Genomic DNA, 72089 nt, shown 5'->3' on the forward strand with positions numbered 1-72089 from the left:
GACGAAAGTTCGTCGACGAGCAGAAGTCCAACGACGAGTAGGAGTCTGTTGACGAGCAGAAGTCCGACGATAGGAAGAAGTCCGATGTCGGGTAGAAGTTCAACATCGGGTAGAAGACCGACGAAAGTTTGTCGACGAGCAGAAGTTCGACGACGAGTAGAAGTCCTCTGACGAGCAGAAGTCCGACAACAAGGAGAAGTCCTACGTCTGGTTGAAGTACAACTTCGAGTAGAAGACCAACGAAAGTTCGTTGACGAGCAGAAGTCCGACGATGAGTAGGAGTCTGCTGACGAGCAAAAGTCCGATGACAGAGAGAAGTCTGACGTCGGATAGAAGTTTAACGTCGTGTAGAAGACAGAGGAAAGTTCATCGATGAATAGAAGTCTTTGTAAAAAGGGCTCGAGAGAATCCACCAAGGATGTGAGACCTTTCCGAGATTGTATGTTGAAGCCTTTGCTCGACGACATCAACCTGTGTGGAAGAGGTCGAGAGAATCCACCAAGGATGTGAGACCTATCCGAGGTTGTATGTCGGAACATTTGCTCGATGACGTTAACCTGTGTGGAAGAGGTCGAGAGAATCTACCAAGAATGTGAGACCTATCCGACGTTGTATGTCGGAACATTTGTTCGACGATATTAACCTGTGTGGAAGAGGTCGGGAGAATCCACCAAGGATGTGAGACCTTTCAGAGGTTGTATGTCGGAACATTTGTTCGACGACATTAACCTGTGTGGAAGAGGCCGAGAGAATCAACCAAGGATGTAAGATCTATCCAAGGTTGTATGTCAGAGTCCTGCTCGACGACGTTAACATGTGTGGATGAGGTCAGGAGAATCCACTAAGGATGTAAGACCTATCCGAGGTTATATGTCAGAACATTTGTTCGATGATATTATCCTGCGTGGAAGAGGTTGAGAGAATCCACAAGGATGCTAAACAACCTATCCGAGGTTGTATGTCCAGCCTGCTCGATGACGTTAACCTGTGTCGAAGAGGTCGAGGAGAATCCACAAGGATGTGAGAGTTTCGAGTTGTATTCGGACCTTGCTCGACGAAACGTTAACCTGTGTGGCGAGGGTCGGGAGAATCCACCAAGGATGTGGAGACCTTCCGAGGTTGTATGTCGGAGCCTTTGGCTTCGACGACGTTAACTGTGTGGAAAGAGGTTGACTAAAATCCACCCATGAATGTGAACCTTTCCGAGGTTGTATGTCGGAGACTTTGGCTCAGACGACGTTAATTTGTGTAAGAAAGTAGGTCCGAATCGGATCCCCCTGGGATCGGATTTTTAACCTTGATTGGGAGGGGGCGATGCCGCGTGTTATCCCGAATCAAAGGGAATAATGGTCTATTTTTTAGACCGTTACTGCCTTTTGAGGTCAGAGCGTTAAGACATGCCCAAGGAGTAGAAGGTCCAACAAGGGACTGTATAAAGCTTTGCAATTGATTTGAAGTATCCTGCATTTGCTCGGATATTCCTGAAATATCAACTTGATGTTGAAGGTATTGGAGGATCTATTTGACCATGTTTGAGTCAAAGTTGCCCCCCAAGTCCGCATCTGTTCTTATTGAATTTGATGCTATGTGTGACTTTTGAGATTTAGAGCACTAATTTCCCCCTAGTCAGGAACCACCTCCCACAGACGGCGCCAAACTGTTTGCGTCAGGAGTATTCTGGCGGTAGAGAAATATAAGTTTATCGTCTTAGCTTGTAATGAAAATCCGGCACGCAATCAGATAAGAGAGAGGGTCTAGCATTTATGAGACACCAAGAATTTTTACGTGGAAAACCCCTGAAAAGGGGGAAAACCACGGGCAGCCCAATTTGAATGAACACTAGTATTGCAGTCAATTACAAATGAGGCCCTTCCTTGGGAGAAGGCCTTAGCTTGATGTACATTTTATAGAGTACATTACATGATATGAATACAAAGAATCACTATTGACATGTTCGTTTGGTCGGGAGGACCGTAGTAGGCGAGCGACGGAGGTCGGAAGGCTTGTAGTCGGTGGGCGACGTAGATTAGGAGGACCGTAGTTGGCTGGCGACGGAGGTCGGAAAGACTATAGTCAGCGGGCGACGTAAGTCAGGATCGGAGGACCGTAGTCGGCGGGCGATAGAGCTCGGAAAGACTTTAGCGGTGGGCGACTTAAGTCAGGAGGACCGTAGTCGGAGGGCGATGGAGGTCGGAAAGACTGTAGTCTGACGACGAAGATCAGAAGGACACCTTCAGGTAGAAGTCAAACAATGGAAAGAAATCCATCTTTGCGTATACGTCCAGCGAAGTTCGATAACCGGTAGAAGTTCGGCGTTAGGTAGAAATTTGGTGAAGAGTGAAGGTTCGACGTCGGGTAGAAGTCCGACGTCTGTTGGTGGCAAAGGAGAACTCCGGCTTCACTTGGGCGGAGTTTCAGTGTCAGAAGGGAACTCTGTTGCAAATTGAGAAGGATTTCAGCATCACGTGGAAGTTGGGAAGAATTCCTGCGTTCTCCCGAATATCACGCATAATCCCGACGTGTTCGGGCAGCAGGAAGAGCTCCGGCGGTGGTCGAGGAAGAGCTTCTTCCTTCTCCTCCTTCTCTTCTTCTTCTCTCTCTTTACTTGAGTCCCCTTTGTGTAGAATGAGGGCTCTATTTATAGTTTTTCTGGAGTGGCATAGCCCGTAAATAGGCGTGAGATCATGGGCGAATTGGGAGTGGTTTGAATGGACGGCCGATATCGAATCCTTTGATCATGCACCGTTCGTTGGATATTTAAAGGCCTTAATGATGTCAGAATTTGGTGAGCTTGGGCTCGTTGGATTTTTCTCGTCGAGCCGCTCGATTCGAGTATATACTCGTTAAAATCGAAGGCCGTTTGGTAACTCAAATTGCGGTTTGAACCTTCCAACAGCGCTTCGGGTCCTTGATTCGGACCCATTTGGACTCTGATTGGGTCGAATTTGGTGTCGTTGGATTCGTATTTCTGAGACGCTCAGTTTGACTGTAAGCTTGCTGAAATCAGAGTTCGGGAGCTCCCGGAATTAATTTTTGAAGTTTCAGAACTGATTTTGCCTCGAGATTCGTGCCCAATCAAGATAGTTTTGGAGTATGTATCAAGGTTCATCTCTTCGAGGTGGTCAATTCGACTATAAGTTTGTTGGAATCAGAGTTCGAATGACTCTAAATTTAATTTTGAAAGTTTCCAATTAGAATTTACCTTGATATTTTTGCCCAATCAGAATAATTTTTTGATGATATGTCAATTATAATATTAAAGAATTGAGAAACAAACAAAATAATCTTTTAGCCAATATATATAGTGAAAGCCAATGTTATAAAGACGGGATAATTGGAAGTATGTGTTTTATATGAGATAATTTCATATAGATTTCATATAAGATAAACAATTAAATAAAGAAATTATGAGGATAATATTTGTTTAAGGCATAATATTAGAACCTAAATATATGTTAAAAAATAATAAATTTTGAAATTAAATTTAAATTTTTATTTAACTCATTTTGTGAAACTAAGAGAGAGAGAGAGAGAGAGAAGTATAACAAATATAATTCAAAGCTTAACTATGATATTAAGCTTATGGATTGATTCAAGCATAATTATTTTTTAAGAAAATGAATTTATGAATTTAATTTTGTATGCTAATGCAATAATTTCACCTAATTAATACATTATTTAATACAAAAAATTAGTAGCTTTGATTTTTTTTGTAAGAAAAACGTGAGGTGTCACTAAATCACAAATTTAAGCATAAGTCATTATCACCAAATTTAATGTTTTGCAAAAAGATCTGTAAGAAAAATAGTTAAGTGGTGGAAAAAAAGAGAACATAGCTTCATTTAGTTTCTAGAAAGAAAGGAAAAAAAAAAGTAAAAGAAGATAAGGTTTTGATGGAGATAAGCTAATAAGGTTTGAAAATGTTAAGCCTCATGTTTACTATGCAACCTTTGATTATCTATAGACTAAACAATTAAAGATTATTGTTAATAGGTGATCTTTGAATTTAGGTTTGAAGCATTAGTTTCTTGTTCTTACATACTCGCATGTTTTGTATATGATGCAAATGCATGTGATGATCTATGATAAATTATTGATATGATGGCAAGCTCCTTCATCTTGTGTTTCATGAACTATCATTGATCTACTACATGTTTCACATGGCAAAATTTTTGAGCTCTGATTTCAATAAATTTATAATCAAATTGGAAATTTGAAAAGATGAATGGATGAATCCAACAACATCAAAGGTGATCCTCCAAATACCATCACTTAAGTACAATCACCTGAACATCATCACACCTCAAAGATCATATAAACACCATTGTCACCCACCCCACTATGACCCTCCAACCAGCATCACTAACTTGATTACAAACTCATGGTGATCATTGTTACTTGATTCTGGCCTCTTTAGTACTTTCGCTTGACAAGGCTTCTTTAAGCATTGTCACTCAAGTACAATACTTTTACTACTATTGACACATCGCTAACAACCATAAGCTTCATCACAATCAATATTGACACACGCTATCACCTATAAGGTCAATGCAAATAATTGGCACCAATGTTGGCTCTCAACATCAATACCAAGATTACGTTCAACTTCCTGATCTCTCATCACCCCTCCTCAAAAGAAAACGATTAAACAAACAACAAAATAATCTCTTGAAGATGGCTGATCTCATGTCACAAGGCTTTTCCAACTTCTATAATAACGTACACTACTAGAATCATTTCTACTGGACCAAAATCCATGGTTTTTCCCTTTTCAATTATTTCACGTAAAAAACTTGAACATCTCCTACTACGTTTTGATCTTCATCATAATTTTTTATATAATGTTAATATAATAAACTCTTTGACTCTTTTGACATGTAATATCTTATAATGAAAGCCTTAAAATTGTATAACTCACGCTTTGGAACATTAAAGATAGAGCTAAGCCCAATGTTTATTTTCAACTCTTCCCAATTAAAAGCAATAAGCATAGCCACTTTTTTCAAATCTTGCTTAGTCAAATGAAATGAAAGCATTTGTAAAGCTAAGCAATAATTTCTGTAAGATTAGACCAGTCCAACTTGCAACGTTGTTGAAAAATGTTGTTCAAGCCAATTAATATAATATTCAAGTCAATCAAGGCAACAACCCAACTCATTAACTCCTGAGTATTTTAAACTCCCAATTGAATAATGGCTGTCGACCACCATAATAAGAGAAGGTCTGAAGGTGCAAGGCACTGATAAACCTATATGATCAAACTTATAAAATATATATTTTTTATTTTTATTTTGATAAATATCTTTCAAAATATTTAGTGAATCAAAATAAAAAATAATCTCTTGCATTTGCGCCTATTATTTATAAGAGTCGGAAAGTTTTATGACGCTAGTTTGAATTCAAATTAATTTTCAAATAAAGGTCATTATAGTTACATTCATCGATAGTGATAAGGAAGAAGAAAAAGCATGTTAGGATTTTTCACAAAGATAGATAGAGAGATGAGTGTACATAAGGGTAATCTATCCAAGTCTTCGAGGTTAAGGTTCTATTTGGGAGGGTTTTCTTACTGCTTCTTAAAGCAGCTTTCTAGAAAAAATTTAAAATTGTTGCACTAAAAAGTTGCTTTTAGAAGCAGTAAGAAAGTCGTCCCAAAGGAAGTCTAAATTTCAATGAAAATTCTTCCTATTACGCTATGTCTCCCCACACCAGAATCTCCCCAAATCCAACTCTGATGAATCCTCATTTGACTCCTACACGTTCTCCACTATCATTTCAACCCAGTAAGCTCTATCAACTATCGTAAATCACAAAACAAGTTCATCATCATTCACACCCTCACCATCAACTATAAGGAAATGCCTAGGCATTTGACCAAATCGCCCTCCCTAAGCATTCGAACATCAAAATAAGTTATAGTTATCGAAATCTTGGATCAAACTAGATTTGATTCAAGTAAGAACCAAAGTTTGAATGAGATTTGAATTAATTTGAACAAGTTAGAATTTGGACTCGTTCAAACCAATAATTTGTCCATAAATATAAAAGAGAATATCGTTTCTCGAGAATTATTTTGGAGCCAAAAATATTTTGAAACTTATTTATCTTAAAGTAAGAAAATTCTTTGATCTTGAAAGCTTCAATGTACACAATAGTGATGAGTATCAAGATCTTATCATATTTTCTCTCTATATATAGCTTATCTCACACACATCAATATAATGGATAGTCTGATAAGCATGAAACTAAACAAAATAACTAAAATGAAATTTATTAGTTGATTGAGATGATGATTACATCCAAAATCTCTATCCATCATGTCAAGTTCATTGAGTTAAATTTCCAAGCACAACCTATATGATCCCTTCAAATATGGAGTCCCTCTATTGAACCACATGCCAAACAAAATGAATACATGCCTAAGAAAATAGAGTTGAACAGCTAGCTCTAATGAAACAATGAGTCTGACACATAATGAAGCCGTTGTTGAAGTTTCATGAATATAGCTGGCTTATATAAAGATTTTCACACTTCACATTTGTTAACCAAATAGGGGTCTAAGTGGTTTGAGTCGTGCTCGAGTCATGACAAACTTGAGCTTGAATCGCTTACCCAATAGTAGGCTCCGGCTTAAGCTTGAGCTTGAGCTTGAGTCAAGCTTATATCATCTCACTAGAATAATTGTGGTCTTGAGCTTGACTAGTGAGCTCCAGTCAATGAGGGACAATGCATAGACAAAGAGGAAGTCAATGGAACTAGTAGGATTATGATGGGTGCTCGCTAGAGATGTCGTGATAGGAACTTGTAAGTGAAGGCATCAACAATAAGAATAAGGATCAAAGGAAGTCACAAAGGGGGTTGCTTAAGAAGGTATCAAATGGACCAACATCATTGCTTGAAGAATGCATGAATTCGTGGGACAGAACTAGGGTTCAAGCTCGAGAAGGCATTGACAATATGAAGGGCTGATTGAAAATGAAAACTATAATTTATGATTTACTTAAGCCGGTTCGCAAGAAAATAATTCAAGTTTCAGCTAGCTCAAACTCAAGCTCAGATGACATACGGTCTCTAATCTGAGAGCCGAGGATGACTGGCTCAGCTCACTTATACCCATACAATCAAACGTTAAAAAGACCATTTGTTGACCAATAAAAGGCAAAAATTTACGATATTTTGATTTTAGCGGATATAAGTAATCAAATATATCGGTTTAAAGAGCATCAAACTAACCAATTAGCTACCTGAAGGATTCTATAACTTATATATTGTATACATTGAATTTATAGACTATTGAATTTTTCTATATGATTTTAATTCAGGTCCCAAATTATGTTTTCATAAACAATTTAATTTAAATAATTTACATCTAATTGAAATTTTCTCAAACCGAATGAAAACCACAATGAATCACCACACTGAGTTATTTATATTTCATATGAGCTGTTTGATTTTGTGTTTGCGTTTTCATCATATTGTAAGATGGAAACACTGAACTAAAAATGCATATTTATTGCAAATATGCATCTTTCTCTCTCTTTCTTCCATTTTCATAGAAATAGATTCTAAATTGTAATTTTAAAGAAATAAGATAGCGAATGCACAAAAGTACCAACCATTGAAGGTTGTTTCTCATAATGGTACACCTCAATTTGCAAATTACAAAGTTGATATGAATTGTCTTGCACAGTTGGAATCTATTTGTTCTCTAGCTCAACAACCTTTCTACTGTCCTTTCTAAATTAGATGATGTTAGACATTTGAACCAACTCTAGGTTTTTACTATTTTTTATAGAACAATATTTTTAAAGGTATAAAAGTTTATAATATTCTAATGTAATTTTTATAGGATAGTAAGATAAATAATTAGGAGTTATAAAATAGATATTCAAAATTAGAAGATATATATTTAAATTTTTTGTAAAAAATAAATAAATTTATTGTGTTATTTTATTTTTAAATAAATGTCTTTAATTTTTAAGCATTTCTCATTTTATAACATATAATTTTGATAAATTTTGTTTTATTAAATTACCACTATAAAAGAAATTAAAAATGTTTAAAAAGTTTTAAGATGTAAGGTCTTGTAAGCCTATTTTAGCATCATCTTCTTAAACAACAATATTTACACACATTATGATTTTGGCTTATGGTAGTCACAATCATGCATGTTTCTACTTCATATTGGGTGGAGGTCTCATGGGTCTAGTGACGATGGGCCAATGAAAGTCTAGCAATGGCTGGACGACGAAGATTTGCTGGTGGTGGTGTTTGAGTTGAGCTCATGGATTCTTCAACCTTAGAGCTCTCGTGAATCTAGCCAAAGGTCCAAGGCTTATGCCTCTAATGTAGAGATATGGTGTCTATTTATAGATTTTTTTGGGTGGTCTGTCTCGTAAATATGGAAAAAACTTGAAGCAAATCTAAAGCTCTTCATTGAACAATTCATATTGATTTCACTGATCATAAAACTTTCATTTAGTATTTATGTGCCTTGATGATGTCAGAATTAGGTTATGTGCCTTGATGATGTCAGAATTAGGTGCTCTTGGACTTGTTAAATTTGTTTCATTGATCTGATCGATTTGACTATAAGCATGCCAAATTTGGAGCATTTGATTGTCCATTTAATATTTTGAAGTCTTCAATTATGCTTAAAACCCTTGATTTGGACCAAATCAGAGGCACAAATTGGACCATTTTTTATCATTGAGTTCGTCACGTCGAGACGTTTTGTTCAACTATAAGTTTGTTAAGATTGAAGTTTGGTTGGTCCTTTGCAGTCAGCTAAGTTGACGCTGTTAAGAATAGATAAAGCGTAGGAAGATTGGGATAAGAAATACTTATCTTTGAGAGTTTGAATTTTGATACCAAGGAAATGATGAGCTGGTCCAAGGTTCTTCATGTTGAATTTGGAGTGTAGTTTGGTTAGCACTGTGGAAATGGCAGCATCGTTATTGCCCGTGACGAGGATGTCGTCAACGTAGACGAGGAGAAAAATCCTTGTCTGATTTTGGTGAAGTGTGAGCAGAGAAGGGTCGGCTTGACTGTATTCAAAGCCAATTGTGAGGAGAAATTGAGTGAATGTGGTACACCACTGACGTGGTGCCTGACGGAGGCCGTAGATTGATTTTTGGAGGTGGCAGACGTAATTCGGATAGTTGTGGTCGACGAAGCCGCGTGGCTGAGACATGTAGACAGTGTCCATGAGGAGTCCATGAAGGAACGCGTTCGAGACATCCAGCTGCTGGACAGGCCATCCGTGAGAGAGTGCTATGGTGAAGAGCACTCGGATGGTGGGTAGCTTAGCTACCGGACTGAATGTCTCATCGAAGTCAATGCCGTGTTCTTGTTGATTTCCCTGGGCTACAAGACGCGCTTTGAATCGTGCGATGGATCCGTCCGAGTTGAACTTCTTCCGGAATGTCCACTTACATCCCAGTATAGGTGCTTTGAGAGGAGGGGGGACAAGTTGCCATGTGCCCTGTTGTTGTAGAGCGGTAAATTCCTCGGCCATGGCTTGACGCCATTCATGATGCTTAGAGGCATCCTTAAAGCTGGTGGGATCGGGTTCAGGTGAAGAAGAGAAAAGTGTGAGTAAATTGAGACGACGAGGAGGTTTGATGGAGCCTGTTTGCGCTCTCGTAACCATCGGGTGTTTGGGAGGTGGTGGAACAGTTGGTTGTTGTTGATGATTGAATAGATGGTCTGTGGCAGCAGTGGAAACCGGGATCAGTGGCGGCGGGGAGGTTAGTCTGAGCGGAGCCGAAATCTGAGGGGATGGCACAATGTGCGGTAAACGAGCTTCAGAGGCTTTGGATGTTGGAAGCAGCATGGTGAAAGGAGGTTCATCGATCTTCTGCTGTGGAGAAGAGGAGTTAGTTTTAATTAAAAGGAAACGAATATTCGAGAAATGTAACATTGCGAGAAATGACTATAGATTGGGAATCCTTGTTGAGGCATTTATAGCCTTTATGGACGTCTGAGTAGCCCATGAAGAAAAACGGATGAGATTTTGGTTGTAGTTTGTTGCGCTCATGCTTAGGAAGCAGGGGAAAACATTCACAGCCGAACATTCGTAGGTGTTTGTATTCAGGGGAGATATTGAACATTAGCTGCAGAGGTGATTTGTTCTGGGTGTTCGGAGAAGGCATCCGATTTATCAGATATACTGCGGTAGAGCTAGCTTCCGGCCAGAACGAATGAGGAAGAGAGGCACGGTGGAGGAGAGATCGAGTTGTTTCCAGAATATGGTGATTCTTGCGTTCCGCTACACCGTTCTGTTCGGGGGTGTAAGGACAGGATAGCTGATGCCTTTTCCCTTTCGATCGAAGGAGTTCGTTCATCTGGTGATTGACGAATTCAGTGCCATTATCCATTCGAAGAGCTTTAATCCGCCTGTTGGTTTGATTCTCAATAAAAGTAATAAAATGTTTAAGCACATTATAAACAAAAGATTTTTGAGACAGTGAAAAGAACCAAGTATAACGAGAATAATCGTCTACAAGAATTAAAAAATAACGAACGCAGTGAGGTGAGGGAACTGGAGCCGGACCCCAGACATCGACGTGCAAGAGTGCTAACGGGAATTTCGTTCGGGATCTAGACAATTCAAATGGTAGTTTATGACATTTGCATTGAATACAAGTAGTACAAGATTTAACAGGAAGCATAATGCGTATAGTAGGATTGCTTTGAGCTATCTGATGTAGTGTTCTTGAATTGGGATGGCCGAGACGATCGTGCCAGTGTGAGCGACTGTCGTTGGACGCCTGAAATGCAGATGGAGAAGAACTTGTTAGGTGGTGGCGCGATTCGGTAAAGGCCGGCACTATATGGACCGCGTAGAAGTGGTTGATTTGTCGTCAGATCCTTAAACAAAAAACCCATGGATCAAATGTTACGGAAATGTTATTATCTTGAACAAGATTGGAAATAGAAATGAGGTTGTGTGAGATGTCAGGAACGTGAAGTAAATTGGATAGAAAAAGCTTACGGGTCGGGGTAGGAAGAATGCCCGTGCCCGAGTGAGCAATAGGGATATTCCTTCCATCCCCGATGAAGACTCCGTCGGAACCAGAATAGGTAGTAGCCTGAGTGAGGTTACCTGCGGCATTTGTCATGTGAGAGGAAGCGCTAGAGTCAAGGTACCAGTCGTAGGACGGCGTATCGGAATTTGCCACGAGAGCGTTGTTTTGCTTGGCAGTTGAAGATTGAGGAGTGTAGTTGGCATTCATACGGTGCCAACATACATCTGCCGTGTGACCTTTCTTAGCGCAGATTTGGCAAATGTGAGCTGGTTGCTGTTGATTCACGAGCCGTCCATTGGAGGACTGAGACGGAGGAGGTCGTCCCCTATTGCGACGACCGCGTCCGCGATTCGCGTAGAGAGCCGCTTGCTGGACAATGTCAGCAGAGCTTCGGGCGGCGTCAGCGGTGATATGGATTTCTTCACTTATCAGCATTGCGTAAAGATTGTCCAGACGTATTTGGGTCGGAGAATTACGGATATATGTTTTGAAAGATTGATATGTCGGGGGCAATCTGTTCAAGATATACAGAATTATATCTTCAGAGTCAATGGTGGAGCCGGCCGAGGCAATCTGATCGACCAGCTTCTTGATCTCGGTCAAGTACTGAACCATGGAAAGATTTTTCATGGAGATGTGATGAAGCTCATTTTTGAGCTGTATGACCTTGGATCGGCTGGTTGCCTGAAATTGATTTTCAAGAAAGTGCCAGATCTCATGAGTGGTGTCAAGATGAAGGATGTAGGGAAGCACAGGTGGGGATATCGGTGAGGGGAACCGGAGGAGCAAGAAAAGTGTCAAAGTCATTGGCGCGAAGAAGCTTGATAATCTGGTGGGGCCAAATCGGATAGTTGTCCGACGATAGCTGGTTAGGGACGAGAGTTTTGAGATTGGAGACCACAAACTTGAGCGACAGGGAGATCGGCGAGATCTCCGTTGTGGTGCTGGAAAGTTGCTCGGCGACTGAAGGAGAGGCAGAGAGAGATGTTGTCATAACGAGAGAGAAGGAAAGAAAAAGAGGCCTAATACCATGTAGAAACTAAGAATCAAGATTCCTCACCGTGCACTCATCGGAGGTGAGGAAGAAGAACAGTAACAGGAGATGGAAAATGAAATATTATTATCGCCCGGAATCATAGGCACAGGTGAGACTATATAGGTGAATAAAGTGAGTGACTAGGTACACGTGTCAGTAGCTAAATGGAAGAAATGTAAACAGCTGTATAACTACAATGATTAACATATAAACTGCATAATTAACTGCTCTAATACTAATTATAAGTTTATAACTTAAATTTGAAAGTTTTCATTCAAATATATCTCGAGATTCATGCCAATCAAAGCAAGCTTTGATAATGTATCAATATTATAACCTACAACATTTAAAAAAAAAAAAACTATAACATGCAACATAAATAATACTAATAAACAAATATAATTTACACATTTTATACATTTTTTCGCATCTATGAGAGTAGATGAATTTAATGAAATTAAAGCAAAAACTAATATAAAATAAAATTAATTTAATTAATTATAAATTATTAATTTCTCTATTAATCAAATTATGAAATTTATAGCTTGAAATGACTTCAAAATTTTGTGATTGGCTCATTGGGAAGCATTGTACATAGACATGTGGGGAACAAAGAGAAAATGCAAGAGTCCATCAAAATTAGGAAAAGTTTTTTCTCTATTAAGAGGACGAGAAGGGCTTTCCCCACCATTTAAGTTTAGATGTACCCTATCTCGAATAAAATATCACAATCAGATAATTTGTCTTTATCATTATACCTAATAACATAAACGATTTAGTTTATATAGCATCAATAATTGAATGGATGTTTTTTGAATTCAATGAGCATTTAATCACATTTTAAATATGCGGAGCATTTTGAATAAATAGGAATTAAATATATGATAATTTAAGTATTTGATGATTTTTAATGTTAAAAATATACGAGAAAGATTAGAGAATTAAGTAGCGTTTATGTATATCTAATCATTTATTTATATGCTTAATGAATGATTAATGTATTATGAGAGTTGATAAAATTCTTTTCATATGAAAATTGATAATTTTATGAAATTGATGGGATTATGAATTCACAAGAATAAGATTTTGCTCCTATGTTATCTTTATGGGTTTGGTTAATTTTGGTTGGGAAAATACTAATCATCTCTATATACAAGATGATTTTGTAGTGGGTTAACTTAGACTTCGTTTGAGATGGCTTTCTTACTGCTTCTTGAAGTAACTTTTTAGTATAAAAATTTTAAATTTTGTAGTACACGACAGGTAAATCTTCCGTTACTGTTGGAATTTCCGTCGGACATACATATGCCGGAAAAAGCGGCGGACTAACCGGCGGAATATGCGCTGATAAATTTCCAGGAAAATTTTTGCCATTATGTTACCGGCGCATATTCCGTCGGCTTATTTATCGGCCGGATATATTAAATTCCGTCGTAATTGTTTTCGGAAATTACCGACGGAATCACCGGTGTAAATTACGTCGGATTACTTAAACTTGTCGAAAAATTTTCGACACATATACCGTCCTATAGGTTTCCGCCATAAAAGGAAAATTTTCGGCCGATTTTCTTAGTTAACCATCTGTAACAAGCGATTTTCCTATAGTGATAGAAAACTACTTTAATTGTGTTGTTTTTATTGTAATTATAAATTTTAAGGGCATTGGCCGAAATTCATAGAAAGAAAATAAATTATAGTGTGTGAAAAAGAATCAACTTACATTCAAAAAATAATCGAACTTCAACAAAATTAAAAATTTATGTTTTTTTTGTGGCAAAAAAAAAAGAAAAGAAAATCCTCCCACCAAACAGTCAAGGATAGGCTCAAATATAGACAAAAAGTATGAATAGTCAAATGTTATCTTTCATCTCATGAATTGAGTCGATCTAACTCATATTGTTAAAATTTGTTCATTAAATTTTTTTATCAAATTCATTTGATTTTTAATTACCTTAATTAATGCCCCAATGTTCTTACTTGGGAGATATATATATATATATAAAGCGGACTACAAACTTAGGCCAAAAGATGCCACAACAGGACATTACAAAACTACAAATAACACAAAAAGTGACAGATTGGCAATCCAAAAATAGAGAGAAAGAAAAAAAGGCCCTGAAGGCATACTGGCTTAGAAACGCCACATAGTTTTCCATCTTGGGTCATCCATTGGAGTCAAAGAAAACAATAGCAAGAATTCCAAACACCCACCGAAGGCCAATCAGAAAAATCAACAACAAATGTTGCCAACAAGCCAAAGTCATCCAGGGAGGCAAGCAGGAATCTACCTCATCATTGCCCGGACCTGAAAAAGTTGCCACAACCAAGAAGGAACTCACCCAAGCAAAAAAAAAACAAAATCTCCAGCCAACAACCCTACTTGCCAAAAATCAGAACAACAAACCTACCTCATCACAAGACAAAAACAAACAGCAATGTGAAAAGTTAAATTTTATGGAGAGAGAGAGAGAGAGAGAGTGATTAATCTTTTTTTCTTTTCTTGTGATGTAATAAGATTTAAGAAAATAATGCAAAAATAATGTAGATTAAATTAATTAGCATATTTAATATTTTAAAAAACTATGTATCATTATTTTTAATACCCATGCATCCCACTATCAATTTTTCTAAAAAAATAATAAAAATAAAATAATAAGAAAAGAAATTTTATTGTAATGAACACCCAAATTTTGTCTGTTATGAATGTCTAAGAATCCATTAGTGCCATTTTAAGCTCTATTGACATTTAGTTGATATGAAAATATTATTCAATTTTCTTTTTTGATTTAATGTCACTGTTCTAAAAAATATGATCTATCATATATATGGTGATTACTATTTTATTATCTCAAATTATATCAAATATATTACACATCATAAATTATTATTATTATTATTATTATAGAATTAATTTAAATATATTAAATTGTATTATGTAATGCTAATTTAAATTAAATTTTAAATATATTTTAAATTAATTGAGTCTCAATGACCTTCCGAACCAAGCTAATTTGAGCTCCAGCTCCTTGATAAGTTTGACTCATGAGCTTGTTAACAAATCGAGCTCGAGCTAGCTCGGCTCACTTATACCCCTAATCCAACCTATAACGGTGAGATGACAAGTTCATTAATTGTTGAATAAGCAATCGAACCACAACCTGTTGTGTCAACCAGCACAAAACACCCAAATTAAATTGATCAATTCAACAAGTTTAGGCTTTATTTGGGATGATTTTTTTAATGCTTCTTAAAGTAATTATTTAGTACAAAAATTTAACTTTTTATATTAAATAACTGCTTTAAGAAGTAAAAAAATTGTCGCAAAGTAAGCCTCAGAGTCATTCACATTCCAATTTAAGTAATAAAGGCAATGGCACAATAAAGGCGAAGAACCAGACCTCATTTTAGGCATCGACGCACCATTTTTACCTTATGTGATGTTTGATTTAACTAAACTGAGTAAATTTGAATAAGAATCAATCAATCAAAATAGTTTTTATATGAATACTTTGTGTCATAATTTATGCTTTGACAAATAGAAATTTTTACAATACTAACAAACATAAAATTAACTAAACAAATTTTTTATGATGTTTAAATAATGGCTTCATTTAATTTCATAAATTTAATTATGACATATTATCATAAATGCAATTAAAATCATTGAAGCGTCTAGGGTTGTAAATGAGTCGAGCTAAGTTCGAAGCACTCTCGGCTTGCACTTGAGCTTGATTAATTAATCAAGTTCAAGCTCAAATTTGTTATGAGCTTGGTTTGAGTCTCGAGCCGACTTATTTATCAAAAAAGAGAGAAAATTTTATTATTGAAGCAATTATTATAATAATATGATAAAAAGAGTAAGAAATTAAATTAGAAATAATAAGAATACATTAAAATAAGAAAGGGAAATATAACTTTCAAATATTTTTAACAATTTTTACTAATTTTTTTAATTTTTATATATTTTAAGTATATTTAAAATTGATATTTTTAAACGAGCTGTCTCAATAGCTAAGGAGTTGAGTCGGAGCCTGCTCATACATGGCTTATTAGCTTATCAAGCTCTATTCAGCTCACGAGTCAGCTTGAAGTGCCTAAATTGACTAACATTTTCAAAGTTAATTACTATTCGCTTTAAAGATACTCAAGCTCTTAAAAAATTTTTATTAAAACAAAATTATATAAACTACTATTTATTTGTAAACAATAAAATTATTATATAAATTGCATAGTAAATTGCTCAAGATCATACAATTAAACTATTAGACTCAAAAAACAATAGGTCTGCTCATAATAAAAAAGCGAGGATATGAGATATTTAGATTTTATTATCATGGTTTTAAATAGCTGTTGAAAAAGGGAAAAAAAAAAATTTAAAGAAAAAAATAGCTGTCGAAATCATTTCAATTCAGTTTATTTATAATTAAATGTTCCTTAGCCTTGATTTATATGTTATTTAAATGTGTGAATATTGGTCAGATGTAGGTGAACTAATTTGATTAAGGAGATGTCATTCATCAGATCCTATGTTTGGGATAGTTTTCTTCATATTTTTTAAAGCAGCTTTTTATTATAAAAATTTATTGAAATCAATTAAAAAATAATGGTCAAAAGCTGTCCCAAATGAAGCCTGAGACTTCGTTTAGAATAGTTTTCTTATTATTTTTTTCTAAAGTAGCTTTTTTATACAATTTTTTTTAAAAAATAGTAAAAAATTAGTGATCAAAAGCTATCATAATTGAAGCCTAAGAAGCATGGTTTTACCAGAGAGATTAAGGTTCGTTTGGGACGACTTTGTTACTGCTTATTAAAGCAATTTTCTACTTTAAAATTTTTAATTCTCGTACTAAAAAATTACTTTAAGAAACAGTAAAAAAGCCATCATAAACATAGCCTAAAACTTATATTTTCTCTCCAATATTTGTGATTCATTATGTCTACTGCAGGAGAAAGATTGGAATCATTGAATTCAAGATTTAATGCATGAAATATTCACTAATTGTGATTTATATTTTATCAATGTGAATTAGAAAGCAAAAGTTCAGGGCAGTAGAGGATCAGACATAATTCAATAATACTAAAGTTCAATACAGTAGTATTGTTATGAAGCGAGAAGAATTTTAATCTAACGTTAACATGTTATTAAATATTTCAAGTAAAACTGTAACCAGTAGCGCCCGTGGCCTAATGGATAAGGCGTCTGACTTCTAATCAGGCGATTGTGGGTTCGAGTCCCACCGGGCGTGCTTTATTATTAATTGATTTTTTTTTCTTATGTAATAAATTTTTAATTATTATAAAAAAAAAAAGATGCCCGATTTGCATTCCTATTTTATGCTGTTCTTCTCTTTACTATTACGGAAAATTTTAAGACTAAGCATGATTATAAATTATATTAAGAGCTTAAGCATATTTAAAAAAAAAATTTAAAAATAGGCAAAGTCGCCTGTTAAACGGGCGACTTAGGCGTTGACTAGAATAGTCACGATCCGACGTGGTGATGATGTGGCGACTTATAAGTCGTCAGTTTAACGGACGACTTATAAGTCGCCCGTTAAACGGGCGACTTTATGCTACTACTTTAATTCCCAAAATCCTTCCCGATCTCATTTCCTTCACTTTCCCCTTCTGCAGCCGTCGCCATAGGGAAGTTTGGAGTCGCCGATCTCGCCATCAAGCTCATAGGTAAGGTTTTATTTTTAGTATTTGCGGATTATTATGTTTAGTTGCTGATCTCGCCATCAGTGTTGTACAAATTTGGTTAAAAATGATCCTATTTGAGTCTTTTTAGTTTATTTATGAATTTTTTTTTGTAGATCTATTAGTTTGTCTCATTTTGCTAGAGTTAGTTATAATATTGTTTGACAGAAGTAGAGATAAGTTGATATAGAACATAGATTTTGTTAAAACTTGGTAGATCTAAATAATTTTTGTAAGAGCTAAATTGTAATGAAGTCTTTTTCATACTTGTAAAATTAAATGAATTTTAATTATATTTTAGCAGTCTTTAGAATAATTAAAATATTAAGTATTTTGTAATTTGTATTATAAATCATAGTACTTAAATTTTGCAATTCATTAAAACACGTTATTTTGATAACCTACTCTGTCACCTCACTCCACAAAACCTCCTTTATTAACATGCAAGGTTATAGACTCTCCTCAAACTTCTATGACAATCCATTTAACAAAAATTGCCGTCTAATCCGATATAAAAAATCTAACTAATTTAACATAAAAAATGCATAAAATAACTTCACATTACCTGATCCGGCGACGAACGGGCGGAGCAGCAAGCAGATCTCGAAATGGCGAAGAGGGAGAATGTCTGATCGGGAAAGGAAAAGGTGAATAAATAACTTAAGTCTAAGCTAAATGCACAAATCTTAAACAGATCTACAAAAAATTTCCACAAACAAAGAGATTCACCCAAAAAAAACTTGAGAAGTAGTTTGAAATTCATAAATCTTTCTTAATCTAACGAAAATACACAATAATCTACAAACAATTAACTAACTACACATAAAATGCATAAAAAATCCCTTACCTTTGCTAGATCCGGCGACAGACAGGAACCGCAAGCAACCTGGGGAAAAATGGGGGAGAAGTGGGAGAGAAGAAACAGATCGGGAAAGGGAAAGGTGTTGTATTTAACTCTAAGTCGCCCGGTTAACGGGCGACTTACAAGTCGCCTGGTTAACGGGCGACTTACGTTATTTTATTCAAACTGCCACATCATCTGCCACGTGGTCGTTGGGTTTAACCTAAGTCGCCTTTCAAACGAGCGACTTTGCCTATTTTTAAATTTTTTCTAAAACGTGCTTAATCTTACAGTTTAATTATTAATTATGCTTAGTACGAAAATTTCTTTAAAAAATAATCTATACTAAAACATTCACTAGTTTTTCAATAAGAAATTTTTTTTTATAATAAAAATGATTGAAATGTTTTTGAAATATAGCATGTCTCTCTCACATATTGAATTTCATTTTCTTATTTTTAATTATAAATTTATTTTTATGTTATTTTTCTTCTTTTTACAGATTTTAGAAAATTGTGATTTTTTCTGAATTAACTTGATTTATAAAAATCACAAAAAAATAAAAACAGTCACAAATATCTGATAAAAAAGTTTAAATTAGATCCTAATATATTTTCAAAAATTAAATTAGAAATCAAATGAGCTCAAAATATTGGTAAAAGTATCTCATTCATCGCAACGAGCATGATAATTTCTTGTATGTGCATGCTGCATGTAAGGAGGGGAGAAAGAGATCATTCTCATCATCCGAGCAAATATGTTCTATTTTTTTATTCTAAATTATCAATTTTAAGTTAATAAATATTTAATATTATTCTTCTCTTTTATTACTCTTATGAAAAATAAATAAAATATTCATGCTCAATTTTCCAAACTTTTTATACAAAAACTTTTCTAAGACATGGTAGAAAGGAAAAAAATCTTTTAAAATATAAGATGACTCTCTCTCTCTCTCCTAGGTGTGTCAATTTCAAGTCACGGGTCAGGTTTTGGGTCGAAGCCGAAACTGACCAGACACTATTTGGGTCAACCCAACCCCTTTTTGCAAACGGGTTGGTTTTTCAGACCCTAACCCGACCCACTTCGAGTCCATGTCAATCCGACGCAACCCAAATGACCAGGATCAACCAAATTTATTAGTTTTCGGGTCAAAAAATGGGTCAATCTTTGATTTTTGGGTCGAAAATGGGTCAATCTGGGGTTTCTAGGTCAAAAACTTATTTTCGGGTAAAAAACGGGTCAATTTCAGGTTTCCGGTTCAACCCGAATCCGACCCAATTTTTGAAACGAGTCGATTTGTTGAACCTGAACTCGACCTATTTCGGGTTCGGGTTGACCCTAACCCAGAATTTTCAGATCGGATTTGAGTCGAGTTTGTAGGCCGTGTCAAATATTGACACCTCTCTCTCTCATTATTTTGATAAATTTTAATAATATTATTTTTCTCAATTAACAAATTACTTTTAATTAACAAATATTTTTTATGCTATGCTTCTCCTTGTACTATACTTTAAAATAAAATAAAATAAGTCTTGTATAACATTTTATTATCATATTTCCATAATTTTTACAATAAGAATATTTTGGAATTTTCTTGATTAATAAATTTTTCTTGGTTTATCATAATTGTTAAAATTTTTTCATGAGCATAATTTTGAAAATCAAGCACATAACTGAAATGAATCCAAATTTACCCTACAAAAATCAAATCATATATCAAGTGAGCATAAAACCCTTATTTTCAAGTATACACATGGTATTTCGGAGAATAATAGTGACATGGGGATAAGAGAAAATCTAGTGAACCTTCATTGATCCTAAAGAAAGTTGTCATTTTTAGCAAATAATCTCTCTCTCTCTCTCTCTCTCTCTCTCTCTCTCTCTCTCTCTCTCTCTCTCTCATTAACCATGAATTGCACGAGAAATTATTGTGTGCGGAATCCAAATGCATTCGGATTCCAATCACCGCTTGCCACGTCAGCGGATGCACTCCGGGGCCCAATGCATCCAGTAACGTGGCGCATGGTGATTGGAATCCGAATGCATTCGGATTCCGCACACAATAATTTCTCGAAGCACACATGATGAATAGCCTTAGAAATTAGGGATACTAGTTGATGGAGGGGAACTAATGGTGACATCTTTATATTGTGGTTGGTGTGAAGATGTAGTATTAAAAACATGAGAAATGAATGGAGAAGATTGGTGAAGGTAGATAATGAGGGATTGTAGTGGAGACATGAGGGATGATATGGGATGAGACTATATTACAAAAATAAAGAAAATTAATAAAGCATGACTCTCACCAAAGGATTAAGCTAGCTGGATTCATTAAGCCTCCATCATTAACATTCAAGCCACCAAAAAAGGATTAATTAGGAACTTTTTCTTCTAAATTTAATTCAGCAAAAAGATCCTTCTTACAGTATATTTCAATATTTTTATGGCTACATCCAACACCTAACCACCTACATTGCTAATTAGGTATTCCCTTTGGTCCTATAGAGTCATCTAGGGGCATTATCATTTGTGAAAATTTTAATCATAGGAGGATGTAATTTGCAGTATTTATTGTTGAAAATTATAAGTAATGCTCTATTAAATTTTGAATTATAACTTATGTGCTCTCCAAAAATATTTAAATAAGCCTTAATTTTGTTTATTTGACGCATTGACAAGCACCCTAGACTTTCTTGAGAATTTTAGGGCACAAAAAATGACTTTAGAATTTTGTCGAATTATTGAAGAGGGAGCATTATAAAGATCCTTGAGAAATCAATCATGTATAGCTAATCATATTCTTGGAGAAATTTGAGTGAGGGAGCATCATTAAGATCCTTAAGAACTTTGGAACATAAAAAATTACATGAATCATTGGAGAACTATGGTTCTTTAAAGTCTTCCTAAATTCTTATGGAATTTCTATGAGACATCATCGCCTATTCCAAGGCCTTCACTACAATTCTTACACCACAATTATCTTCTACAAGACACATTTTATAACCTCATTTATACCACAATCATCTCCATCTAAATATATTTCATAACCTCATCTGCATCACAATCATCTCCCTCAAAATCTATGCCACCATTTTGTTAATTCCATAACCATCTACCTTAAGACTTAATCTCTTCTTCTTTTTTTTGTAAAGATCTATATAGTAACCCTACTTCTAATATCATCATTGTTGCTTCAACACCTAAGTTATGACATAATGATCACCATATATATCCCTCTCTTACGGCCTATGACGCAACCTTATTTGGATCGTAATTATTATCATTATAAGATACACCCTACATCCTCGCTTAGGCTTCATTTCCTTCCAAACTTATATCATAGTGTCTCTTATGTCACAAATATTTCATTCAAGGTCTATTCCATAACCTCTCTTATTTTGTAATCATAAGTGCATCTAAACATGCCTCGTAACTTTGCTTGCATTATAACTACGTCCAACTAAATCTGTGCCACAATAATCTCCGATGAGACCAATATCATAACCTTATTAAGATAAAACTATACCACCGCAATCATCTTTAACTTGGATTTCATTACAATCACCTCTAATTATAACATAGCCCCTACTATCATATTTACAACCAACACACATAAGGACCTCCCTTCTACCAACTTTTCACAACTAGTAGATAATATTGAACAATGTTAAACCTCATGACTTATCCCATCCAATTACTTTTTCATGTAAAAAAAAAGTATGCCTTATCCCATAAAAAAACTTGACATATAAAAATTTCATATTCGACAAAATTTTATACTAAAAAACTACTTTATAAAACAGTAAAAAAAATGTTCCAAATGAAAATAGAGGCAGCAATACTCTGAAGCAAAAATTATTTTTAAATAACCAAAGAGCCTTACTGTAAAACTGGCAAAGCATTACAAAGATTCAAGCTGGTGATATGATCCATATATATATCTTCACCTACAAAACTACAAACAGCCCTTCCTAAACATTGTGTGAATGACAACCATAAGGTTGACCCCACCGGATGTGCTGGCAACAAAATATTGGCTGTGACTATCTTGATATGGCCCACCTGACCAATAACAACCAATGATTTATTGCCACACAGACCGAAGGTCACAGCAGGCATAAACTTAGAGTGCAAAGAACAGTATGTTAAAACGTGGGAAAGGACATTATTATACAAAAGATAAGAATCCCTTTAATGGAACCCTAATGGAAAACCACTACTTACAGCCTTTGTTAGTCATCTAAAAGCTCCACAAGATGAGCCCTTCTCTCCGCTGCTTTCTTCCTTATAAAAATACCCCATCTCATAGCTGCCTTGATCTTGAGCCATCCAACAACAGCTTTGCCGGACGAGCGGTTGCGATCTTCATCGAAGCCGGAGAAGAGTGAAGGTGTATATGGTGGGAAGCCACAACCATCTTCCTGGAGATTAGTAGCAGCAGCTCCTCCCATGCTGAAGACTCGGAGCAGATGTTGCATGTCATCATTCTCCAAAATCTCATGGCTTCTCATCCGGATCTCATCCTCGGACAAGAAGTCATCAACACCGCGACTTACTTCTCGTGAATGTGGCGGCCAGTCGTCGAAAGAATTTACATTTAATGATTGTGAGGATTGATCTCCTGGCTGGTAAACTAAACTTGCAGGTTGAAGTGCGCCAATCTGGTGAGTCTGGTGAGAGGAGATATTGAATTGACTCTGAGCAGCAAATGAAGTGTTGTTGAACTGCATGTGATCATTTGGCTTGATCTGCTGGGTTTGAATTGAATATATGGTTGCTTGGTGCCCATTATAACCAGTGGCAACAGCCCCTCCTGAACAAAATTAGAATATCAAATTATCAAAAGATTCAGAAACAGATCTAAAGCTTATTTTAAAGCAGTTTTTTCACAATTCTATTTTCTGATAAGTTCAAGAATATAAAAGGTATAGCTGTGCTAAAGAAAGGATCCTATGCACCCTCTATAGTTCTTACCTCCAACAGCCATGGCTGTATCGATTGAAGGCTGGACAACTGCAACTGGAGCTGGCAAATGCTGCAGTGATACTTGTGAAACTGGTTGAGTAAACGAAGCTGGATTACTTGATGAAGCTGACAAAGTTTCACTATATACAGCCTTTTTGTTCTGCCTACAGTTCAAAAGGGCCTTGCCTTTATACTCTATAACGTGCATCCAATTATCATATGCCTTCTTTACCAACGTATCAGCAAAGACCTGCAAATATCAATATTATAGTTAGAAAGCTAGCTAAGGGTATGATAACCATGTCCCTGAATACTAACATAACCTAAAAATCTAGAGAAATTGATCTGGAATTATTATAAAAAATACTTTTGAGACTGGCAGGAAGTCAGAACTTAAGCATTTTGATTATAATTTCTATGAGAAATTAATCAATAAGCAAATCCAATAAATGTGTTTTGATAAATTATCATAGTATTTTTATAAATTTCTTAAGAGGCTCCAGGAACATGGGTCCTCTTTTCATACAATTTGCTCAAGTATATTAAATCAATCACAAAATATTGATAACTCGGAAATGAAATTAATACTTGACTAATGCTATTGAGCTTAATTACAACAACCAGAATTCTTTTTATCCAAACTGAACAGCTTGCCCATCACATGTGATCATCACATCCCATCAAATGATCCTTCCAATTGAGATGCCCAACATTAAATGCGAGTGGCATACATTTATTGATCACAATTCACAAATTAATCAACCAAGAATAAAACTTAAGCTAATCTACTATCATGCAAAAACATATTGTTGAAATCAGGAAGTTTGAGCAGAAAACTTAAATTTTCTTATACACAATAACAACAACAACAACATCAAACCTTTATCCCACTACGTGGGGTCGGCTACATGAATCATTTTTCTCCATTGTGTCCTATTAAAGATAAATTTTATTATACACAATGGTCCATATTTATAGATCTATACAAGATGCTTTAATAAGGAAATAAATAACTACAAAATAATGAAATATAATTCTTCCTAAATCAACTGCGCATCTATGAAAGGTGTTTAATATGATTAAGGCATGCTTCCCATGGAACTCTACTTGTAGCCATGGGACCAACATGAGAATGAAAGGCTGAGATTTAACACACAAAAAAAAAACTAATCCTCTTTGTTGCCCTCCTTTGAAGCATGTTTTATATAACTTGAAAAATCTTACCTTGAATTCAAAAAAATACCTAAAACCAGTAGTGGAGTTCTCGTAGAGGGCGGAACACTAGAAGCTCACCGACGTGAGGCGGCGCCGGAAGGAGAGGCGGCGGGAAGGGAGGTTGAGCGAAGCTAGGGCGTACGGACTTGCGGCTTGCAGAGCTTGCTTCATTCAGTTTGGGTAAGCGAAAAGAAGAAAGGGAAGAAGGGTTATTTCATTAAAAACTTAAGTGTGTGGTACCTGACTCCATGAGGCGTGCACCTCACCCAATATTGCGCAATTGAGCCTCTAAGGCGTGCCTCTTATTGAGCAATTTTAAACTATGTTGTTAGCCTTAAATAGGCTCCCATAATTCCCTCCCAAATCAACCCCCTTTCCCTAAATAAATCCCTCTCATATTTGAATTCATATTAGATTTATTTCCCTAATTAATTCCCTCCCAATTGTATTTAAAACTTTCATAAAAAATCCCCATTTAATTCCTCCTCTTTTTCCCTAAATAATTTTCTCTTATATTTTAAATTCAGATTAGATCTCTTACCCTAAATAATTTCCTCCCAACAAGGCTAGCTCTATAGCCTCTCCCAAATCACGAGGCCTCATCACTCTAACTGTCGCCTAAATTTCTGGTTTGAGCCCTTTCATATATTTCCCTCCAATACAGTCTTCGGAAGCCAACCTAGTCGGCTGGCTTGCTCAAATTTCTCATGGTACTCCACCATTGTTTCCTCCTACGTTAGAGCGAAAAACTACTCATAAAAATCCCCTCCACTGTTGGTTCGGAAACGTTCCAACAAGCAGTCCTTAAACTCTTTTCAGGTCTGCATTGGTCGCCTCGTATCCCTTCACCACTATCATGCCAACGCTTTCCCCTCCAAGCACATCCTGTTCATCGCCAATCTCTCCTCATTTGTCAATCTATTGACCGCAAAGTACATTTCCATCATATGTATCCATCAATATGCATCCTCTCCTTCAAAAATAGGTCTTTTCAACTTCCTCACCCTCAAATCCCCTTCGTTCCCCATATTTCCTTCCTAATTTCTCATTCCCAAAGGAGTTGGTTCCCCCTAGGTGTCACAATCAACCCTTCTACACTCGCATTCAAACCTTTCGTCAAATTTCCACCTTCTTCTTTCAAATTCAGCACCCATTGGATCATAATCAACCCATCTCCATTCAAATTCAGCGCCCTTCAATCATAATTTGCCCCTCGCCTTTAAAATTCGGCACCCATTTGATCATAATTAGCCCCTTATCTTTTAAATTTTGCTTCTCTCCTCTCAAATTTAGCACCCCTTCTTACATGCCTGACCTCCTCACAGCTCTCCCCATAAGAATAGGCTCTAAGGAATAGGCTCCAAGGAAGGCATTATCTCTTTCTCCCCATAATCAGCCCCTTCTCAACTCCTTAGAAATAGGCTCTAAGGAAGGCATTATCTCTTCTCCCTTCAAAATCTTCACCTCTTAATTTTTTTTTAAATAATCTTCACATCTTAATCTTCCCTACCCCTTATCGAATTAGGGTTTTCTCCACTTCCTTGGTTTTTGATGGCTTCCCTCGCCTCCAACAACACTATTTTGGGTTGGCACTTGAGCAACCTCTTCAACATCTCCTCCAAGATGGTAAATTTTTCCATCAATCTTATCGTGGACTGCTAAAATTTGAATTTTAAAATCTGAAAGTTAAGTTTGGATGTCAAAAATTTCATATTTCAACTGTCTGATCTCACCTTCCAATACTTCTATCTTTCTTCCTGCCATAGGTATTCAGATTTAAGCTCCACTAGCAAAAAACCGCAACTTTGATCTGAATATGGCCTCCAAACAACAAAAAACAGCAAGATCGGAGAGGAAACACAGTCGAAAACAATGAGAAAGACTTATATTTCAACCCAGAAAACTGCTCTGATACAAATTTGATAGGAAGTGCTTGTAGAAGTTTAAGAAAAGCCTTGGTTTAAATCTGATTTCAACAAGTTTAGAAAACCGACAATAAGAAAATCAGGAATATAACACACAAGAACACTTTTTTATTGAAAGTTTTATGAAAGAAAATACAAGATACAAGTGGATTTTCAATTGGAGAGGAAAATCCGGCTCTCACAAATCTCTAGCCACTGTCTAGAGCCCAAATACCCTAAGAACAATCTAATTTCAAAAAACAAAAGCATAACCCTAACCCTAGGAAAAGCCCCCAACTTTAAAGCATACAATAAACGACAAATACCCAAACAAACCTTCCCAATTCCCTCCCAAATCAGCCATACTTTCTAAATTATTTTCCACCCAAATCAGCTCTCAATTCAGCCCCCAAATCTTCTCTCTTCAATTAGAAAATATTTCCTAATTAATCCTCTCCAAATCAGCTCCAAATCTGCCCTCTTCAATTAGGAAATGTTTTCTAAATAATTCCCTCCAAATCAGCCCCAAAATTTTTCCTATTCAATTAGAAAATATTTCCAAATTAATCCCCTCCAAATCAATCCCCAAATTAGTCCCCCAAATATACCTTCTTCAATTAAAAAATATTTCTTAATTAATCCCCTCAAAATCAATCCCCAAGAGCCGGTCCAAGAAAGAACCGACAGGACCAATCAAAGAGGAACTTGGTCTAACAGAAATTTCATAATTCCCTCCCAATAAAATCGACCGGTCCATCAATTTCCTCCTTAAAATGTATATTATCTAGTGGTGGATCTTCTATCCACTAGTAATCCTACATAGTATACATCAATATATCCTTCAATTTATAAAATATCTAACTTTTTATATAAAATTCCTTTATTAGGACTTGATTTAAGATACAAAAATATTCTATAAGTATCTTGTAGGTGAGACTCTTTAAATTTGCGTATGATTGACTGAGGTGATTCAATGCAAATATGATGTTTGGACAATGTGAGATAGATGAACCATTTTTACGATAGATCTTTGATGTTGTGTCATATGTCTACTTCTATTACTTCTTCATTTGCATCCAATTTTTAACCTGATTCAAATGAGGTTTCACAAGGTTTGCAATCAACCTTTTCAATATATTCATGGCATATTTTTATTGAAAGAAGAATATTTCTTATTCTAATCGAGTAATTTTAATTCTCAAGGAATATTTTGTTTGTCCAACTCTTTAATCTCAAATTCTTCAGCAAGTTATTTCCTGAGAAACTTTGTTTCTCTCTTATCATCACATGTAACAATTCTATCATCAATATATATAATAAGAATTGAGATTTAAGCATCAATAGAGTTTTTTATAAAAAGGGTAAAATCTCCTTAGCTTTTTTGCTTCTCTAATGACTTTTATGAATCCATCAAAGTATGCTCTCGACGATTGTTTAAGGTCATATAATGCTTTTTTTAAGGTCAAGTGATGGATCAATATAAACTTCTTCAATATCCCTAAGTAGGAAAACATATTTTACTTCTCCATGGATTTTTCATGATTAGCTGCAAGAGAAATTAAAATATATATTGAATTTATTTTTACAACAGAAGCAAAAATATCTTCAATAATTAATTCTACAAAATTTGAATATAACATTTAGCTATCAATCTTATTTTATACAATTTTAGGTTTTCCCTACTGCTTTATATTTATAGATAAAAATCTACTCATATCCTATTAGTTTTTTTCTCTTCTAATAGTTCAATGATCTCTCAAGTGTGATTTTTTTAGAGCACTAATTTCTTCTTTCATGGCATCCTTTCAATTCTTATTTTAAAGTACCTAAAATAAAATTTATAGTACAACAACAACAACAACAACAACATCAAGCCTTTATCCCACTACGTGGGGTCGGCTACATGAATCCTTTTTTCTCCATTGTGTCCTATTAAAAGTCAGATTCTCGTTTAAATCTAATAAAGAAATATCATTTCTAATATTTTCTAACCAAGTCTCTAAGGCGACTCTCTCTAATCTTATCTTCTACTGGAGCTACTCCAACCTTTTCACGTATATGCTCATTTCATATCCTATCTCTAAGGGTAAAGCCACTCATCCACCTGAGCATCCTCATCTTTGCCACACTTAACTTAGTATTATGCTTCTCTTTTAATGGCCAATATTCGGCACCATAAAGCATTGCAGGCCTCACCACCATCTTATAGAATTTTCCCTTAATTTTGAGGGTACTTTTTTATCGCACAACAAGCCCGATGCATTCCTCCACTTCAACCATCCAACTTGAATTCTGCTGATAGTATCCCCATCTATTTCACCATCACTCTGAACAATAGATCCAAAATATTTAAAATGTCTACTCTTATTAATGACTTGATTGCCCAAAGTCACAATCCCCTCACTATGTCTATTACTACTAAAATTAGAGCTGATAATTATAAAAAAGGCTTTATGAATAGATTTTTTTTTTTTAAAGATGAGTGACTGAGTGTTTAAAGATGGGATACAAAACAAAATGTATAGTAATGGACTAATCATCATTACCTGATAATAATTCAGATTCTTGAGTATGTTGTAGATTTTGAATGGGTTTATTCATTTATGCTTCTCTTTTAATGGCCAACATTCGGCACCATAAAGCATTGCAGGCCTCACGACCATCTTATAGGATTTCCCCTTAATTTTGAGGGTACTTTTTTATCGTACAACAAGCCCGATGCATTCCTCCACTTCAACCATCCAACTTGAATTCAGCTATAGTATCCCCATCTATTTCACCATCACTCGGAACAATAGATCCAAAATATTTCAAATGTCTACTCTTATTAATGACTTGATCGCCCAAAGTCTCAATCCTTTCACTAGGCCTATTACTACTAAAATTAGAGCTGATAATTATAAGAAAGGCTTTATGAATAGATTTTTTTTTTTAAAGATGAGTGACTGAGTGTTCAAAGATGGGAAAGAAAACAGAATGTGTAGTAATGGACTAATCATCATTACCTGATAATAATTCAGATTCTTGAGTATGTTGTAGATTTTGAATGGGTTAATTCATTTATTTATAGACTTAAAGGGGTACAATATTAGAATTTATTCAAGTTTGTGTAGTAAGAATGCCAAGATGAAATATTGTGGTTTCATCAAACTTATATTCCACCTGAGAGTTCATCCCTTAAAGATAAGTTCAAATGAAAATAATTTATTTTTCATCAAAGACTACATCTCTTGAAGTAAGAAATTTTCAATGGTAAGATAATAAAACTTATACTTATTTTAAGTGGAGGAATATCCAAGAAAGACATATTTAAGAGCTCTAGGACCAAATTTACCCCCGTATGGAAATAGGTAATGCACGCAAATATTTTTTAAGTGAAAAAAATTTAATAAGATACTTTATGGAATTTTTTAAGCCAATCTCTCTTGAACTATTGATTAGATATGTAATAATTACGACTGCTTCTCCACAATATTGTTTTAGCACTTAATTCTAGAACAAAGGAATTTTAGTGATTTTCATAATTTAATGATTTTACTTTTATGTCACTTTATTTTATTGAGAATGGTGAACACAGATGGATTGATTAATATTACATCCTTTTTGGAAGAAAGATGATAATGCATGATTAAAGTAATCATGAGCATTATCAATTTGAAATATTTTGATATTAGTATTGAATTATTTTTATATCATGGAAGCAAAAAAGAGGAGAGTAATGCTTACATTAAATTTGTATATGATGGGATATACCTAGTCATCCTAGTGCATCAACAACAAATGTGACAAATCCTCTAACTTTAAAATATTAGAGATTTTAAAAAGTCTACATATGTCAGAGTAAACAATTAGAAAAAGGAGCAAAAGACCTAGATCAGTTTTAAAAAAAAAATAACACAATAATTTTTGGTAATTTCACAAATCTCAATAAATATTTTTTCTTGTTTATATTCAAAAAAGAGAAGGAAACATACATGATAAGGTTTTGAAAGAAGGATATCCTAGCCTATAATGGCATTCTCACCTTTTGTATTACTAGTGAAAATAAAGAAACATGAAAAGCAGTTTCCATCTTGAAGAAAATATAATCTATCATTATTCTAGCCTCACCCATACTGATGTCCCAAACTATATAGCGATTAGCAAAAAAAGTTACCTTTTAGTTGTGGTCTTTAGTAATTCTATGAATTGATAAAAGATTCATTGTAAGATAAGGAACATATGGTACATTATTGAAGGTAAATGTAGAAAAAATTGAAACATTTTCTTGACCTGTAAAGTTCTTAAATAAAATTGACCATTTTTTTTTATTGCTAGGGCAGAGTTTGTTGGTTTGAAAAAAGTTGGCAAAATTGATCCTGTGATCATGGCTCTTGAATCTAAGATCCAAATGTGAGGAAAATTATTCAAGATATTGAAAAAACTAGAGTTACAAGTTATACATTTTGAGCTAGAAAGGATGAGCTTGATGGTTTTGTCAAAAAATTCAGGAAGTTTTGGACTTTTTTAATGTCCTCTGAATTAAACCCTTTTAATTCAACAAAATAGGTATATTCCTTTTGGTGACATTTATTTCCACTATAGTTTGGGGTTTTCATTGGAGTTTCCATTATTTTTCTTTGATGTGTCATTTCTTCTTGCAGTAGTTGAACCATAGATTGCCTTTGGAAGCAAACTTTTATCTTTTTTTAGGGAAAGAGTATGTAAAAGTCCATTAGCTTGATATTCGATAGCTGTCATGGCAGATATTTTGGAGATCAGAGCATCAAACATTACTATCCTTTTTCCTATCTCATATGAGAGGAAAAAAATCTCATTTAGTAATGGTGGGTTTTCTCTGCTTAAAATTTGGACACTAATTTGGTCAAAGTCATTATTGAGTCCTGCAATAAACTCAAACACCATTTATCTTTCTACAAATAACTTGAAAATTACCGCATCATCGCAACATGTACTATTGAGATCTTGGTAATAATCAAGTTCAAGCTAATAAACATTCATTGTAGTTAAGTACTTAATAATAGAAAATTTACCTTGCTTAATTGTTAAAATCTTAATTTTGATCTCATAGATAAAAGCATCTTTTACTTTCGGAAATATTTGTTTGACAGGGTCTCAAACTTCTTTTGAGATAAAAAGGAACATATATGGCCAATTAATTTTAGGTTGAAAATTATATCATGATCAGAGAGTCCACTTCATCCAAAAGTACAAACTCTAGATCCTTTGACTCCTAAGAAGGATCTACAATATGATGGATCTTTCACTTTTCTTTTAGAATGGTGATGTAAAACGATCATGCAAAGTTGAATTACTTGAAGAGTTTGCACGCTTAAGTGTTAGAAGCCATAATAATCATATCTTACAATGAATTTTCTAACGACAAAAGAAAATACTAAGAGAAGCTTAGGTTGAATCACACGCGTAAGAGTTAGGATCAGAAAACAATCAAGTTAATCTAACATTGCATACATGAATGGTTCAACGTAAATCCCTAAATTAACAATGAGATTAGGCACTATGCACGAGTCCCTCACTCAACTCTCTAGTTATCTAAGCTTTAGCGGGGAAGAATTAGCATGATCTTTTGTGAATCAACATATAACCACAAGTGATAAGTGAACTAGGAAGATAAGAGAGTTTGGTGGAAGAGTTTACCTACATGAAACAGAAGACACGAAGCTTTGGTGTCGACGATGGTTGTTTCTGCAGTGGGACAAGCAATCGGGATCTTTCACAAGCCTGAACAGCTCCTAGGAGGGATTGGGAGTCATCGGCCAGCAGGGCGTGGACTCCAGGAGGGCTGGACAGCAGTTGGGCTGGTTGGACAGCAATGGAAAAGTGCATAACTTCCCTGGACAGCGATCCCGGCAACTTGGACAGCAATTTTCCCAATCTCTGGAGTTCTGGACAGCAGTGTTGACAATGGAAAAGTTCTGGATAGATTATAGAATCCGTCCAGAAATCTGGACAGTAAATAATACGGCTTAGAGAAGCCTTGGACAACTGCTATAGGGTGTAAGGAGCTTCAAGACAGCAAATCATGACTCCCGAGGGTGCTGGACAGCAAGGCGTTTTGCTGGAATTTCGTGAACAGCTTGCAGGAATCTCTAGGGAGAGAGAAATCAAAGAGAAGAAGGGCTGGGAGAGGGCGGCTAGGGCTGTGGTGGATTAGGGAATTGATTGGAGGATTAATTTGGCTCAATTTGAATTTGAATGAGGGCTTAATTTGGGGAGTTAATAAGGGAGTAATAATGACTAGAATTAATGAGATAGGAGAGAGGGAGGGATTTGGGGAGAGGATTTGTAACTTCCAAAATAATTTATGTCATTTAAGAAAGAGAATGACAACTCAAATCTAATTTGAAATTCAAATAGACTTGGAGTTATGCACTTTCCTAATTTAGATTTGCAAATAAGGAAAGTTTTTGAAATTTCAATTTCAATTTTCAAATTGAGGAAATGGACTAATAAATCTAATTTGATTTATTTTGAAATTGAATTCATGATTGATACTTTCGTAATTTGGGATTCCCTATATGGAAAGAATTTGAAATTCCCTTTCAAATTTTCCCTTTCATTCTTGAGCTAAATTAGGAAGTCATTATGGTGATTGAAATCATCATAATGAGGGGGAAATTATGAGGGGGGGCGGCGGCAAAGGGGAAAGGGGGCGGCTAGGTGGCGGGTTGTGGTTAGGTAGGTGGGTGGGATTTAGGCGGTGGAGCTAGAAGATGAATTGGGTGGAGGAGGGAATTCGATGCAAGAAGAAAATAAAAGAACAAGAAAGATAAGAGTACCGCGAACCTTGGAATCCACCAAGATTGACAGGTATTACTTTTGCCCACTTGGGCCTCTCCTCTCACGAACTCACTAAGAGATCATCCCAAGAGAGAAAACTTAGAACTCACAAAGAGATCCATAAGCACAAGTTGAAAATTTCATATTAATCATCATCTAGTACAATGCATGAGGCCTCCTATAAATAGGCCAAAATGAAATAAAAACTAAAAGACATAAATGCACTCGAGGCTATAATATCAAATGATCACTCATAAGGGTAAAATGGGAAAATATTAATAACTAATACATAAGACATAAAATAAACTCTCGATCGCAGCCGTTGATCTTCTTATGTCCTCATCAAATGGTCTTCACAATTTGGAACTATTTCAAATAGTTTCTTTCGTTCAAGTGATATGAAGCTTGCAGCCCTTGGAGTTCTCCCTTAGCCTAACTTTTTATCTTTCATGATAGTTGATTCTTTACAAAAGAAATCAAAGAAACCAGACATAATATAGATAAGAATCCCAACAATAAGAAAATAGAATAAATGTCGAAAGAACTAAACCCTAACCTCGCATGTAGAAAAAAAAATTATTTTCAATTTTATTACTTAATTTTGTACAAAGTGTGAAAGTATATATAGACTTCTTCAAAAGTCTTACAATGAAAATAAATTAAAGCTAATACAAAAAAAAGTCCCCAAGTGTGGGTAGCGGCTAGAAGAGGAAAATGAGGCACACATATTATAATCTAACAATCATAGGATGATCGAAACCAATGGTATTGCTAATAATTAATATCCCATTTCCTCAATTTGAATTATTTTCAATTTTATTGCTATAATTATTAGAACTAAATTAATTACTCCTAAATTGCTAATAATTAATATCCCATTTGAGTGCACTCCAAGTTTCATGCTTCAAGTAAACCCCTTTTATATATTTTGGTTGCATAGCCAAGCGAAGTTATGCATGTGAAGTCCAATTTAATAATTATAGTTATTTCTTTAAGGAAAAGAAACAACTCCACTCGGATCCACGAAAACGTTGTGGTTACTTGGACTTTAAAATCCTCTATATAATTGGGCTCATGGTTGCAAGAAAAACAACATCTCAATTCTTGCTAATTGATTTATTCACAAAAATTTGGTGATTCAGAAAAAATATTGCAAAAAAAAACATATTAGTTTAATTGGCCTTGTATTGAAATAATAAAAAGCAAACAAAAACACCCCAGACTTAATATAACTCTGTAAGGCGTGAGGGATGAAATAAATCTTAAGGCCTCAATATTATGTATAACTAAATCTTGGGAAAGTAAAGGATTAAAGTTAAAGTTTGATTAGCTCAACAAGCCATCATAAATGTTATTTGGCAGGCATAGACGCTTAGTCCATATCCAATCTCAATTAATCTGAAACCAAACATGAGCTTAAAAGTAAAAAAGGGAATTTAAAATATAAAACTACTAGTAAATAACAAAAAACATCACCAACCTTCTGACTCTCATTGAGAGATTCAGCTGAGAAATACTGTCCATTAGCAATCAGTCCCGCAAATTCATAAATGTTGTTGAAGATGGCCCCAACATTCCTAGTTTCCTCAGAGTAATATATGTAGTATTTTCCACTGAGAGCACAGGTCTTGGCATGCTCCACAAGAACATCCCACATCTTATTTGACATGCCGCTTCCAAGGATCTGCAATCATATGAAATTACATATTAGAGCATGCAGGTATCATAGATTTCAAATAATTACAAAATCCTCAAAATTACATTTCTCAATCTTTGATGATCCCTAACAAAGAGCCGTAGAAAATCTTCAACTGAATGAATTGCAGCTTTATTTAACTTCTTGTGGAATGCACCATCTTTCCCAATCTTCTCCAATCTCCATACCTCATCTTTTAAAGCAGGTGGGTAGTGTTTTTTGTATACTACACATAATTGGATAGGAAAGTTAAGGAATAATTTCTACCAAAAACTAATCAAATTAGAGTTATTAAATCACATACATTCTCCTCTGTGATCCTTAACCGTAAATGCTTCAGTTTTTCCCTCCCGTATTCGCATACCCTCACAACATCCAGAGGCAATCTTCAAACCAAGCCTAAACTTCCTACTTCTTATCCAGCTTGAATTATCAGTAAATATTAGTTCTCCAATGGTTCCAACACCTTCTTTCAAAGAAATCTGTAAATCACCAGTTAGAAGGGGTCTCTTTCCATCCCGTTCTTTTACTACATGACTTTCAAATTCTTCTTCATCCCAGTCATCATCATCTTCATTATTAAAATCACCCTCAAGCACCAGAATATCAAGTTTTGCAGAAGACTCGAGTCCAGAAGTTACAACATGACCATTGTTGGCATCAATCAACACAATGTGAATTGTAGCTCCTTGATCTCCCTCTACCTTTCCTCCTGTGAAAATTGGTAAAGACAATTTTGACTTGAACTGCAGCTGTAAGTTTCTTCCATCTGGTCCTTCCAGCTGCTTTGGAGAAGACCTGCACCATTTTGAGATGCTAAATCCATGCCAACATTGATAATGCAATTTTACCCATGATATGATATGCTCTATCAATTAACTGAAGTTATTAGACCAGACGAGAAGAATTCAGAACAACGGACACCTTTGAATCTCATCATCTCTTCAACTTGATATAAAAAAATGCTTAAACCACAAGCAAATAATAATTCATAGTTTGAAGTTCAAGATCAAACTAATTGCAAAAAGAAGGAACATTCAAACATAGTTTGAAGGTCCAAAAAGCTGCAAATCACACACGCTAAAAGATTGCAAAAATCTTATTTATAGCCATATAAAGAGTTTCAAAGAAAAGCACCAATTGACATTAGTCGTATCGTAATGAGAGAATTTATCCAAAAGCAAAGACACCAGCCATAAACAGTTTGCACAAGGCCTAACATCTACCATAAGTCAATCCAATGAAGTTAATCAAGAAGTGATTCGCAATCGGGCAAACATCCTTGTCTCAAAGCATGATTGCAGCTAAAACATTTTAATCAATTGATGCACAAACACTTTGAATGCATATAAAACAATTCTAGTTCAACTCAGACCATATGTTTTGACATTGGAATAAAAAATTGGCTCTATTTCATTTGTACATTGGATGTTGATTCCATGTTTCGCGGCAAGTAAGTAGTCATTCAATATAAGGGCACGAGAAGAGAACAGTAACACAACATGAAAGATTACGAACATAAAATTGTATAAGAGCAGCAATAACAACACGATTTGAAAACCCCTCCATAAATAAAAATCTTTAAAAAAACACTGGTTATTTGTTGCAGCAGAGAAAGTTGATCGCTCAAAACTTAGGTTTCTAGTAAAACGCTAATATTTAGCTACAAATGACATTTAATGAATGCGAACAAGGCTACAAATGTACATTCACAAAGACAATTGAGTGAAATAGCTTGTAGAAACAACCCCGGCATGCTGGCCCAGCCGGCAAAATATGAAATTTTGAGCTTTTCTTCTAAAAGATGTGAGAGTCAAGAAAACATATAAATTCATCTTTACCAAATACATTAAAAAAAAACTGAAATGGTCATACCAAGACATTCTAGCTTCATAATAATAATAATAATAATATGCACATTCCAATGTCATACCTTGCCCCAAGCCTAGCAGGGCCTAGCTTTGCTAATGCACGCTCCACTTCTTCACTGACCTATATGATAAAAATAAAAAAAGAAAGTGGAAAGTGATTGCCTAAAATCAAGTTAAAGAACAAAAAAATACATATAACAACTCGAGCAAATATGTGGAGCATTGAAATTGAAACATCTCAAGTCTACCCATTAGGCCATCTATTCAAATCTGTAAATCATGGAAAATATTATTAGCCCAAAAGTAGCATTCCCAATCAATGATAGATTAAGGAAATTAACTTAAAAGAACAATTTGTACAGCATTCAAACACAAGAAACAACATCCTGATTTTGCACGAGATAGGAAAGATCTGAAAACACCTCAGAATAGTTAAAGCCCAAAGAGAAAATTTTGATAGTGAACAATAGCGCTTGCATTACATAGAGTCCAATAGTACATATTTTATTATATCTATCATAGTTGCTCAGATATTAAATAATATTGAATAATTAATGAAGGAGTTGATCACTTAGTGTACATGATCAGGGAGGTCGAGCTAGTGTAGCTAAAAGAGCATCAAGAGGCTGATAGACCGATGCATCCACTTCCTATCAGAGGCGTTCACTAATAACATCACTCTAGAAGGGTGGTCACAAAGTGCCATCTCAAGCCGGCTACATCAAAAGGGGTCAAGTAAACCACATTGGGACTTGTAAATCACTCGGGATAGCTACATTAGCATGGCTCCACCATAACGTAATGGGCCAGCAACAAGGACAGCAACACTAAAGGACAAGTTACAATTAGGTGAGAAGGGCACACAAAGGTGGGCAGGCCTTGGCTAAGCCATCCACCTCACCAAGTTCGCATCTTGAGCATCCATTGATTCAAGAAGCGTATGTAAATTTTTTTATAATTTTAGTACTAATTCATCTCTAATAGATAGATGTCATTTGTAATTAATATATTAAGATAGATATCTCTGGCCCTCACCAAAAGGCCTTAAACAGTATCATGTCATTCAACATGATTGATGAAAATTTAAAGAGCGGAACAACATAGTCTGTGCAGGCTAATACCATAAAATAGGGGTAAAAAGGTCGCAGCTCTGGGTGCTTAAGTGCCTTCAAATATGATTAGAATAAATCATAAAGTATGTTTATCTCATTCCTGAATCAACCAAAATAACATGCTATGAAGAAACAAAATATTATAGAAAAAATAGGTATTATATTAACTTCGGATAAATTAATGTGTTTCTAATATCTTCATTTAGGTGCATGCCAAAGTGTCAATATGAATACTGATTTGGATGACAAGTCGATAATGGTAATATTAATGGCACAAATAAAAAAAAATGTTGAGGGAGTAAAAGATTTTCCATCTTACAATCCGACGAAGCACAGGCTCTAATGATGAACAAAGTTTCTGCAGGCTATCCAGCTTGAGAGCTTCCACAATCACGCTGGAGAGGATTATATATATTTTTTCAATAAGCAGCTGAAGCAACATATATGAACCTATATAGCAAAATTAATTATAACAAAAAGAAATAACATAAACCTCTAGATTCATAACACTTCAACAAAAGAAGAAAATAATTGGAAGGAATTCAAAGTTCAAATTTATCAAGCTTTTTCTTTTTCTAGATAAGAAAAGAAGAAAACACATGAATAAATGATGAAACTTCACAAGCATCAACATAGCCCATTACTCCAAAATAAGCTTTTCCTTGATAATATTTCAAAGGATTAAAATATGATAAAACAACACAAGATAGTTTGGGAAAGTTTCAGTAGGGTAAATAATGGCCTAGTAAAGTTTAGCATCATGGAGAAAATAATAAATAGTTTTTTTTTTCTTTTTTTTACAAAACAAAACATGTGCCTCTTCAAATCCCTCTAAAGTTGAGCATCCCATAAAGTAAAACTCAACAATTCATTACCAATATTCAATAGTGGAATATAAAATAGAACTGCCTCTAAAGTGAAATTACTCACTATTGACATTAAAAATCTTTTATAAGAGCATGTCTGTCTTTTCATCACCACCTTCATCATCATTAACCTTATCCCAACTATTTAGGGATAGCTTTCTGAATTCTCAATCTCCATTCATCTCTATTGAGTGTCACAAAAACTATTTAAAGCTATTATATACAAAAAAAAAATTAATGCTTCTACCAAAAAAAAAAAAACTCATTAATCTGCTTTTTTTTTTCTTTCTAACATCTTGATATTAATTTTATCTATTCAACTTATTGCTACATCTTCTAACATTAGTTCTATAATCTTAATTATGCCCGTCTATCTTGTATTATCTTATCTTCAATAGATGTTAGCCCCACAATCTTTCTAATACAATAATCATTCAATCTATAATTCCTACTTTTGCTAAATGTAAATATTAACATTCTCTATTTTTTATAGGAAATGAAAATTTACAATTAAAAAATAGAGGAACAAACAAAGCATAAGCTAGAAAACAATCAACTTTCACTGGATATGAGGTGCTAAAAATAACATACTAAATACAAGTTCAACTCTGATTATCCCAGTTGTATTTTATTTTAATCACTATGGAATAAAAAATAATATGCATCTTCCTTTGTTGTAACCCAGCCAATCCCAATTTAGAAACCCAAGAAAACAACCCGGATCCAAGACGTACTTCAAGCACAAACCATATATTTAGCAGAAGCTGAATTTCAACCCTAGGTATCACAAATGCAACAAATGGGAATAAAAAAACACAAATTCAGGCCTCTTTACAATCACATAAACAATGTAGTAAGCTTCCTTTTGAACACAAAAGTATACAAGCAATTCTTGAAAATAATACTTGATAAAAAGTAAGAAAAATAAATAAATAACCCATTTGCATTGTGAAGGAGAATTTTTACACAAAAGAAAAAGTTTAGTACTAAAAATAAGCATTAATTCCTAAGACCACTAATTTGATTTCATAACATGGCGTTGTATCCTTTCACTATTGGCTGAATTTTAGCATGAAAATAGGGGAATCCATGCGATGTCACAAATTAGTTTATTATGAAGATGCTCGTTAAAACCTCACCATATTTAGCATGCAATTCACAAAAATGACTGTGACCACCATGAAGGATGACCATCATCTAGTCCCTACTGACATCCAAACTCCTACTATTTTTCAAAACATTACAATGCAATTCTTTTTGTAGAAATCAACAATAACTAAAAGTTCATAAGCCAACAGTATAAGATGAATAACAGTAACCAAATTGAGAAAAACAATGGAGTAAATTCAAAAATAAGAATCATTGCAATTTCCTTCAGGTCAGTATTAAGCTTCCTTGCTTCCATACAAATTAATAGATTGATGATAGGACCAAAATAAAAACAAAATTTAAAAAGATATTACTCAATCAATCATTTCAAACACAAAGCACGTATCCACCACTTGAAACAATCTCTTTCCAATGATTATGGAAAAGCACCCCCTTTCATTGATATTCTATCATTCCTACGATAAAGTTTTGCCAGTTTCTTGGCTACATCTCAATAGCCCTCTCTCTCACCAAAACCGCCACAAATTACACAAGTTACAAAACATGAACAAGAACACAAATAATCTGAACTCGACATGACTGAACACAACTATCAATCTCGTATAACAACTCTACTGCGCTAAACTTTCCATTTAACTCTAAATACTCTTCTTCTCCAAAATGTTCACACTTAACCAAATCAATTTTTTTTTTCTCGCAGAGAAAATTATTATAACTCCAAAAAAGAAAACCACATTATCACGCACCCTTCAATCAAATATCAACAACCAAACGAATTTCAAAACTAATCAACTCTTCAATATGCTCACATAAGTTTAACAACCCTGCCGAGAAAAGGAGAATTCTTTACTATACCTAGCAAGGGCCGGGACCTTCCTGCGCTTTGTGTCGGGGACGGCGCCATCACTGCCGTCGCCAGGATCCAATCCTCGCTTCTCCCTAGTCATCGTCCCCGATCTCTCAAGATACCTGCCCGGCCTCTGCATCTTGGCACCCCCAGCTAACGGAACTCCAGAAATCCTTGATTTGAGGAAAAGATCTCGCAGAGCTTGCTGAGAATAAGGCAATCTTTGCGCCGCCGCCACCAATCAAATCATCCAGCATAATCAAAAGACATATAGAGACTTCGGGAGTGTAAGATGTGGGATTTAGCCTCCCCTCTACGGTAGAAACCAATGAAAAGCTAGGAGAGAAGTAGAGAAGAAGAAACGCAGCGGAGTTGAAGGCGGCAGAGACTGTCCGGAGACTAGACTACTGGGTCGGAGGGCATTTTAGGTGGAAATTTAAAATATATCTATATTTTCCTTTGCTACATTTTTCATATAAACAATTTTGAAAAAAAAACCCTAACAAATATCGGTTTTGTAAATCTAAATTGATGATGTTGATAAATGCATAAAAGCAAAGTTGAATCCACTATGTGGGAAGATTCTACGAATGTGGGTTAGGCGTTGAACTAAAGTCAATCCAATGACATATTAAGATATATCATTAAAAAATTTATTTGATTAAATATATAATTTTATGTTTTAAATTTTTTTAAATTATATTTTTAGTATTTTTATAGTTGAAATATGCATTTTTTTCCTTTTTTTCCCCATTTTTATAGTTGAAATATGCATCTCAATTAAACAAATATACCAAGTTTAATTCTTGCTATTCTAACATAGTACTTGTTGCGGGCTAGAATATATGCGGCGATAGAGTTAGAAAGTACTCGTCTTAGTATTGTACGGATATTCGGCACACAAACTGAAGATGAAAGAACACCATAATTTTTACATGGAAAACCCTGGAAAGGGAAAAAACCACGTGGTCACGCCTAGTTGAAAATGTTTCACTAGTGTTTGCTTGAGATACTCGTCTGTAAAAGTTATGACGATCAGATTACAATGAATCACTTCTGGATTGAAATCCAGTTACAATGTCGGCCAGAGTTCCGGCGTCACTTGGAGATCGGGCAAAATTCTAGCGTCGCTTGAAAGTCGGGAATAATTCTGGCGCCATTTGGAAATCGGACAGAATTCCGACGTTGTTTGGAAGTCGGACAGAATTCTGACGTTCCGTGGAAGTCGGGCAGAATTCCGGGCGACGATGGTCGAGGAGGAGTATGTGACTTTCCCTACTTAAATTTAGCGCCCCTCTTTACTATAGAAATTGAAATGGGTGATCACGCGTCCACAAGAAATCCTCCAGCCAAAGAAGATCGCCCTATTGCTCGATCTGAGGGTTTAAAAAAGACTCACAAGGCGGTGAAGACCTATGATGTTTTCTCGGCTATCACTGACGATTCTTTCATTGCTTTTAGAAAAAAATTTATTTTCCTAATGATCTGGTGATGAAGGTATCGATAAGATCTGATCGTGCCCATTTTCCTCCTCCGAGATATGTGACAGTGTATGAATTTTGTTTACGAGCGGGACTACGATTTTTACCATCTCCTGAGTTGATTGATATTTTGACGATCTATGGAGTGAGTTTATCTCAACTTTTTTATAGAGCCATGTCAATCAAAATGGGACTGATCGTACTTTTTAGAGATCGTGGAGTGGTGCTATCTTCGGAATGCCTTTCTCGAATGGGGCGTCTTATTAGTGATATGTAAGGTCGTATCTCTTTTAGATCCAAGTGGTTTAATATTCGTACTCGAGATCCATCAAAATATTAGATTAGCGACTTCTTTTTTGTGCAAAATGACTGGAATCTCCAAGAAATATGATAAAAGTTGAAGGACTTATTCATTCCCTTACATATTGGAGCAGAAGTTTTATTGACAATACTCAAACTTCCTGATATTGATGCCCTACATTATAAGGTGTGTTATTTGAGCAGATATATAGACGAAGAATACTTGTTCAAGGTGGGACTATTTACTCAAGCAGGAAGAACGCATGCACAAATGCTAAAGAAGTCTGTGAAAGTTTCAAAGGCAGTTCCCCAACCTTCAAAAGTTTTTTCTAAATGACCAGGAAGTGAGGGTGATCTGTTGGCATCAAAAAATAATAAGGCAGGTGAAATTTTGGCAGTCACTATTAAAGGTCATCGTATATCTCCATCCAAGTCATATATTCCATAAGATGTTTTGAAATATCAGTGCATTGGCCGTCAACGGGCTAAAGGGTTGGTGAGTTCACCTTTTCTTCTTTCCTTTTATATTTTTTCAAAGGATATATCTCTTATAATTACATTTTTGTTGCTTTAGTTGGAGCGGCACACAGATTTCAAGCTTAAGATGCCTTGAATGTCTAGAACAACGAATTTGTAAATGTTAAATATCTTTAAAGAGAATATAAGAAGAAATATGATGGTAAAGTCAATGAGATAAAGGTGGTGGAGGAGCAGTTAATAGAGTGTAGAGCAGAGTTGACTAATAGGATAACTTCAGCCTCCTCACAGAATCAATAGATGGATTGTCTAAATATAGAGTTGGTGGATGCACAGGCGACGATCAACCAGTAGATGAAAGATCAACAAATTCTTGAAACTGAGAATAAGAGGCTCCATAGTATACTGTTAGAGAAGGAAGCCCAGTAGTTGCCATCTACAGTCATAAAAGAATTCAAAAAATCTTTTGTCTTCAAGATAATTATTGAGGATCACATTCAAGAAGCTCGTAATCATATTTATGATGTGGAGGTGAAGGCTTTAGTAGCAGAGTGTATAGAGGAGGGCTTCATCAAAGGTTTTATGAAGAGCGTGCGTGTGGTGCAGCGCAAAACTAGAGCGGATATCGAGGGGTTGACACCTAGCCAGGCTTCTAGTGACCCTTCTTCATATTATGGTGGTGAAGAACTAGAGAGTGAGTTACATAAGGCTTTTTCCCTCGAGGAGGAGGAGGATGATATTGAGATCCTATAGGATTCCTCTAATGTTATTTATACCACTTTTTTTTCTTTATGGTGATGAGTATATATGTGTTTGGTGTTTATAATTTCATATGATGTACTCTATGTTTAGTGATATATTAAGAAATTATTGATATTTCTCTTTTTTCTTCTCCAAATATACATATGAAATTGACTCAATTTTATTTCAATGAGAAATACTTTGGTGGTCTTTTTTAACTTGAGTGAATGGGAGAGATATCCTCCTTGGATATCTTGATCTATCTGAGGTTGTTAATCAAAGCATTTGCTTGATGATTTTTAACATGTATGAAAGAGGTCGAATCAAATTCCCCCCGGATTGATCATCCGGTGATTTGAGATATAATGCAGATTGTATATTTCTCAAATCATAGATAAAGAGTTTGTGGGATTTTTATCTTTTAAAAGAGAAGATAATATCACAACAAAGTGAACATCACATTATTGTATTATATAAGACAGTATAATAATTCCTTAATATAACTTAGGGATACGAAGGCTAGAAGAGTTCTACCCCAATCAATACACAAGGGATAATACTTGAAGGATATAAAGCATAACCACTTGGGGGACATAATACAAGACAAATACTATCAATAACATAACACAAGATAAATAGTATTATTAACACCTACTGATAATACTTATGAATGTTGCTAACATTCCAAGTTTGGGGGAGCATTTTTCCACTAGCATCTTTCTGTTTTAAGGTTCCAGGTTTGATCATAGCTACCACAAAATAAGGACCCTCCTAGAGGGGGGAGAGCTTGTTGCACTTAGAGCCTTTTCCAACAGCTTTGATGCTCTGTAAAATTAAGTCCCCAATAGAGATAGGTTGAGGTTTCACCCTCCAATTATAGTGACGAGCAATCCTTTGGTGGTATGCAGTATTCCTGAGTGAGGCTTCATCTCATACTTCTAAGAGGAGATCCAAATTTGTTCTAAGTCTCTCCTCATTATTATTGAAGTCAAAAGTCTGAACTCTATTGCTAGGGACTCTACTATTAACCAGTATGACTGCTTCTGTACCAATATAAAGGTTATAAAGGGTTTCTCCTGTAGGAGTTCTAGTAATGGTTCGATAAGCCTAGAGGACATTTGGAAGTTCTTCAACCCATTACCCCTCAGCCTTTTTTAGGCGTTTCTTTAATCCTTTCAAAATTGTTCGGTTTGTAACCTCTATTTACCGATTTGCTTGAGGATGAACGACATCTGTGTGGATGAGTTGAATGTGACAATCTTTATAAAAAGAGATAAAGATTTTTCTAGTAAACTATGTCCCGTTATTAGTGATGACCTTTGCAAAAATGCCAAAATGACAAAATATATTCTTTCATAAGAACTATTTGGCATTTGCTTTAGTAATCAGTAATCTTCGCCAAAGGTTCTGCCTCCATCCATTTGGTGAAGTAAATTACAGCCAGGATAATGAATTTTTGTTGTCTAGTGGATATAAAGAAGGATCCCATTATATCAATCTCCACTGCGTGAAAGGTTAGGGGCTTTAAAGTGATGCAAGCTTTAGAGCAGGTGCATGGGTAATATTGGAATGCAATTGATAGTTTTTGCACTTTTAAATAAACTCAAATGTGTCCTATTTCATTGTAGGCTAATAGAATCATTATCTCATAATCTTGTAAGCCAATGCTCTTCCTCCTAGATGTTCTTCACATACTCTTAAATGAACTTCTTGGAGTGTGTAACTATCTTCTGATGGTGGGAGACACTTGAGATATGGTCCGATGAAGACGTGTTTATACAACTCATTATCAATAATGATGAAACTTTTTGCTTGTCTCCGAAGTCATGTTGCAGCCATGGGTTCTTCAGGTAGTGTCCCATCCTGTAAAAATGATAAGATGGAATCGATCCACGACGCCTCTCTTGGTTCATGATTGATTGAATGACCCACGGATCTTGGATACTTAGAAAGTGGATCTCCTTGATACACTTTCTTTTATAAACATCTCTTATCATTGAAGTAGTAAGTTTATAAAGAGTATCTGCTCGCGTATTTTGCTCTTAGAGAATATGGATGATCTGATGCTCTCTTATATGTGTTAAGAGCAACTTCACAATGATACAATACTGGGCCAGTTGTGGATTGTGGATATCTTACTCCCCCTCCACCAAAGAGGCGACTAATTGTTAACCAGAGTGGACTACTAAGTTCTACACCTCATAATCAATTGTTAGTCTTAATCTAACAATAAGGACCTCATACTCTATTATGTTGTTTATTATTGGGAACTTAAGTTGGAGCTCATACTCAAGGGTAACTTTATGCGGAGAGATCAACAGAATTTTGGCCCAAGTGCCGAAACTTCTAGAAGCTTCATCAACATATAACGTCCATCATGGAGGAGAAGCTGAAGCACTTGGTTGAATATTGAACATTGGGATGGTGCATTCAACTATAAAGTCTGTAAGTGCTTGAGATTTAATATCGGGCCTAGGAAAGTAATGGATATCAAATTCTTTGAGCTTTACAGACCACTTAACAAGCCTATCTGATGCTTTTAGCTTTTGCATGAGACTTTTCAGTAGCAGATTTGTGTAAACTCCGATTGTATGGGCTTGAAAGTAAGGGCATAAGAGGATAACATCCCTCTATTTCAACTAAGATCTTACTAACATATTAGATGGGGCATTATACAACATTTTCCTCTCGTACCAAGACTGAACTAATGGCTTGGGCAGAAATAACCATATATAAATACAACTTTTCTCCCGGTATCGGTTTAAAAAGTAGTGGCGGGGATGCCAAATACTTTCATAGATATTCAAAGGCTTCTGGACATTCATCGGTCCAATGAAACCCAGAGCTACGAGCACCTCTAAGTATCTTGAAGAATGATATATATTTGTCTCCTAAATGTGACAGGAAATGAGATAGTACTGCAATTCTTCCATTTAACCTTTAGACCTCATTGATATTCTTCAGTGGCACTATATCCCTTAGCACCTTAATTTCTATGGATAAGATTCAATTCCTCTATGGGTTACCATAAACCCCAAAAACTTTCCAGAAGCGACTCCAAAAGCTCATTTAGCGAGGTTGAGTCGCATATTATAATGTCGCAACAAGTGGAAGCATTGTTTCAAGTCTGAGATATGTTGAGATTTTTCAATATTTTTTACTAACATATCATCAACGTACACCTCCATAATACATCGAATAAGATATTTAAAAACCTTACTCATGAGGCATTAATATGTGGCTCTAACATTTTTGAGCCCGAAAGGCATCACCAGATAGTAGTATAACCCTTTGTCTGTTTGAAAAGTTATCACCTCTTCATCAGCAGGATCCATCTTTATTTGATTATAGCCTGAGTAAACATCCATAAAGCTCAACATCTAGTGTCCATAGATGTTATTGACTAACTTGTCAATACGAGGAAGCAAAAGCTATTTTTTGTGCAGGCTTTGTTGATATCTATATAATCTATACACATTCTACAAGCTCTACTCCCCTTCTGAACCATGATAATATTTGTCAACCAAGTAGGAAAGTACACCTCCCGTATAAATCTGGATTCTAAAAGCTTGTCCACTTCTTGCTCGATTGGTTGCTAATGATCTGACGCAAAATTTCATTTCTTCTCGATGATTGGATTACACATTGGATTGACTTTGAGGGAATGCACTATCACTTTGGGGTTGATTCCGGTCATATCTGCCAGACTCCATGCAAAAACATCTTGATTCTCGCATATAAAATCTATATATTTTTTCTTCTCTTCGTTAGGGAGAAGGGATCCAATTTGCACAGTCCTTGAAGGGTGTTTCTTTGATATGGATACATTAGTGAGATCTTCTAGCTATAGAGGAAGCTCTCTGAGGGATATCCTCGCTCAGGAGATCTAAGTCCTTGATGCTCAAGGTAACTATCGGGCATGGTTTAACCTGCCTAAGATAGCAAGTTTGTGCTATTTATTGATCTCCGCATACTACACTAACTCCTGCTGGGGTAAGGAACTTAATCATAAGGTAAAGGATGGAAGTGATAATCCCAAAGATTAATTAGAGCGGCCTTCCAAAGATAGCATTATAAGCTGATACTGACTTTACAATACTAAACTGAATGGAGTGTGTAGTCTATCGAGAAAATTCTCTCAATGCAATTGAAAGACTGATTATTCCTTTTGCTCGTACAAGTCAATTATCAAATCCATATAATGGACCTATAGCAGGCTGAAGCTTTTCTCTTGGGAGACCCATATTGAGAAAAGTGGAGTAGAACAGGACATCTAAGGAGCTTCCATTATCCAAAAGATTCTTTTAACATTGTAACACGTATCACCTATCCCTGCATTAATCACAAGCAGATCTTGATGAGGGGTTTTTACTCCCTCCAAATCATAGTCATCAAAAGTGATAGAGTGATCGATATGAGACTTCTTTGGCATCGGGTTTTCATCTACAACCAAAAAAATTTGATCATATAATAAGGGGCCTCCTGCGATTGTCTCAATTTTACTAACTACTATTCGATTATTCACTAGTGTCTTTATTATTGATTTTGCCCCCCAGCGGGATGAGTTTTCTCTTGGGTAGGTGGATCTCGAATAAATTATCAAAGATAACATTGGCGGATAAGTCTTTCAATCTCATCCTTAAGTTGCCTACAAGCTTGAGTAGTGTAGTCACGACTATGATGAAAGTGACAGTATTGATCTTGATTTCCTGTGTTCGGCTTCAAAAGATTCGGCCATTTCACTGTATCTTGATCTCAAACAGCCATCAATACATTTGCTTTAGATGTGTTGAGTGGGGTATACTCCTTCTCCTATTGAGGTTCCCATTGTGACAATGGAGGCCTAAGAGCTAGATTACTCTTCCCTTTCTTCTTTCATTTTGAGGATGATTTATCCATCCTAGGTGCACCTTTATACTTCCCATTGGTTTGCTAAAACTATTTTATGTGAGCATTGATAGCTTCATCTGCCGAGAATTTCACCTCCACCTGATAAATCAAGTTGGCATATGAATGAACAGTATCCTTCATGAGTGCCAAATATAAGGGGCTAGGACGAATGCCTCTGAGAAAGATTCATCCCAATAATTCAGGGTATACTCCTGAAAATTGTCAAGCCTCAATGAAAAATCACTAAAAATACTCTTTTAATGATTACCCTTCATTTTGACAGATCTCGGAGAGGTGGGAATAATCCTTAGCAATTCTTCAATTTACTATGAACTATTCGACGAACACTTTTGCCAATTTGACAAATGAAAGGATCATTCTAGATAGAAATGAATAGAATCATATTCGAGTCTATCCTTTAAGGATTGCAAGAAAAACCTAATATATGAGTGCATCCGAGGCTCGCTAAATATGCATGATGGTTCTATAGTGATCGATATGCTCGTATGGGTCGGATGTTCCGTCATAGGACTCGATGCTTGGTAGTTTGAAGTCAACTGAAATGTGGTGCTGAAGAATGGCTTCAGTTAAAGGTGATGACTCATGGAAGTTCTACTGTCGAAGAGTTTGCCTCACATCTCTTCGGGGGAGCTCTTCACATACAAATCTCCATAGTTCATGATGTAGGGCATTGCGAGGGAGCTCAACTACGTGTGATTGGGTTAAGTCTTCAGGGAGATATAAAAGAATGCAAGGTTGTCGAGTTATGGGTAAAGGATGTGTAAAACTTGCCGTGTCCACAAATTCATTTTTCTAATGCGATTGTAGATGCCTCCTTGGTGGAGGAAGAGGAATTTTTTACTTGAAGATGTTCAAGTTGAACATCTTCAGGCAGTGGTGGATCTCGAGGGAGAAGAACTTCCTCCTGTTGTGCTAGCGTCGGTTGCCGAGTCTCTCGCATGAGTTGAAGGATCTCGTTTTGAGATTCATCCATCTTTCAGATTTTTTCTTCTAAGGAAGGTCCTGAATTTTCTTCTACAACAACATTTTGTCCCCCAGGATAAAAAGAGGCAAACATTTGACGTCTATGATTCATAGACTAATTTCTGGAGCGATGGAAGTTAGAACGAGAAGCTCCCATGATATGATTGCTATGTCTGTTGGCCATCGAAGCAACACTTAAAATTATGGGATAATATTTCTCACATACGATGCCAAACTATTTGATGGCTAGAATATACGTGTGGTGATAGAGTTAGAAAGTATTCGTCTTAGCGTCGTACGGATATTTGTCATATAAACATAAGATGAAAGAACACCAAAAATTTTATGTGGAAAACCCTGGAAAGGGAAAAAACCACGGCGCCAAACCCAATTGAAAAAGTTTCACTAGTGTTTTCTTAAGATATAAGAGGCTGACTCATCCATAAAAGTTAGGACGATCAGATTACAATGAATCACTTCTGGATTGAAATCCAGTTACATTGTCGGTCAGAGTTTCGACGTCACTTGGAGATCGAGCATAACTCTGGAGTCGCTTGGAAGTCAGGCAGAATGCTGACGTCCTTTGGAAATCGAGCAAAATTCTGGTGTTGTTTTGAAGTCAGGTAGAATTTCAACATTCCATGGAAATCGGGCAGAATTCCGGACGATGGTGGTCGAGGAGGAGTTTCTTCCCTCCTATTTTTCTTCTCTTCTCTTCTTCTTGCTTGGGTCCCCTCTCAAAAGAAATGAAGGGTCTATTTATAGATTTATGGAGTGGCATGGCCCATAAATAGGTGAGATATCAAGGGTAAATGGGGAGGGATTGGATAGACGGCCGATATTGAATCCCTTGATCATGTACCGTTCATCAAACATTTGAACGTCTTAATGATGTCAGAATTAGGTGATCTTGGGCACGTTGGATTTGTCTTGTAGAGTCGCTCGATTCGACTATATGCTTGTCATGTTTAGAAACCGTTTGGTAACTCAAATTGTGATTTGAACTTTCAAACATCGCTTCGGGTCCTCTATTTAGACTCATTTGAGCTCAGATCGAGTTGAATTTGGCGTCGTTGGCTTCGTATTTCCGAGATGCTCAGTTTGAATATAAGTTTGCTGAAATCGGAGTTCAAATGATCCTAGATTTAATTTTTGAAGCTTCCAACTTGATTTTGCCTCGAGATTTGTGCCCAATCTAGATAATTTATGCATGATATATCATTTCTTAAACGCTTGTAAAATATTAAATATTAAAGGAGCTCATCTTTGAATTTTTTATGGAGTTTTTTAAGATTTTGATAAAAAAATATTAAATTAAAATAATTAAAAATATAACACTTTATTCATGCACCTTATTTTCGTCGTTTACCCTTCCCTTCTCCCATTTTCTATGAAAAAATGAAACTCTTCTTCTCCCAGTCTCATCATTGCTGAGGCTTGTCCTGTAACATTCCATAATTAAATTTGAAAGAATTGTATATATATTTATCATTTTAAGAATATATCAGAGTTTCAATAAAATATCAATATAAATAATAACCAACAAAAATAACTGAAATCATATACATCAAAATATTTTGTTATTCATTTGTTAAAATATCATTTATGGTAGTCAGGAGATCACTATAGTCACTAATATATCACAAGCTACTAACTACAAAAGAATAAAAGAAAATGAAGAACAAAATCTAAAGAAAACCTAAAGATCTCTAACAACATTACTCCAACTGGTCCTGACCCTTTCCCCGACCATAATGAGTTCAAAAGTCCAATAATAATCTAAAACTTGCTAAAACTTTCAATGCAATGGCTAAAGAATCACTATGATATGTTCAATATAATATAATCAATAACAACCAATGTAGTTAATGATTCAATATTATCAATAAAACTCAAAATGATCATTATAATGAAAGCAATAAAATAATGATGCAAAAATTATTTATAAATCGCTAAAAGAATATATATTATTTATTCGCATGCATCATTTGTTTATGTATTATTAATACATCAAATATTGTCGATGATATTAATATATATGCCAATATCAATCATTGCTATCAATATATGCATGTATCAATGTATGATTTAGCAAGACATGACATCCAACTTTAATGTGATGTTTCTAACATCTTTTATCCCAATTAATTCTTAGATGGTCATCGGCCATATCAATTATCACTTATCCAATTAATTATTTATTATATTCAATTAATCAATTATCATTACATGTGGCTTCATTAAATCAATACAAGCTTAGTTTGTTTCATAGAGCAGCATCGTGACGAGCTAATTGCACAGGCTGAGGAGACTGTGGACAGAGGACTAGTGAGGTTGTTGATATACGTTTGTATTAATTTATATATTTACTCGGAATTGATGTAATTATTCATCTGTTAATTCAATTTACATTAGTTTACCGTTTGGTTTTCAGTTAAATCTAATTATGCTTCGTTTGAGATAATTTTTTAATTACTTTCTAAAATAATTTTTTTTACAAAAGTTATTAATTAAGAATTATTTATACTAAAAAACTCTTTTATAAATAATAAGAAAATCATCTCAAAGGAAGCTTTTGTTGGTTGGGCTTGTTAAGCAAATAAGCCAAAATTTATATTTGTATTAAACTTGTAATTTATTGAGCGCAAAATAAGCTATCATGAACATGAAATCTATTTAAAAGTTATATAAAAATTATAGAATATAATTATCGTTGTAGATTGATGCATATATTTTTATAAATATAAATATAAGAATATGAGTATACACAATCAATATATATAACAAAATATGAGTTTAAAAGTGCAATAAAAATTTGTTTCTGAGTAGAGCTTAACATGGTTTGATTAAACTCTCACTTGAGCATGCTCATATAGGATTATGCATGCTTGAATCCATCAAATTTGGGCCTAAATAGACCCAAAAATATTAACAATATGATTCAGACTAGATTGAGCTAACCCAATCAATTCAATCATCTTTCTAGTGCATTTCTCATGAAGAGACCAATGTGTCTTGTAATGTTTTCTTAAAACATCATGGCATTGGTAAATCATCTCTCTATCGGGCTGCAAAATGAATCGAGTTGAGTCGAGTAGGTGCTTGTTCATGTTTGAGCTTATCTACTATCAGATTGGTCAAATTTGATTCGAGTTCAATTCAAAATTTTATGTTGGCATACAAGCTTGGTTTGTTTAAAATCATAGATGTTCATGTTTGATTTGTGCTTAGTTCATGTACGATTAGTTTATACTTATCGAGCTTTAGTATTTTTTTTAAATTATTATCGCCTCAACACTTCATATTTTTACGAGAAATTTAGTTGAGATTTTCCTCTTGAGAAGATCATCAAATTTAAAATAATGTCCTAAAACGGATCTAAAATAAAAGAAACTAATCTCATTAAAAAAATTTTCCTCTTGAGATTTTCCTCTTGAGAAGATCATTAAAGAGTCGTCAAGTGTGACTGTTACGATCGAGGAAGAAGAGTGAGGGAGGGGCTTAGGCCAAGCTCATTCGAACCAGAGAGTGAGAACAGGAGCAATGAGTCGGGAGAGGGGGATTTTTGCATGTGAGAGTTGGAGTGTCTATCTAAGGTGAAGAAAATCAGCATGTTTCTCTATATCGGAGTGGGGAATTGGCAAGGTCTGGGACTACGAGGCATAACCCGTGCGTGGCAGAGGCAGATCCGGGTCAATCGATTCGCTTTCGAGTTTCTGGGTCAACCCGAACCTGACCCGAAATATCAAACATGTCAGATTTATAGACCCAAACCCAACCCGTTTCAAAATCGGATTAGATTCAAGTAGTGTTTTCGAGTCGTGTCAAATATTGACACCCCTATTTTATATGTGATTTAAAAATTTTGAATTGAAAAATAAATAAAAAAAATCATCTCCCTCTATCAGCCTAATAGATTTTTTCTTTCGCTCTCACCTCATAAAAATTTTAATAAATAAAAAAATAATATTGAATTGACTCAGAATTGACCTATTCTGTATTAATTTCAAATTTTAAAATCAAATTTAATTTTCAAATTAAATCTAAATCTGTAGAAAATAATTTGATATAATCTCTATCCCATATCCTCCTTCATAACCTTCTAAAAGTATATTTGAATCCATCAGCAACACACTAAACATTGTTTAATCCATTTTATGGGTAATGGGAAGCCGGCAAAAGTATGTTGATGTTTATTCTTATTGAATAAGAATGTATTTGTGAAGATGTAGCGCTTTTTTGGGCTTTCTTACTACTTTTTTAAATAGCTATTTAGTACAAAAATTAAACATATTATAAAAAATAGTTATTTTAAGAAAACATAAAAAAGTCGTCTCAAATTCAATATATTCTTTAATGCAAAATATATATTTTTTAATATTTTAAATTTGATTGATGCTTTTCTTGGGTGAGAAAATTTGTCAAGTTATTGATTTAGTATAATATATAATTAAATAATAAAATTTATATTATTTTATTTAAAAATATCTTTCTTCATCATAAAATTATTTTATTAAATTTGAGTCTAAATATCTTCAATAATTTCGTCCTTTTCCTTTATAAATACAGTTTTATGATTGTAAGAATCTTTTAGACGAGATGCCATATATGCCAAACATTATGTGAAAAAAAAAAGTCATAATTAGTCTGTAATAATCTTCATAATTCATAAACAAAATTTGGCACAATTGTGTTGAAATGCAGAAATTCTTTTTTGGCGAATAATATTTACCACGCCCATAGCATTTTCCAAGCTCTCTATTCTTTGAAAGCACAGAAAGAAAAAAATTCCCTATAAGACCACCTCAATTCATGGAGATTAATGTTAATGGTGCTCTATTAGGATTATATAAGTTTTAATCAAATTAAGCTTAATTTTATGTGCATCATGAACCTCAAGGCACATAATATAATGAATAACAATGTAATCTTGCCCAAATTGGCTAAATTGGTGGTATGATACACCACAATTTCTTATGCAAACAAACATCAAAGTATCAAGCGAAGTTCATGTAGGGGTGTGGTCGATGTCTCGAGTTCGGGTCGAATCCAAGTTGGCTTCAGTGCAAACTGGTTGTTCCTAACCTTGCCCGGTTTTGAAAATTGGTCAGGATAGTCAACCCGACTCTTGCAGGTTACCGGATTGACCAGATTGGACCCGTGCGGGTTAGGGTTCACACGCATCGCGCGTAATACAGGACCCAAGGAACCGGGTGACATCAACGACAAGATAACTCGACCAGATCGTAGGCGTATTCACATGCACTACAGAACGGGATGACGTTGAAACGGGTTTGGACTTTAACGACACACAGGCTGGACAACATCAAGTCATTGATGACTCAACCAGATGCAACTTCGAAGCCAGCTGTGTGAAACCCTCTTTTTTCATGTTCTGCTTTGTTTTGGATTTTTCAGAATGGTTTGATTCGTTTTGAAGAGAGAGAAAGAGGAGAGAGAAAGAGAAGGAAAGAGGAAGAAAAGCCACGTTTTGGGCGACTTCAGTCCGTTTTCGTCCGTCGCCGAAGTTGGGAAAGTTGTTCTACTCCAGGTAAGGCACATTATGCCAGTCTCAATTTTAGAAATGTGAGTTTTGACGAATATTTTGATTAAAGTTTTGTTTCCGTTAGTGAAAAACGGGTATAACTTTGTACCGGTAAAACTTTTACTGTGTAACTTTTGGTATATCATAGAGATTATGATTTTACATGTTTTGAATATTTTCTAGAAATTTTGCACCGTATATTTTGAAATGTGTGGTTTTTATCGAATATATAAAATTTTCTGGATATCAAAAAATACTGCTTCAGTACAATAAAAACTTTGAAATGTTATTTTATACGATTTCTAATAATTTGGTAATTTTCTGCAATTATGCATTTTTTATTCATTGGCTCTCTGTTGTCTGTTGCTATACAAAAAAAGGTGAAATTTTGATATGTGCTCAATTACTCTGTATTTGGTATGATGTGATGATTTGATGTTTTATATGATTGAATGATATCAGAAGGGAGTTATAAGGGGCAAGAATCCTTCGATATTCTGTCTGTGACAGGGAAGGGAGGCATAAGGGGCCAGAATCCTTTGAGATTCTGTCTGGGTCAGGGAATATGAAAATGAATTCTTATCTGATAATTCTGTATATCTAATATATTATGGTGCTATAAGCATAAAGGGAGACATAAGGTGTAAGAATCCCTTGTGATTTTGTCTGTATCAGGGAAGGGAGGCATAAGGGATCAGAATCCTTTGAGATTCTGTCTAGGTCAGGGGAATGTGATTTGAAATGTGATTTGAAATCTGATTTGAAGTATGATTTTGAAATGTGATATGAAATGTGATATGAACTCTGATTTGAAATGTGATTTGAAATCTGATCTGAACTTTGATTTGAAATGTTATTTGAAATTTGATCTGAACTCTGATTTGAATGTGATTTAAAATCTGATTTGAATGATTCTGTGATATGAATTTGATTCAGTTCTTCTGTATCTGTTATCTGAATTCCGTTTGTTTATCTATTATGTACGAATATCTGTATTCTGTCTGATTATATGATTTTTATACGATTATCTAAATTCTGTACGACTATTTGAATAAACTGTTTTAAAGTTTTTGTGATGTATTTTGAATGTGAGAATCTGAGAATTTAGATCGGTTAGTGTGATCTTGTTGAGCTGTTAGCTCACTGTGGCTATCTTCATGGTTTTCAGATTCTGAGAAAGGGAAGGAAGTTTTGGACTAGCCGTTCAGGAACTGATTTGAAGTATTATGTATTTTTGGTACTTTTGATTTTTATACAGTCATGGCTAGTTTATTTTTCAATTATGTACTTTCTATCAGTAGTCATGTAATGTAATGTATATGATTATTTTGATGAATGATAGAAAAAGAAAAAAATATGGATGAGTTTCTGTGTATTTGGAAGTTTGTAGTAGCTATGTGTTTCTGTATTCATTTGTGTATTGGAAGAAAGTCTGAAAACAAATTCTAAAGCTAGATCCTGGGGTTATCTGTCGCGACTCAACGAGATGGGATCCGTTCCGGTTGGGTTGGGTCATGACAAGCTGGGGGCCTGCAGCATAGAGGCAATTGATAATGCAGGTTTGGTGGCCACAAGACGACTCGACTAGACGCAGTCACGGGACGACGCCGACAAGCATGATATTCTCGGGTCAACCCAAGTTGGTTTCGGGTTTCCGGGTCAACCCGAACCCAACCCAATTTTACAAACGGCTCAGAATTCTAAACTTGACCTGCTTCTCAAACGGGTTGACCCTCAACCCAAAATTTTTAGGTCGTGTCAAAAATTAACACCCCTGATCATGCATGATTGAATACATCAAATTTGGGCTCGAAAGTGCTTGAATCAATTCAATCTATCATGGACCAGCCCGAATTGAACCAAAACCTAATCAACTTAATAGCGAGCTTATCACTTCCTTTGCATGGCCTGATGTCTTTGTGGAAGAAAGAAAGGAAGCAACTGTAATAAAGGTCAATGACAACTAGCTATCTCTTTGATGAGGACATCAATAGGAAATTCTGTCACGTCTATCACCGAAGGAATCATAGATCGATAGCTACAATTAGGAGTCTTTATTTATGATGTATTTTTATATATTATTTTTATTTATGTTATAGTCTTTACCATTGTACCTCTGTGAGGTATTAGTTTATGTTGTAGCATAGAGGGCATTTTAGTATTTGTATCTTTTGTTGCTTTGAGGCCTATATATGAGAGCCCTCACTATTGTATGAGTTTGGATGATGATTAATGAAAATTTCAGCATTCTAGTTCCTTTGAGTGTTGAGAGCTCTAGAGAGAAGTGAAGTCCCCATGTGAGGGAAAAAACAACTCCCGCCAGCCTTAGGGGTGTCAATTCAGGTCAACGGGTCGGGTTCGGGTCGAACCCGCATAATATAATGAATAACAATGTAATCTTGCCCAAATTGGTGGTATGATACACCACAATTTCTTCCGCAAACAAACATCAAAGTATCAAGCGAAGATCATGTAGGGGTGTCGAAACGGGTCGATGTCTCGAGTTCGGGTCGAATCCAAGTTGGCTTCGGTCCAAACTAGTTGACCCTAACCCTATCAGGTTTTGAAAATTGGTCAGGATAGTCAACCCGACTTTGCGGGTTACCGGGTTGACCATATTGGACCCGTGCGGGTTAGGGTTCACACGCATTCGCGCGTACCCAAGGAACCGGGTGACATCAACGACAGGATAACTCGACCAGATCGTAGGCGTATTCACATGCACTACAGAACGGGATGACGTTGAAACGGGTTTGGACTTTTAGTGACACACAGATTGGACAATATCAAGTCGTTGACGACTCGACCAGACGCAACTGCGAAGCCAGCTCGGGGCCTGCAACATAGAGGCAGTTGATAATGCGGGTCTGGTGGCCACAAGACGACTCGACTAAACGCGGTCACGGGACGACGCCGATGAGCGTGATATTCCCGGGTCAACCCAGGTTGATTTCAGGTTTCTGGGTCAACCTGAACCCAACCCAATTTTATAAACGGCTCAGAATTCCAAACTTGACCTGCTTCTCAAACGGGTTAACCCTTAACCCAAAATTTTTGGGTCGAGTTTTCGGGTCGTGTAAAAAATTAACACCCCTGATCATGCATGATTGAATTCATCAAATTGGGGCTCGAAAGTGCTTGAATCAATTCAATTTATCATGGACCAGCTCGAATTGAAACAAAACCTAATCAACTTAATAGCGAGCTTATCACTTCCTTTGCATGGCCTGATGTCTTTGTGGAAGAAAGAAAGGAAGCAACTGTAATAAAGGTCAATGACAACTAGCTATCTCTTTGATGAGGACATCAATAGGAAATTCTGTCACGTCTATCACCGAAGGAATCATAGATCGATAGCTACAATTAGGAGTCTTTATTTATGATGTATTTTTATATATTATTTTTATTTATGTTTTAGTCTTTACCATTGTACTCTTGTGAGGAATTAGTTTGTGTTGTAGTCCAGAGGGCATTTTAGTCTTTGTGTCTTTTGTTACTTTGAGGCCTATATATGAGGGCCCTTACTATTGTATGAGTTTGGATGATGATTAATGAAAATTTCAGCATTCTAGTTCCTTTGAGTGTTGAGAGCTCTAGAGAGAACTAAAGTCCCCATGTGAGGGCAAAAACAACTCCCGCCAGCCGTAGGAAGTGTCCGGGCTCAAAATGTAAAATGCTGCTAATGCTGTAATTATTTTCTTTTAATTAATAAGATTAAAAAAATTCTCTTAAAGAGTCCACATCAATAGGGTAGTTTATTAAAATCTTTTGACACAAAAAGAAAATCCAGTTGAATTGGACTTCAGTATTGGAGGTAGAAGGGCAAACCCAATTGGAGGAAACATGAAAGGCAATTAGCTCATCAAATGGATAAATAAGGGCATCGAGGTTAGAAAATTTGCAGAGTTGCTAATGCATCAATTGAACTCATTGATTATTCTTTCATAACATGTGCTTGAAATATATAAAGATCTGGCTGAAACAGTGTTTAAGCTAATTTTATTTAATTAATTTATCTTTCTTTCTTTATCAATTAATTAAGCTATTTTTATTGTGTCCTAAAGACTATGAAACTATAATCATTGTATGCAAGAAATCAAGCTTAGTGAGTGAGGATTATTTTTTAGCATCTTAATTTTTTCATTCTCTTATAGATAGGATATGAAATAATTATATATGTGAAAAGGGTTGAGTAGCTCCGGTGGAAGATAAGATTAGAGATAGTCACCTTAGATGGTTTGGTCACATAAGACGGCGACGACCTTCCGATGGCCCGGTAAGGAAAGTAGATGTATTAGATTTGACTTATGTTAAGAAAGGTTGATGCAGACCTAAAAAGACTTGAATATAAAATATTAAAAATGACATTTTTTTATTAGATATAAATGAGAATTTAACTTCTAATAGGACACCATGGAGAAAAAGGTTTGATGTAGCCGACCACACAGTGGGATAAAGGCTTGTGTTGTTGTTGTTGTTGTATCAATTAAGGAATTTAGAATATTTGTTTTTTAAATGTGAAAACCCCTCATGTGGTGGCAAATCACATGGACTAGCCTAGTTGCACAAATCCATTATTTTATAAGAAAATCAATGCAATGGGGATTCACTTCCAAATAGTTAGAGAGACTTTGATACAATATGCCTCTTGGGAAATAAAAAAGCCAATGTTAAAAATGCTATTTGGTTGTAAGTGCAACAAAAATATTCGATAATACTATTTGCAACATCTCCTACCAACACAAATAATATGATAACATTTTCATTTATTATAGACCACACTTAATTATAGTCTTCAACATCTATAAATTTTAAATGGTCTGCGACATTATAAGGCAATTGTATGATGCAAATCAATGTTAATATATAGTAGGTAATTTATGAATGAAAAATAATCATAATTTTGTCTTTTAGAGTGGGGCTAGCGACTCAATCATCACCAATTTGTGCGGTGTGCTTGATGTCATTATGTGGCAAGACGATGATGTAGATAGGAGATGGGATTCATTCAATCTTGATGTTTTATCCTTAGAGTACAACATGTAGGCATTGGAACAACAATTTATTTTTGTAGCACTCAAACCCAATCAAAAAATTAACTTCTTATTTCTATATAATCAGCTGAAATTAAATTGTCTGTGGGATTGATTTCTTAAGTAGCCAAAAAAATTGATTGAAACAATCACGAGGAACATTATACACTGTCTTAATACTAAGCATCCTAACAACAACTAATAACTCAAAGTGAGTGGTACACCCATCCTTAATTGATTTTTGAGCTGCATGCTATAATTTATAGAAGTTTTGCACATTCTTATTTAGTAGCTTCTCTTATGTTCTCTAAATTGCATGCCTATTGCATAAAAAATCAGCTCTATGAATGTCCTTATATATTCTTCTTCCACTATGTTGGAACTTTTTGAAGGACCACATTGAGAGTTAAAAAGTGACTCATACTCTCCATGTGAAGTTCAGAACCAATAATCTTACATGAATCATTTACGACATAAATCAACCATAATCTCTTTGCCAGTAAGGTATGATTGATTTTTATGCTTTGAGCAAGGACACTTGAGCCTCTCCTCTGATGAAAATGAAGGCAATTAGGTATGAAAAAAATTGACTCCCATGACAAATTCATTTGATAATGTCTTTTTTCAAGGTAACAATCGATTATGAATTAACGACTTTTGACTTTGCATATCCATGTGAAATATGATCTAACAAGCGTAAACATCAAAATAGGGTGGGTGAATATAAGCTCAAATTACACAAAAATAAACATATTTGCCTATTTAGGACTAATCCTATCAAATGTAATAAAGTTTTGCAAATTTAATACAAAAAATCCATGGGCAAACCAATATGTTCATTTTACCAATTTTTCTTCAATGAACCATGCATTTAGGATAATTTGACCAATCTAACCAAACAAGCTAATTTGGGATGAAAAAATTATTGAAAATTATTACGATCCATTATCTTCCAATCCTATAACTTAGGAATCATTAGCACAATGATATAGAAACAATATTACATCTCATAAAACTCCAATCAAAAGAATTTTTTTCAAAAGAAACAACATCGATTAACAAACTTTAAATCAATTTCAGACAAAATCTAACAAAAAAAAAATCTTTAATTGATTGAAAATGATAAAAGAGATGAAAGTTTACCTTTAGATTATCGAAGAAATCAATTAAATTGTTTGAGAAATTAGGTTTAAAGACCATCAAGTGATGGGTTGACCAAGAAAGAAAAGAGATTCGTTTTTCACAAACAATGGAAGAGGAAAGGCCGTGGGACGAAAATAAGGTTCTAACCAACAAAATTTAGGTTGATTTTTGCATTAAAAATTTTCGGTGGATTTTTGTGCTGAAAATTTCAGCCGTAAATGCCACAAGAAATTTCATTGGTATTAAGCGGACACGGCATAATTTTCGGCTGCCTTTATCCGACAGAGATTCCGACACAATTTTCACAGGAAATCTACTAGTAATGGATCCATTTTTCCAATGAAAATATCCACCAATATTTTTGTGGGAAATTCCATCCGAAGTGTAGCCATCGAAAAATTCACTAGAAATTACAAAATTTCCTATAGTGTGGCCATAATGGGGCCACCAACCAATACAACATTGGAGTTGGGCTTTCTAGAACATGTCAAGTCCACACTTATATAGGTTTCTTCACATTTGTATTGGTTCTATCAAAACTATACTTAAGATTGGGGCATTGATCACTTGAAGACATACTTCAAGCACAATATTCAAGAAAACTCAAAAGTGAAAAGATATAACCAAGGTTGTCTTACTCTAATATAAGCATTTAGTATTCAATGTAAATTGTTTGACCTTACTTTTACTATAGTTTCAAGGAGTGATGAACACAATAATTTTAAACTGTAAAAATACTTATAAATACTTCAACATTATGTTCAAAATAATATATATGTATATTATATTTAAGAGATACTTTATAAAATTATTTAAAAATGATTAACTATGGGATCATTCATACAAATGATCATACATATGATTGTGCTTTATACAAATGACCACCCTACATTCAACTAATCTCTAGACATTTAAGCTTCGTTTGGGACAACTTTCTTATTGCTTTATGAAGCGGCTTCTAGTACAAAAATTTCTTGAACCAGAAATTTTTGTGCTAGGAGGTTCTTTTAGAAAGCAGTAAGAAAGTTATCCCAAACGAAACCTTAGTCATCAAAGTCTATGTTGGCACCACCCTCAAGCTACAATAACTAACTTTTACTAGCTGCCAGTTCCATAGAATTTGATTGGTACCAAGTTCCATAGAATTTGAATTGATTGTTTATACGATCATGGATCATACATATGCCATCCAAAACTAAGGTAAAATAACTAGTTTACATTTAGTGAAGCTTTAGGATTTATGGAGAGTTGTTGGATGATATATTCGACTTTGTTTGGGATAATTTTTTCCTGCTTTCTAAAGCAGCTTTTTAGTCTATATATTAACATTTTTTAAACTTTTTTTGCAAATGCATAAAACCAAATCTAAAATTTTATTCCCAATTGAGAAAATAAATTGGGGAGGCTTTAAAATGTTCATCATCTAAAGTCTCATTTATCATTCAGTAAAATTTTCTGACTTAATCTTTTGATTCTTGTAAATTTAGCAATAATTGTTTGTAATAGATTGTGTGGCTTCATGTTTGTAGATGTTAGTCATTTAGGCTTCATTTATGATGGCTTTTTTATTGATTTATAAAATTATTTTTTAATACAAAAATTTATTGAAAGTAGGAAAAATTAATGATCTAAAGCAGTCAAAAAAAAAAAAAAAAAACCTTGATCACCTCAAAAGTTTTAGAACACTTCCTTTTCATGCAATGATTGACTGCAATAACGGAATTGGCTTGATCAATTCAACTCTAACTGGTTTGTTGATCGATTCAATGCCTTTTGAGCATCCAATTCAGGCAATTTTTTTTGTTTATGAGCTTGGCACAAAATTTCAAATCTTATAAAGGAGTCACTGTTTTATTTGCAGTTCATTTTGTTTCAGTTTGGCCAATATAAGACATTCAAGCATTAATTCAATTCTAATTAATATTCTTGACTTGTCTTCTTTCTTCAAAATTTGTGAATCATAGGGATTTTAAAACTGATAGGTTAAGACATTTAGGTTTTATTTGGGACGACATTCTTACTGATTCTTAAAGAAGCTTTTTATCACAAAAATTTTTGCTTTTTGCGCTAAAAAGTTTCTTTAAGAAGCAGTAAGAAAGCCATCCCAAATGAAGCCTTAAAAGATTGATATTATATAAAAGGCAAGAGCATTATTTTGCAGGATATATGTGAATAAAACAAGAGCTTTTAACAGAATGTAAAGAAATGCGTCACCAATAGAGAGCTCCACCATTAATGCTGAATGTGGAAGATGTTGTCCATTCTAAAAAGCATTAGCAGTACTGGTTTCCTCTTTAACAGGTTAACACTAAGACATAAAGAATCTAAAAGAGAATACATATTTCCAATATAAATACAAATTTGTTCCATAGGAAGACAACAGATTTCACAATCTCATTCCTTGGTATTTATAATAACCCTAAAAGCAAGGGATGAGTGGAAGCCAAGTTAGCAACATGAATATGACGCATCGTTGAGGAGCTGAATTTTTGCTCTATGAAGAAAACCTGCTATACAAACTTCGGCTTCGTTTGCGATAGCTTTCTTATTGCTTCTTAGAGTAGTTTTTTAGTACAAAAATTCTAAAAAGATGCTTTAAAAAGCAGAAAGAAAGCCATCCCAAAGAAGCCTTAGCGGTTGGTTTTATTTATGGTTTATTTCATTAAAGGCATTTTAGTAATTTTAATATATTTTCAGTTGCTCATTTTAGAAGAGGAGGGTGATGCTTTTGTTTAAATCAGATGAATTATAGTTAAATCATAGCAAAATTTGTAATGGTAGCAAAATAACATAGCTATTAATTGTCTGAACTCATATAAAATGTTGTGTTAGTTTTTAGCATTGATCTGTTTTTCTATTTTGTCTTTTTTTTTGTCTTTGTGTTTGAATTAAGTTTCACATACTTCCCAGCAACAGTGTTCACTCCCATTGGAGAAGGATCAAGTCAAGAAGTCCAAACACCTTGAAAGCTTTCACAAGGAAACAAAGGAAAGAGGTGTTTTCCATATGATAAAGAATTCAGCAGAAGAAGCCGAAACTTACTATTTAGATACTTAAGTAATAATGAAGCAGATATTTCTTTAATCTTAAGAGTCTAATTTACCTTTTCTTTTGATCTCATGTAACTTAGATTTGATTTGAAACAACTTTCTTATTACTTCTTAAAACAGTTTTTAAATTTTGTACAAAAAAACTGCTTTAAGAAGCAATAAAAAAGCTGTCCCAAAGGAAACCTTAAAGTCTAAAACCACAAAGAGAATCCAGTTTCAGGCCAATTTGGTTGCTTGCAATAGAAGGTATGTTTTGGAAAATGATACTTCTGTTTTCAGTCTTTCTTGGAAATAAAATCAAACACTTTTGTAAAATCTGAAGATGTTTGTATAATAAAAAAATTCATATTACATTATTACTTCAAACTAAATAAAGGATAACAATAAACCCATCATGTTTCAAAATATATAAGGTCAAACAACCAAAATGAGAGGTACATGACACAGAAATTATACGTTTCCTACTAATTCCAATTTAGAAAACAAATGTAGATACCATTTATGATGCTTAGGGCTTAGCAGAGTTAATATAAAGAAAAATTACAAATTTAAGAGCTACTGCACTGTCATCATCTCTTTTCTCCAACTAAGCCAACAAAGAAGAAGACAGCAATGTAAAACAAATACATATTTCAAATCTGAAATTCAGTCGTAGCATATTCTCAAACTACAAAACAAAAAAAAAGAGGCTTACCTACATGATCACGAAGATAACGACTAATTGGAATATCATGCAAGAGAATTAAAGAAAGAAAAAAAAATTGAGCATTGTAAATGAGAAATAGAAGGTTCCTAGAGTAACATGATAACATTGAACATATACACATGAACTAATATTGGATGATAGTGATACGGCTGGCAGCAACCCAGCTGCCCAAGTGTGGCCCAGGACCTCCTTTATCACCTATAGGAGAAGAGGCTATGTGGGGATCTCTATGGGAAATGGGAAGAACTCTTTGGGGAAGATGTAAGATACATTTATTAGGGGATTTGGGATGTTTAAGGGGGAAGATTATGAAGGATTAGGTTTTATGTTATGTTTTGAATTTCTGCAGCAGTTTTTTTTGAGGTGTTTGGGTTCCTAGTAGCTGCTAGGAATTGTGGGAGAGATGATTTGCCTCTCAAACAATGAATCAACTTGTATCTTATCTTAGTTTACTTGGAAATTAGTAAAAAAAATAGTTCTCTTGGTGTTATTTCGTGATCTATTTAGAGTAAGTTGCTATTTGTTGTGTTGTTATGTGCTGTTTTGATCATCAAGTCCTATCAAATTGGCATCAAAGCAAGATTTAGGACCTATGGCACCAAAGAAAGTGTTGCTTTGGAAGAGAAACTAGGAGGAATTTTTCAACTCAAATCTAAAGTTGAGGAAAGGATTTCATCCGTAGAAGGAAGGTTTTTTAACCTAGAGGATATGATGAACAAAATATTGGAGCTTCACACCCAACCAGCAACATCTAATGCTAGGGCACTGGTGAGTGGCCAAGGAAGTGAGGGAAACCCTAATATCAGCACGATGAGGGATGATTCAAGTGGTAGAAATCTGTGGCGATGAGGAAAATATGCCACCTCTTGAACTTTTAAACATGAAGGAAATTGGTGAAGGATATAACATGAGGAGAAATTGGGAGGAATAAATAATGAGGTTGGTTTTGAGGAAGAGGATTTCTATGAAAGGAGGAGGGGTGGGAGAGAACAATGAAGAGATCACAATAATTACTACATGGGAGGAGTTGGAGGTGGAAGAGAAATTAAAGTTGGGGCAAAGGGGATTCGAGAGTGAGAAAGTTGAAGATGCTCATTTTTTAGTTGAAGATGCTCATGGGTGGATCTATAGGGTGGAGAGATACTTTGCAATGAATGGGTTGACGGAGGAGGAGAGACTTACGACGGCGGCTTTATGCTTGGAGGGGAAGGACTTGTCTTGGTATCATTGGATAAATATGAGAGAAGAAATTCCGTCATGTAGGGAATTCAAAGATAGTTTATTAAAATGTTTCCAAACCAGTCGAGAATGAGACTTCTATGAGCAATTCTTTTCTCTGGTTCAAGAAGGGACAATGATGTATTATCCGGAAAGGTTTGAGTACCTTTATAATTGATTTGGGAGGCTTTCTGAGTCAATATTGGAAGAGAATTTCGTGAAGAAACTCAAGCTAGATATCAGAGCTGCTATCCCATTATTGAAGCCATAAGGGTTGGGGAGGCTATGGATCTAGCCTAATTGGTGGAGGACAAAAACTCACTTGAGAGAAGCAACAAGGGCAGCAGTTTGGAAGCTTCATACAGGACAACTGTTACTTTTTTTGGCACCAAAGGTATAATCTGTGCCCATTCAGAGAGCAATACCCAAGGATAGGGGATTGGGAGCACTGCTAGGGAGAAATTTCAAGCTAATGATTAAGGCAGAGGTTCAAGAGAAGAGGGCTAGAGGTTTGTGTTTATGTTGTGATGAGAAGTTTATATCAGGCCACCGCTATAAGGATTGTTCACTGCAGGTACTTACAGTTTGTGATGAGGAGGAGGAAACTCTAGAGGAGAAGATGGTTGAGTAGGAAGGGCATTCACACCTAGATGTGATGGAGGTCTCCGAAAACTAAGTGATGGGGTTTACCTCAAATCACACCATGAAGGTAAGAGGACAGGTATGTGGGCTCCAAAAATTCAACCCCGGCCTCCGCTCGCTTTTCTTTTTATTTGGCGAGGGAGTTTTAACGGAATAAGTTCCAGGGTAAATTTTGGAAGGCAGATGGGTTTGTAGATAAGACACTACCCAGAGATTTCGCCCTGATTTTGTGAGGACTTTATGATCTGAGTTCTGGTTTCCTATAGGCGCAAGCCCCTATAGTTAATTACCCCTCCCAATAACGAGAGAGAACTTTCGATTAAGGCTAGTCGTCAATCAGATACGTAAAAATACGTGTTATCTTGTATATAGTAGCAGCAATTGATATTGGTATTGAGGATTGGAAGTTTGGAATTTGAAAGGTTTGGATATTGAGAAATTTGGAGGGTTTGATACTTAAAACTTGAAATTTCACCATCTTACACTTAAAGCGAATAGTGGGGGAATGGATGATAGACCCGATCAAGATCCCATGGTTCCGTCGTCCCGGGCCATCATGGTCCCTGGTCTACTTAGTCAGAGGAGGTAGTCGACCCAACCTGACAGAAGGATCCTTGTCGGCAGCCATGGGTTGCTTCGTCCAAGGGGACCTTGTAGACCTGGGATGGATATTTGCCTAAGGGGACAAATTTAAATCCACCTTAGCTAACAGAGGGCTTTGTGCCCTATCAATCATATATCCTATTGATTCATATCTCAAGGATTTGATGCCAATAAGGAACGTAATGGCGTTGGCCATAACCGGTATTTCGTGGTGCCATTTGGCGGTAAAACCACTCGGTTCAGAGGGCCCCGGGTCATAACCATTTATCTTGTGGTGCCATTTGGCGGCGAACCGCCGGTCAGAGGACACGTACCACGTCCTTACTAGCAGGAGACTATTTTGAGAATGGATCATAGTGATATTTTTGACTAGGCATTTGACTCTTTGTGAGCTAGAGTTTATTTAAATTTGTCCACCTCGATAAACTGTTGCGGATGGTGGATGGATTTTTCTTTAAGCGTTGGGATGGATAGTTTCATTTTTAAATATTTTTGGAATTTTTGGGATTTTTGTGGAGTTTTTGGGTTTTTGGAATGGACTTTTGGGAGACAACTTAAAATATTTGGGAACCCCTCCGGTTGAGATCTGCATTCAACACGGCCATCATCGGGGTGTTTGGGGTCATTTCTCTTTATGGATTAAACCTTATCAACTTTGTCGGGCTGTCGATAGAGGATCGGGTTTTGTAGGTTTTGAGCCCTTGATTAGTGAATTCTCTTGATTGTAGGCATTGAAGACCTAACATGAACGTATTAAGATAAATATGACGGTCATCACAACCGTATATTTGTTTGTTGGTTCGAACCCTGTCGACTTCTATTGACCCGTATAGAAGGATCGGTTTTGAACTTGAATTCACTTGTCAACCCACGCAGCATCCCTAGACGTCACGTGTGTACCAATAACACGCTCGCCGGGGCCCATGCTAGTTTTATAATTGCTTTTACCCTCTTTTAGTGTACCTACGTGCATACAAACTACGGTGCACGTGCGGGGTATTTTGGAATTATTTGTAAACGCCTTCTGTCCGCTTGTATAAGGGTTGCAGATCCGGTGGCGTGACGTAGCAGCTTCTGAATGGAGTTGTTTGCTGCTTCATACAGGTAGACTATCGTACACTACTCGTTACCTTATGCAGGTGGATCATAGTGTACCAACTAATCTTCTGCCTTACCAATAGATGTCGCTATCTACAGTTTTCTTGCATCATTCTTGTAGACGGCACATTAAGTATATAATAGGCTTCCTACAGCAGCTCGTACGAATCTTCCTTTTGTTGCATTCTTCATTCATATTTGTAGGAGGATTCATCATCCTTGTAAAATAATCAGTGCCACGACTTGTGAGCACAATCACTATATCAGTTACAAATTTTAGGTTGCTCGTAAGGGATCCACCATCCATGCAATATTTCTACTACTGTTATTTTAAGATGGATTCATCACCTTTTATATGCTTATCAACATAGACTGCTGAATGAATTGTATTCATTAGTAGTATCCCCTTGTATGTTGATTGATGACTTGTATTTGCTTGTGTATCTTTTAGTAATCATGACAGCCGTTGTTTGTATCCATGAGATATCAAATTTCAATTATAGGGGAGTTGTTACTTTCACATCTTAGCCATTGTCATCACTCATGAGCAGGATAATGTGTTTATTATATTTCTTATAGAGAAGTTAGATCTTTCTACCTTCCCCACGAATAAATTATATCATTCAATGGAGACCTCATTTTGTAGCAAGTGGTATCCAAGGCTCTTTGTAGCAGGCTTCCTTATTCATACATGAATCTCCTGGTCATTGCTCCTGAGTGAGATATATGAATCCTTGCTTGTTCATTTGAATATCAAATCCCTCCATTTGTATGGGACAAATGTATTTGCTTGCATGTCGACTGATATCGATTGTGGAAGGATTATGTGTCACTTTGAACTTTGATGTTTGTGTATTCATCTAAAATTCCTTCCTTCTTCGTGTTGCTTAAAAGTCATTTGCTTATGATTTCATTCATTTGCTTGTGGGTATGGTTGAAATGTTCATTAGCAATCATTTGAATTTGAGCTCTAGTTCAAGTTTGAGTAGAAGTTCAAGTTTTGTTATAGTCTTGTTTAGTCCAAGCTCTTCTTGATGTTATATAGTTCGAGTTCAACTTGAGTTCATGTCCATGCTCAAATCAAACTCTTCTTGGTTGAGTTTGATTCAAGTCTTTACTTGAGTTCAACTGCTCAAGTCAAATTTGAATCAAGTTCTTTATTCACAAGCTTGAGTTCAATATCAAAGCTCACTTGACATTCCAATCAAGTCCAAGTTTAAACTTATTTCACTTAGATTCAATTGTTTGTTAATCATTTGCTTTATGTCCAAATACAAGTCCATTTCATTGCTTAAGTTCAATGTCAGAGTTCTAGTCCAAATGCAGTTTAGGCTTAAGAAGAGCCTCTTCCCTTCATTCAAGTCCCCTGTTGTCCTTGGAAGTTCAATCAAGTTCTAGTTCTTTGTTCTTCTCATTTGATTTTCAAATCAAATGTAAGTTCAAATTTTATACTTTCAAGCTTATTTGAGTTTAGGTTAACTTAAATCAATTGAATCAAGTCTACAAGTCCATTGTCTTCTCAAGTTCAAAGTTTCACAAGTCCGAGTCCAAGTTCAATCATCCTTTGAGTTCAACCAAGTCCAAATGTAGCATTGCATTCACCCGAAATTTCGGCAGCCTTCCGGCGTCTCCCCCGTTTAGGGGAAAACTACGAAAAACTGGGCCTTTCCCACCACGCTAAGAAAAGCGTGTATGGTAGATGCCCTCTTTCGAGGACACCGCGGCCGTGTAATTTTTGATCCCCCACCACCCTAAGAAAAGCGTGTATGGGTATTTTTGAAAACATTTTGCAAGAAAGTGTTTTTTTTATTTTATTGCAAGAAAAGTAGTTATTTCCCCTCAAGCAGGTACTTATGGGTATCTCCGCTTCGTCGTACGCATCGCACCGGGATCCCTTCCCACCACGCTAAGAAAAGCGTGTATAGGCGGGGTTTCCAAAGCGATACGAACTTCGAAGAAGGAACTTTAGGTGATTACCCGCTTCGTCGCAAGCGTCGAGACGCACGTCCTCCCACCACACTAAGAAAAGCGTGTATAGGTGGTCGTTTTGTCTCGCTGCATGCATTAAAATTAATTAATAATTATTTTTAATTTTGATTAAAATTAATCAACATTAATTTTAATAAAAAATTACATAACCTCTCTCCCTTTCCTCCCTTTGCGGTTCAGCGGGTCTACAGGATTTGGCCAAACGAGCGTGTATAAGGGAGAAAGTTACCTTCACGGCCAAGCGAACTCCTGTTGTTGCTTCCGATTTCAAATGCCGTAGCTTCCGATTCAACAGGAAGGAAAAGTCGTAGAAGGAGCAGGGTCGAGCTCTCGGCAAGGTAGGTCTTCGAAGGAGTAAAGTCGGTGGAGGAGGAGGCTAAGGCAGTCGGCGTGAGTTAGGGGAGCTTCGGTCGGCACAGGTAAGGTTGGGGTTTCTTGTGGCTTTGACGGTATCGGGAGGAGGAGGAGAAGGTTAGCCGGAGCTTGCGAGGGAGGTAGGATAAATCTCTCTCTCTCGGCTTGGGGTCGGCACAGGAGGTCGGAAATGGAGGCTTATGGAGATCGGGAGCAGCGAGCGGAAGGAAGTCGTGGGAGAGGTCTGCCGAAGGAAGCAGCCTCTACTTCGTTTGCTCGGGTATTTAACAGCGGGAACAAACCTCCTCGAGCGGGTTTGGGCATAAATCGCGGAGAAGCAATGGATTCGGCGCCGAGCTACGGGATTCCAGCGGGATTTGAGCCAGATTTTGTGGATGATTTCATGGATCCGACGGGGATACCAGGTATTTCTTCTCTTTTCCTTATGTTCCTTTGGTCATAAGATTAAGGTCAACAAGGTAAGACGCGAATTAGTAGTAATTCTCGTGGACAGCAGGGCGACCTACAACTTCATCTCCAACTAGGTGGTGGATTGATTGGGGATGAAGTTAGTCAATAGAGCTATTTTTTGGTGATGATGGGAACAAAGAAGATAGAGAAGAGTAGAGGCATCTGCCTAGAGTTGATGATGAGACTGCATGAGCTTCAGGTGAAGGAGGACTTTTTTACCTTGGTGTTAGGGAGCACAGATGTAATTTTGGGCATGAACTGGTTTCAGACAGTGGGGGAAACCAAGGTGGACGGAAAAGTATTAACTATGAAAATCATGGTGTGTATGTGTGTGTGTGTGTGTGGGGGGGGGGGGTTGGGGGGGGGGGGG

General features: G+C 35.5%; 1 protein-coding gene and 1 non-coding gene across 3 annotated transcripts; one reads left to right on the forward strand and one right to left on the reverse strand.

Annotated features, from left to right (window-relative positions):
- The first annotated feature begins 17239 nt into the window (after positions 1-17239).
- TRNAR-UCU lies at positions 17240-17312 on the forward strand. The gene has a single exon. It is a non-coding gene; the product is annotated as a tRNA-Arg (tRNA).
- Positions 17313-22446: 5134 nt separating this feature from the next.
- Positions 22447-41424, reverse strand: LOC110109928 (calmodulin-binding protein 60 C). 2 transcript variants are annotated; one of them, XM_028695154.1, is made up of 8 exons: positions 41003-41424; positions 38491-38621; positions 37122-37180; positions 35493-35986; positions 35254-35414; positions 34973-35176; positions 23582-23822; positions 22447-23420 (listed from the first exon to the last, which is right to left on the reverse strand). In XM_028695154.1, exons 1-8 carry the CDS (start codon positions 41049-41051, stop codon positions 22840-22842), a joined length of 1920 nt encoding a protein of 639 aa, XP_028550987.1. In that variant the 5' UTR covers positions 41052-41424; the 3' UTR covers positions 22447-22839. The 2 variants fall into 2 exon arrangements, with proteins under 2 accessions (XP_028550987.1, XP_020696816.1); XM_020841157.2 differs by having other exon boundaries at positions 38491-38566; positions 41003-41423.
- Between the last annotated feature and the right edge of the window lie 30665 nt (positions 41425-72089).

This window comes from Dendrobium catenatum, unplaced genomic scaffold (assembly GCF_001605985.2).
Source record: "Dendrobium catenatum unplaced genomic scaffold, ASM160598v2 fragScaff_scaffold_621, whole genome shotgun sequence".
Taxonomy (NCBI): domain Eukaryota; kingdom Viridiplantae; phylum Streptophyta; class Magnoliopsida; order Asparagales; family Orchidaceae; genus Dendrobium; species Dendrobium catenatum.

Excerpts from the sequence above, each read along its gene's own strand:
- LOC110109928 (XM_020841157.2), bottom strand. The coding sequence starts at position 41,133 with ATGCAGAGGCCGGGCAGGTATCTTGAGAGATCGGGGACGATGACTAGG. Across the intron at positions 35,987-37,121 it reads CCTGCTAGGCTTGGGGCAAG|GTCTTCTCCAAAGCAGCTGG; the intron begins GTATGACATTGG and ends AAAATGGTGCAG. Across the intron at positions 35,177-35,253 it reads ATCATCAAAGATTGAGAAAT|ATCCTTGGAAGCGGCATGTC; the intron begins GTAATTTTGAGG and ends ATATGATTGCAG.